The sequence below is a fragment of the Electrona antarctica genome (genome assembly GCF_951216825.1).
Source record: "Electrona antarctica genome assembly, contig: scaffold_47, whole genome shotgun sequence".
Taxonomy (NCBI): domain Eukaryota; kingdom Metazoa; phylum Chordata; class Actinopteri; order Myctophiformes; family Myctophidae; genus Electrona; species Electrona antarctica.
The window spans coordinates 775,265-847,353 of record NW_027638748.1 but is presented as its reverse complement, the minus strand read 5'-3'; the positions used below and the strand labels follow the sequence as shown (position 1 = coordinate 847,353).

Here is a 72,089-nt window from a genome sequence, read left to right as displayed (position 1 = left end):
TCGGAGGATTTGAAAAAAAGGTGAAAATCACTGAAAAGCTACAGGCTATAGTCCATGGTCTCGGAGCACATGCTACAGGGTGGCATTTTTCACGGTTTCGGAGGATTTGAAAAAAAGGTGAAAATCACTGAAAAGCGACAGGCTATAGTCCATGGTCTCGGAGCACATGCTACAGGGTGGCATTTTTCACGGTTTCGGAGGATTTGAAAAAAAGGTGAAAATCACTGAAAAGCGACAGGCTATAGTCCATGGTCTCGGAGCACATGCTACAGGGTGGCATTTTTCACGGTTTCGGAGGATTTGGAAAAAAAGGTGAAAATCACTGAAAAGCGACAGGCTATAGTCCATGGTCTCGGAGCACATGCTACAGGGTGGCATTTTTCACGGTTTCGGAGGATTTGAAAAAAAGGTGAAAATCACTGAAAAGCGACAGGCTATAGTCCATGGTCTCGGAGCACATGCTACAGGGTGGCTTTTTTCACGGTTTCGGAGGATTTGAAAAAAAGGTGAAAATCACTGAAAAGCGACAGGCTATAGTCCATGGTCTCGGAGCACATGCTACAGGGTGGCATTTGTCACGGTTTCGGAGGATTTGAAAAAAAGGTGAAAATCACTGAAAAGCGACAGGCTATAGTCCATGGTCTCGGAGCACATGCTACAGGGTGGCATTTTTCACGGTTTCGGACGATTTGAAAAAAAGGTGAAAATCACTGAAAAGCGACAGGCTATAGTCCATGGTCTCGGAGCACATGCTACAGGGTGGCATTTTTCACGGTTTCGGAGGATTTGAAAAAAAGGTGAAAATCACTGAAAAGCGACAGGCTATAGTCCATGGTCTCGGAGCACATGCTACAGGGTGGCATTTTTCACGGTTTCGGAGGATTTGAAAAAAAGGTGAAAATCACTGAAAAGCGACAGGCTATAGTCCATGGTCTCGGAGCACATGCTACAGGGTGGCATTTTTCACGGTTTCGGAGGATTTGAAAAAAAGGTGAAAATCACTGAAAAGCGACAGGCTATAGTCCATGGTCTCGGAGCACATGCTACAGGGTGGCATTTTTCACGGTTTCGGAGGATTTGAAAAAAAGGTGAAAATCACTGAAAAGCGACAGGCTATAGTCCATGGTCTCGGAGCACATGCTACAGGGTGGCATTTTTCACGGTTTCGGAGGATTTGAAAAAAAGGTGAAAATCACTGAAAAGCGACAGGCTATAGTCCATGGTCTCGGAGCACATGCTACAGGGTGGCATTTTTCACGGTTTCGGAGGATTTGAAAAAAAGGTGAAAATCACTGAAAAGCGACAGGCTATAGTCCATGGTCTCGGAGCACATGCTACAGGGTGGCATTTTTCACGGTTTCGGAGGATTTCAAAAAAAGGTGAAAATCACTGAAAAGCGACAGGCTATAGTCCATGGTCTCGGAGCACATGCTACAGGGTGGCATTTTTCACGGTTTCGGAGGATTTGAAAAAAAGGTGAAAATCACTGAAAAGCGACAGGCTATAGTCCATGGTCTCGGAGCACATGCTACAGGGTGGCATTTTTCACGGTTTCGGAGGATTTGAAAAAAAGGTGAAAATCACTGAAAAGCGACAGGCTATAGTCCATGGTCTCGGAGCACATGCTACAGGGTGGCATTTTTCACGGTTTCGGAGGATTTGAAAAAAAGGTGAAAATCACTGAAAAGCGACAGGCTATAGTCCATGGTCTCGGAGCACATGCTACAGGGTGGCATTTTTCACGGTTTCGGAAGATTTGAAAAAAAGGTGAAAATCACTGAAAAGCGACAGGCTATAGTCCATGGTCTCGGAGCACATGCTACAGGGTGGCATTTTTCACGTTTTTGGAGGATTTGAAAAGAAGGTGAAAATCACTGAAAAGCGACAGGCTATAGTCCATGGTCTCGGAGCACATGCTACAGGGTGGCATTTTTCACGGTTTCGGAGGATTTGAAAAAAAGGTGAAAATCACTGAAAAGCTACAGGCTATAGTCCATGGTCTCGGAGCACATGCTACAGGGTGGCATTTTTCACGGTTTCGGAGGATTTGAAAAAAAGGTGAAAATCACTGAAAAGCGACAGGCTATAGTCCATGGTCTCGGAGCACATGCTACAGGGTGGCATTTTTCACGGTTTCGGACGATTTGAAAAAAAGGTGAAAATCACTGAAAAGCGACAGGCTATAGTCCATGGTCTCGGAGCACATGCTACAGGGTGGCTTTTTTCACGGTTTCGGAGGATTTGAAAAAAAGGTGAAAATCACTGAAAAGCGACAGGCTATAGTCCATGGTCTCGGAGCACATGCTACAGGGTGGCATTTGTCACGGTTTCGGAGGATTTGAAAAAAAGGTGAAAATCACTGAAAAGCGACAGGCTATAGTCCATGGTCTCGGAGCACATGCTACAGGGTGGCATTTTTCACGGTTTCGGAGGATTTGAAAAAAAGGTGAAAATCACTGAAAAGCGACAGGCTATAGTCCATGGTCTCGGAGCACATGCTACAGGGTGGCATTTTTCACGGTTTCGGAGGATTTGAAAAAAAGGTGAAAATCACTGAAAAGCGACAGGCTATAGTCCATGGTCTCGGAGCACATGCTACAGGGTGGCATTTTTCACGGTTTCGGAGGATTTGAAAAAAAGGTGAAAATCACTGAAAAGCGACAGGCTATATAGTCCATGGTCTCGGAGCACATGCTACAGGGTGGCATTTTTCACGGTTTCGGAGGATTTGAAAAAAAGGTGAAAATCACTGAAAAGCGACAGGCTATAGTCCATGGTCTCGGAGCACATGCTACAGGGTGGCATTTTTCACGGTTTCAGAGGATTTGAAAAAAAGGTGAAAATCACTGAAAAGCGACAGGCTATAGTCCATGGTCTCGGAGCACATGCTACAGGGTGGCATTTTTCACGGTTTCGGAGGATTTGAAAAAAAGGTGAAAATCACTGAAAAGCGACAGGCTATAGTCCATGGTCTCGGAGCACATGCTACAGGGTGGCATTTTTCACGGTTTCGGAGGATTTGAAAAAAAGGTGAAAATCACTGAAAAGCGACAGGCTATAGTCCATGGTCTCGGAGCACATGCTACAGGGTGGCATTTTTCACGGTTTCGGAGGATTTGAAAAAAGGTGAAAATCACTGAAAAGCGACAGGCTATAGTCCATGGTATCGGAGCACATGCTACAGGGTGGCATTTTTCACGGTTTCGGAGGATTTGAAAAAAAGGTGAAAATCACTGAAAAGCGACAGGCTATATAGTCCATGGTCTCGGAGCACATGCTACAGGGTGGCATTTTTCACGGTTTCGGAGGATTTGAAAAAAAGGTGAAAATCACTGAAAAGCGACAGGCTATAGTCCATGGTCTCGGAGGGTTTTTCATCATGGACACCATGGTGTCGGAGGGCATAATTTTGATGGATTTGAAAAAAAAGTGAAAATCACGGAAAAGCGAAAGGCTATAGTGCATGGTGTCGGAGGGCATACTATAGTACGTAGTTTCACGATTTCGGAGGAGTTTTTGAAAATCACGGAAAAGCGAAAGGCTATAGTCCATGGTCACGGACCGCATACTGGTCAAGGTAATTTATACTGGTCAATGTCATTTACTAGACTTATGGTCATTTCATTTCAAGGCCAATGGTCGTGGGCTTCGCATCCTCCCCCTGGCATTGCCTGCTACTAGGGTTGTCCCTATCAGATGGGGTGATTGGAAATTGGGGCCAATCTTCATTTTCAAATGATTGTAATCTGCTCGGGAGCCAAAAAATAAAAAATAAACTGTATGGTAGAGTGCTACCATATTGAAAAGTTTTGCAAAAAAAGACAGCACGGTTCAGTCAGACCTGCCACTTTTGGTTGTAGGAGAAGAGAACAATAAGGGACCAAGAGTCCCTTCGGGCTGGTCCCTTAATAAATAGACTTGGTAACATAACTGTAGGGAGTACAAACAGTACAGAACCTGGGGGTTATCATCTATGAAAAGGCAACACAATGAGCAGAAAAGAAACCATGTAAATACTACAAATTGAGCAGGACACCGCAGGGAGTTGAACCCCATTCTGGTAAACCAGGAGTACCACACCAGTGCCTTAGCTTTTGTTTTGTAATTTACAGGTCCAAAAGCAATCACATTCATTACAACAGTAGTTGTGTGCCCCTGGCTTTTCCCTACTGGGACGTAAGTCGGGACTTGATCACTCCCGGCTGGGTCGCCTGAGTGAGGGGTATGATGGCTAGGAGGTGCATCCATGCGATGTTTTTTAGTTATAGTTCTTCTATTTATAGTGACTCATAGGAATAGACTATGTGACAACCAGGTATAGTCTGGTGACCACCGGAGAGACGGGTGACAGCCGGAATGTAGACGGCACCCGGGTGAGCAGTATGGGTTAGCGCCCCAGCCTGTGTCCTCCGTGAGGAGGAAGCCCAACAGCCCTCGGTGAGGCCTTTGGGAGGGCCATGCAAGCAGCAAGCGGAACCGCAGCACCATGACCCTGCGGAACCATTGCCCACCACTCCTGAATGAACTGTCTGGTGCTGGGACTCTGGTGCAACGCACAGGTCCTCGAGGGCTCTACTCCTGGTGAGAGCAGGAGTGGACCTGGTGAGACATAGGAGGGGCCCGGACAGGAGACAACCCACAGAGCCTAGTCCCTCCATGCGCCAGAAGTGTACCTCCCAGCCCTGGCAGAGTAGTTCTGGAGTAGTTCCAACGGATTGTGTGCCCCTGGTTTTTCCCTAGTGGGACTGATTGAGGGCATCTACTGGGACGTAAGTCGAGACTTGATCACTCCCGGCTGGGTCGCCTGAGTGAGGGGTATGATGTTGAGACCCGAAACCCCGTTGACCTCAGGATACATCACTGAGGATACGTCCCAGGTGCATCCATGCAATGTTTTTTAGTTAGTCATTTCACAATTTACATTGTAGGCAATATATATAAAATAGAATACAGAAGCACAGAGCTAACATTTTCAAATTTGCTAAAACATTTTTTAGTATGCACACCATGGACTATAGCCTTTTGCTTTTCCGTGATTTTCACATTTTTTTTTAAATCCTCAGAAATCGTGAGAAACGACATACTATAATATGGCCTCCGAGACGAGTGATTTCCGACTTTTTTCAAATCCAGACACTGGGGGGTTTGCATTCTCACTTGAGTGCTATAGCGCCACCCTTTGGCCAATGGTCTTCGCATCCTCACCGTTTGGCATTGCCTTTGTCGTGTATTTTCACACACAACTGACCCAGTTTACGCACTAAACTAGAGAAAATGAACTCTAAAGCAAGCAGCAAACTGTAGTCATCAGACCGGAGAGAAACAGGCAGAGAGAGAAGTGAACTGGAATCCCGCAGAGTAGTATTTTTTGCAGAAGTACAAATACAACAGAGAAACTACTCCCCTTCAAAGGCTCGGTAAGCGCCAATACGATGCCAATACAGCGGCGACCGCTCCCGTCCTACGGCATGGTGACCAATTAAGACTTAAAGAAGCGCGTCTATGCTTATCAGGTTACTACGGGTTACTCCCTCACGTTTAAAGGCAAAAGTTTTCTCAATAATAACAAAAGAATCTTGCACGTCGTGGCAACTAACTGCCTTTAGTTGACATATTGCAAACTAAATTTCACACGAGAAAAGAATAATCAGCTTCATTAACATCAAGACGATTTACAATCTGACGCGTAGTGAGAGGAGCATCTCGTCCGCCTGACACAGCCACATCAATTAATTTCAATAAAGCTAAAATTATTTAAACATTCTCCAAATTACCCCTAGGCTCTATTTCTTGAATCAACCTTTTAACTAATTTAAATTCGACAAAACACAAACATATGCCTACATATACGCTGAATACTTACATTTAGACACACTTTTTGAATACAGATAGACTGTTGAATCTTTCCGTTATTAATAAAACTACATTATAATGTCGCTCTCTTCATTGTCTCTCACCTCATGTCCGTTCAGCCATGCGATCGGGTCAAACAGGCTGCATGAAAGTTGCAACGTTCTCGCGCACCGCCGCCGTTTCCATTGTCCTTCCTTGCCCATCCAACACTAGCACCCCTTCTCCCCCCTTCCAGACATTATATGAATATGAAATATCACATAATGACTGGAAAGAAAAATATGAACGCTCGTGTAGCTACAGGCCTGGTCGAAACAGATACACGACGCAAAACAAGCTTGCAGATCCGCTGTATTTGAAGAATGAATGAACGTGGTCGCCGTTCGTGATCACCTCGCCGCTGATGAAATGAACCGAACCGCGCGCTCTCCTCCCGGTGCACGCCGTGACGAACGCTCTCGGTCCGCCGCCTGGTGAAGGTCGTGTAGATCGATCGCCAACCCTCTGGCTGGAGACTCGCTGCTCCCCGCCGAGACGTGAAGAGACGCAGATCGCCGTCGACGCGCTGTAGAGGCCCGCTGCACTCCGCCACGCCGCCGAGTCTGCACTCCGCCGTCCGTTGGAACGCACTGTTTGCTCCGTCGTCCTCCATCCTCGCCGAAGAGAAGACCACTTCTTCTCACTGTAGACTGAACGCCGTTTTCCGAAAAATCAAACAAACCACCGGTTGCCGAAATCAGACTAAACCACCGGTCGCCGAAATCAGACTGAATCATCCAAAAGTCCCACTGGTTCTTCTTTCGCCTGACGCAAAAAATGCATCATCACGACCGGGTCGGCAGCACTTATGTCGTGTATTTTCACACACAACTGACCCAGTTTACTCACTAAACTAGAGAAAATGAACTCTAAAGCAAGCAGCAAACTGTAGTCATCAGACCGGAGAGAAACAGGCAGAGAGAGAAGTGAACTGGAATCCCGCAGAGTAGTATTTATTGCAGAAGTACAAATACAACAGAGAATAGCTTCCCCATGGCCATAGCCGGCCCACGGGAGCACACGGACTGCCTGACCGCTCACACGGCCAGCCAAGACTGATGACCTTTACATTGCCAACATGAGAAGATATATAGTAGTTTTCACAAAACAGTTGAGCTCTGGGTGTGGTTACAGATTTACATACATCTCAACAAATGGCATTTGGTTAGCAGATAGCCGTCTCTCAGAAACATCTTGACGGTTCCTGGAGGACAATAGAATACTAAGTGTCTCCCAACACCTGGCCAAGCCTCAAAGAGTTTAGAACAAAGCCTAGCCACAGGTACTTCACTGAGGACTTCTAATGAAGGAAGGCCCCCAGACTAAGCACTTTTGACCAGACAATGTGGCTCCACTCTCATGAACCATGACATTAGCACAATAGGTGTAGTCTAATTGACAGAATGGCAAATATGGCTATGGACTATATTTTACGATAGCACACCTACTAGGGTTGTCCATCAGATGGGGTGATAGGAAATTGGGGCCAATCATTTTCAAATAATTGTAATCAGATCAAGAGCAAAAGAATAAATAAAAATAAACATATGGTAGAGGGCTACCATATTGCCAAGATTTGCAAATACCAGACAGCCAGAACTGCCATTTTTGGAGAATAATAAGGGACCAAGAGTCCCTTCGGGCTGGTCCCTTAATAAATAGACTTGGTAACCCATGGCTACCTAAGGTAGGGAGTACAAACACTACAGAACCTGGGGGTTATCATCTATGAAAAGGCAACACAATGAGCAGAAAATAAACCATGTAAATACAACACATTGAGCAGAGCACTGCAGGGAGTTGAACCATGTAAATACAACACATTGAGCAGGGCACTGCAGGGAGTTGAACCATGTAAATACAACACGTTGAGCAGGGCACTGCAGGGAGTTGAACCATGTAAATACAACACATTGAGCAGGGCACTGCAGGGAGTTGAACCATGTAAATACAACACATTGAGCAGGGCACTGCAGGGAGTTGAACCATGTAAATACAACACATTGAGCAGGGCACTGCAGGGAGTTGAACCATGTAAATACAACACATTGAGCAGGGCACTGCAGGGAGTTGAACCATGTAAATACAACACATTGAGCAGGGCACTGCAGGGAGTTGAACCATGTAAATACAACACATTGAGCAGGGCACTGCAGGGAGTTGAACCATGTAAATACAACACATTGAGCAGGGCACTGCAGGGAGTTGAACCATGTAAATACAACACATTGAGCAGGGCACTGCAGGGAGTTGAACCATGTAAATACAACACATTGAGCAGGGCACTGCAGGGAGTTGAACCATGTAAATACAACACATTGAGCAGGGCACTGCAGGGAGTTGAACCATGTAAATACAACACATTGAGCAGGGCACTGCAGGGAGTTGAACCATGTAAATACAAACACATTGAGCAGGGCACTGCAGGGACTTTAACCATGTAAATACAACACATTGAGCAGAGCACTGCAGGGAGTTGAACCATGTAAATACAAACACATTGAGCAGGGCACTGCAGGGAGTTGAACCATGTAAATACAACACATTGAGCAGAGCACTGCAGGGAGTTGAACCATGTAAATACAACACATTGAGCAGAGCACTGCAGGGAGTTGAACCATGTAAATACAACACATTGAGCAGAGCACTGCAGGGAGTTGAACCCCGTTCTGGTAAACCAGGAGTACCACAACCAGTGCCTTTAGTTTTTGTTTTGTAATTTACAGGTCCTTAAGGAAAACTCAGACAAACTGAGAAAATATTTATTTTTCCGGGCTCATAAAGTGCTGCAAAGTGCTAAAAGCGAAAAGTTCAGCAAAAAAACGTTTGGGTAATGCCAATGAAGTTTTAACTGCAAATGGCAGCATAAATAAATCACATCAATACACACACCACATAATGTGATGTGGGCTGACGCGATGAAGCTTCACTCGCACATTATAAAAGACATACATCACATCAATCCACATCACATACCTACCCTAACCTCATTATGTGATGTGGGGATGACGTGATGAAGCCTTACTCGCAAATGTGAAATGATACGAGACATAAACACACATCACATACCAGGCCTGTGTTCATATGTGATGTGGGCTTACGTAATGAAGCTTTACTCACAAATTAGATCTGATAATATAGCACAGACAATGGCCTAGATGTTTGCTGCTGCACTTTAAGCACATTATGAACATTAACAAAATTAACATTTTCTTGGTCTCTGCCCAACCAGTTGTCCCATGTCTACATTTTTACATTGTCAATTTTAAAATAAAACATTTAGAACATAAATATTAAAACATGAAGCAGCATTCTTCTTTGCTTCATGTTCTTTGTGCCCCAGTATTTGTCAGCAATACAGCAACACTATGAACATTAGAACACAACATACAACACTATGAACATTAGAACACAACATACAACACTATGGATGACATTTGACCACAACAGCAAACAAAATTCGTATGGCGTGAACGATGCGCCTACATCACTTCCTGTTCTAAACGTAACATCGTGTACCTCACCTACATAAAATGAGGCTGACCCGACGTGAATGACGAGCTATCCGCAATTGCTGTGAAATAATCACATAAATGCACATCACATACCGGGCCTGTCTTCATATGTGATGTGAACTGACGTGATGATGCTTTACTGGCAAATGACGCAACGCAAATGACGCGAAACGATACAGCTCCAAACAATGATGAGAAACTGTACGCGAGACACGAGCCGAATCACGCACCACATACACTAGTGAAGAACCAGTGCGATAGATTGGCAAGAAAGAAATAACTTAAAAAAAAATAAAGCGAAATGCGATTAAAAACTCAGAGACCACAAAAACAAATAACTTTATTAAAGCAAAGAATAGAGAAGAGAAGATGAAGGTCGGGTAGAAACCATGTATGTCCAAAACCGTTACTTTTCTGGACCAAAACAAAAAAGGAACTTGTGATCCAACGATTTATTAATATAATAATCTGTTGTGTTTCAATGTTAATATTCAGTTACAAGCTCTTGTTGATACTTCACCGGTTCAATACATTAAAAAAATACAACATATACAATATATGTTATATTAAATAAAAACAAAATATTCAATGGATTATCTTTGCATCGTGAGCTTGTAGATCGGCTATTTTTGCTACTTTAGTGTGCGACACTGTAGCATGACCATGTAAGGAAATTCATTTACAAAAGAAGGTTGCACTATGGATAGACAAGGTTTCTGCCCGACAGCCAAAGGTAATAAACTACGCCACTTACCTTCAATATCAGCCAGTAAACTCAAAACACAGATCTACAGCATAGAAGGCTGTAAACAGTAGGGGTGTAACGATACATGGAGGATATTGGTTCATTATGGTATGGATACGATACAATGATTTGAAATAGATACAGTAACTATTTAAAATACGTTGAATTTTTTTTAATTCAACTTTTTTCTTCTAAAATTGCTAAATATCACACAATTAATTTCATAGCAAAACTATTAAATACCGATTATTTCCATTGCAAAACGATAGTCAATGTTGGCGTTTTAATTTCGATATGCTTCGATTCTTTTTCGATGCAGTTACTATATCGTTACACCCCTAGTAAACAGTGTTAAGCAGGCTACATGCTACCATAATGATACAGACATAAATCACATACCTCCACATCACATTGGCACACACAAAGTCCACTAGCGAAGAACTAGGGCAATAGATAGGCAAGAAGAAAGAAGAAAAATTAAAAAAAATAAAGCGAAATGCGATTAAAAACTCTGACAACAAAAATAAATAACTTTATTAAAAGCAAAGAATAGCTGAGAAAAGATGAAAGTGAAGAGACACTAGAATCGGACTGGCATTATACACACATGTGACCAAATTTGACTGAGGGACTGCCATTGAATTTCTGAATTTTCGTTTTTCATTTCATGTGAAAGCAGGGAATCATGGGCTTCAAATTGATATATCGGTTGTTCAGTTTGAAGTTGATAAAACAGGCTTGAAAGGTTCACTTCTGTGGTCTCCAACATTACACCTAGCTACATGTTTAAGCATTTATTTCATATTTACATGTCGATTTCAGGGGGGGGGGGGGGGGGTTTCTCAGTTGAAAAGCTGGAATTTCCCCGATGGCAGGCTCTCAGTCAAATCTGAATGGAATGACAACATAGGGTATGGTAGCATGTAGCCCACTTACACAAGCAGCAGAGGAATCAAAAGGTTAAATACTAACCTTTACTGCTAACAGTAAGCAGCAGCATCAGAGGACATCGGTATTAGGTACAAACTGTCAGCGTCACGTTCTGAAATGACATGGGAAAACAAAACATTTAGTTGTCGGCCTACAGGATAACATTTTGGAAGTCATACCAGTCACTGACAGGGCTGTGTCACCATTATGTTACTGTATTAACAACAGTCACTGACAGGCTGTGTCACCATTATGTTACTGTATTAATAGTCACTGACAGGGCTGTGCCACCATTATGTTACTGTATTAATAACAGTCACTGACAGGGCTGTGTCACCATTATGTTACTGTATTAATAGTCACTGACAGGGCTGTGTCACCATTATGTTACTGTATTAACAACAGTCACTGACAGGGCTGTGTCACCATTATGTTACTGTATTAACAACAGTCACTGACAGGGCTGTGTCACCATTATGTTACTGTATTAATAACAGTCACTGACAGGGCTGTGTCACCATTATGTTACTGTATTAATAACAGTCACTGACAGGGCTGTGTCACCATTATGTTACTGTATTAATAACAGTCACTGACAGGGCTGTGTCACCATTATGTTACTGTATTAATAACAGTCACTGACAGGGCTGTGTCACCATTATTTACTGTATCAATAACAGTCACTGACAGGGCTGTGTCACCATTATGTTACTGTATTAACAACAGTCACTGACAGGGCTGTGTCACCATTATGTTACTGTATTAATAACAGTCACTGACAGGGCTGTGTCACCATTATGTTACTGTATTAATAACAGTCACTGACAGGGCTGTGCCACCATTATTTACTGTATCAATAACAGTCACTGACAGGGCTGTGTCACCATTATGTTACTATATTAATAACAGTCACTGACAGGGCTGTGTCACCATTATGTTACTGTATTAATAGTCACTGACAGGGCTGTGTCACCATTATGTTACTGTATTAATAACAGTCACTGACAGGGCTGTGCCACCATTATGTTACTGTATTAATAACAGTCACTGACAGGGCTGTGTCACCATTATGTTACTGTATTAACAACAGTCACTGACAGGGCTGTGTCACCATTATTTACTGTATTAATAACAGTCACTGACAGGGCTGTGCCACCATTATTTTACTTTACACAAAAACTGCAGGAAAGTGTTTCTTATTCTTTGTCATGATGCCATGTTCATGACCAAAAACCTGTCATGAAAATGTGGTCCCACTTCCTTCCTGGACTACAAAGTAGTAGGTGAAGTGCACTGAAGCATTATGGGCCTTTCCGGGTATTTCCACTCAGCTAATTTGACTATATTCAGACCGCAGCCATCTTGCCAGCAAGGTGCTAAGTAGGTGCAACTTCCCATTGACAGCCTATACATAAAACAGAAAGGTCCCCGATTGTATTAGACAACGTCAAACTCACCAACATTGCAGCTGTACAAAAAGCTTGAATTATCCTCTATCTGCAAAGTGTTTGTTTCATAAAAATCCACCATGTTATGAGCTACTTCCTGTCAAGAAATTCCTTGCAGGTGATTTTCTAAGTTTGGAAGCGCTCGTTATCAGTAAAGCAACCTCCTGCTGCCTCCTGCATGATGTGCACATTCAAACAGGTGGTACGCCTGGGCTGTTGAGTGATACTCAACGAGCGCTTCCAAACTCCAACACTTGTGAAAAAAATCAAATGCAAGGAATTTAGCTCATAAAATGTCTACGGTGGACTTTTATGAAACAAACACTTTACAGATTGAAAGAGGATAATTCAAGCTTTTCGTACAGCTGCAAAGTTGGCGAGTTTGACGTTGTTTAATACAATCAGATAGGACTGTTCTGATTGGATGGATGGACTGCCATTGGGAAGTTGCACCTAGTTAGCACCTTGCTGGCAAGATGGCCGCAGCCTGAATAATAGTAAATTGGGACACTTCATACCTTTTGCAACCAGATCTTAGGGAGACAAGAAACACTTTCCTGGGGGTTTTTATGTGGGTAATATGTAATTTTAGATATTTTATTTCAAAGTGTCCATGATGACATGTCATGTACACTGGGCTCACTTACTTCCTGGACTACATGTTGTCTCAGTAAGACAGCCCCCCCCCCCCCCCCCCCCCCCCACAAGGAGCAGTGCACCAAAGGCAAAGCATTATGGGAATTGTAGTGCGAGAAGGAAGTGAGCCCCAGTGTCCATGACATCATGGGCACATTACCCACATGAAAACCCCAGGAAAATGTTTGTCTCCCAAACATCATTAAAACAAGATCTGGTTGCAAAAGGGGTTAATTTATCTTTGGAAAAGTATAAATGTAAAAATCTGCCTCGTGCAACAATTCTTTTTTATAATACATGTATACTGTGTATTCATGCGTTTAAAGGTGTAGTGAAACGGAAATGGTGGACATTTATTGTGAAGTTTCAAGTTGAAACACCGCTATGAAGTTTCTGAACCAATCAGAGCGTCGCATCCCTTCAGGCGATGGGACGGTAGCTAGGGAATGTTGCTATGCTATACGCAGCAGCGTGGTGTGTGTTTGTTTACAAATGAAATAGACGGCCAACTCTACCAGTTTACTGTTATGTGGCTTATTTCTACCCTATAATGTTTTCAGATACATATTTTAGCGTGATGATTAAGTTGAAACCGAGTAATACACTGTCTGGATGTTATCTGGAATGGGAATAAAAACGGAGGATTTCTGTAATCAATAGCAGCTGTGCTGCACGGATGCGCACATATTGGAGAGGATACGGGTGAGCTTCATTTTTATTGGCTTTTATCGATGTGGGCCTCGACACGTCATCACGCAGCACGTTTTCGTTTTCAGGAAGTAATAAAAAATATATTTTTATGGACGTTTGATATAAAAACACACAAAAATGAGAATTTTCTCGTTTTTTTGGCATCCATTGTTAGGTATGCCCATATGATGACCACGGATATGGTCTAAAAGTGTGAAAAACGTATTTTTCATTTCACTACACCTTTAACGTCAAACACAATTAAAATTGTTAATCGCAATCATATGACAATGAATCATTAACCTAACACAGCCCTAGTTTCTACTACAGCCACATGTAATCCAGGTACGTACCGTGGGGGGCCTTCCGTCTCTCGGTTGAAGATAGCCGGTATTAATAGAGCCGCGAAGGTTGTTCGCCTCGTAATCTCAGGGAGAGCGTTCGTTGACACCGTTATACGTTTCAGCTCTCGGGGGCTCGCTGCTGCGTCGACTCCGTCCAGGTTCCATCGCCACGCCCCCTTTCCTGAGTAGACACTCTATTATACCAGCCATCTCCTGATGACGGCATCCAAGGTCACCGCATGACACCAAGGTCACCGCATGACACCAAGGTCACATGGTTAACCTGTAAGACACATACATATACCAACATTACTCTCTTTATCCAGATTTTATACATTGTAGAAATAAAATATTAAAGGGATATTTCACTTTAAAAAAAACGGTCATTTTATTGTCTACTCAGGCTTATGTGAACACCACAGACAGTTTTGAAGTTTCTTGATTCAGTATTTTAACATTTGATTATCGGCAATTTGCAACTCTAGATACGTTTTATAATTGGATGAATCTAGAGTTACAATACCCTCCATTGACTCCCCATTCATCCAATTCTTGTTCTGCTTGTATTAAACGACATTAAACTCACCAACATTGCAGCTCTAGGCCAAGCTTGAATTATCCTTTCAATCTGCCGAGCTTTTGTTTCATAAAAATCCACCGTAGAAATGTTTCAAATGTTTCTGTCAAGACATTCTGTGCAGGTGATTATTTTTCTATGTGTTGGAGTTTGGAAGCACTCGTCAAAGTCACTGAACAGCCCTGCGTGCCACCTGTTCGAATTTGCACATAATGCGGGAGGCAGCAGCGCGACCCGTTAATAGAAACTAGTGCTTCCAAACTGCAACACTTAGAAAAAGAATCACCTGCACAGAATGTCTTGACAGAAAGTATCTCATAACATTTCTACAGTGGATTTTTATGAAACAAAAGCTCGGCAGATTGAAAGAGGATAATTCAAGCTTGGCCTAGAGCTGCAATGTTGGTGAGTTTAACGTTGTTTAATACAAGCAGATAGCAAACGCACATTGGATGAATGGGGAGTCAATGGAGGGTATGGCAACTCTAGAGTTGCAAATTGCAGCTAGACATTCGATATTCATTTTAGCTGCCCCACCCCCTTCCCATACAAACCCATTATAACTTCAAACTCCATTTTAACCAAGATAGATTCATCGAAAACACCCGACCTTTTTTCTGGTGACCGATATTGTCCTAATACATGAGGGGGCGTGGTTTAATAATTAATTATTATTTTTTGATGCTTTAGTCTCTCCCGGCCTCCTCCTGGAGGTCATTTTCCAAAATAATTATTAAAAATAAATAACATTAAATGAAAAACCACACCCCCTCGCGTATTAGGACAATATCAGTCACCAGAAAAAAGGTTGGGTGTTTGATGAGTCTAGCATGGTTAAAATAGAGGTTGAAGTTACAATGATGAATCTGTCATGGTTAAAATAGAGGTTGAAGTTACAATGATGAATCTGTCATGGTTAAAATAGAGGTTGAAGTTACAATGATGAATCTGTCATGGTTAAAATAGAGGTTGAAGTTACAATGATGAATCTGTCATGGTTAAAATAGAGGTTGAAGTTACAATGATGAATCTGTCATGGTTAAAATAGAGGTTGAAGTTATAATGATGAATCTGTCATGGTTAAAATAGAGGTTGAAGTTATAATGATGAATCTGTCATGGTTAAAATAGAGGTTGAAGTTACAATGATGAATCTGTCATGGTTAAAATAGAGGTTGAAGTTACAATGATGAATCTGTCATGGTTAAAATAGAGGTTGAAGTTACAATGATGAATCTGTCATGGTTAAAATAGAGGTTGAAGTTACAATGATGAATCTGTCATGGTTAAAATAGAGGTTGAAGTTACAATGATGAATCTGTCATGGTTAAAATAGAGGTTGAAGTTACAATGATGAATCTGTCATGGTTAAAAGAGGTTGAAGTTATAATGATGAATCTGTCATGGTTAAAATAGAGGTTGAAGTTACAATGATGAATCTGTCATGGTTAAAATAGAGGTTGAAGTTATGATGAATCTGTCATGGTTAAAAGAGGTTGAAGTTATAATGATGAATCTGTCATGGTTAAAATAGGTTGAAGTTACAATGATGAATCTGTCATGGTTAAAAGAGGTTGAAGTTATAATGATGAATCTGTCATGGTTAAAATAGAGGTTGAAGTTATAATGATGAATCTGTCATGGTTAAAATAGAGGTTGAAGTTATAATGATGAATCTGTCATGGTTAAAATAGAGGTTGAAGTTATAATGATGAATATAATATCTAAATACTGAATCAAGCAACTTAAAAACTGTCTGGGTGTTCACATAGATGATAAAATGAGTTAAAGTGAAATATCCCTTTAAGATGGGGATAAAATCTTCAAAAATCTACTGACTTTAAAATAGCAGATCTACAAGCTCACAATGCGTCACATCGTAATGCATTGCGAGCTTGTAGATCAGCCATTTTCAAATGGCCAAAATATGTCTGTAGTGGTAAATTAACAATGTAGGCTAGTATGTTTAGTAATAATAATAATAATAATAATCTACAAAGTAACTACCGGTAGTAGTATAAATGTGTTGTTTGTTTGCTTATCTTCTCAAAAAGGACAAACATTCCACACATTGTTGTCCATTTAGTGTCACAATAAACAACCAACCGTTTATAAAACCACTAATGTTTAAACAATAACCGTGTTTATGGAGGATAAAAGTTGTTTCTCTAACAAACAAACATACCTTCAGCAGCACATGGTCCCAGACAGGCTGAGAGGCTGCAGTCCGTTCCTATTTAAATCTGAAGCTCCGCCCACTGGTTCCGGTCTGTGTCACAGGAAAGTCCGTCCGGAGTGATTGGATCATCTGCTGCACCTGGGTGGAGTTTAATAGCAAGCCGCATGCGCGCATGCACACACACGCACGCACGCGCACGCACGCACGCACACACACACACACACACACACACACACGTTTTTATAGGCAGGCAGGCAGGCAGGCAGACAGACAGACAGACAGACAGACGTGATTCTTGCTATAGCAATTGTAATTCATGCATTTTTGTAGGGTATAATTATTAATTATAGGGTATAATTATTTGAATAAATGGTCTGGTTAACAAACAAACAAACTGCCCTCCCACTCTGGGCTCTTTGGTGTAGAGCACATTAAAACCTTCTACAGAAATCTAGGTGTTTGTAAAGACGATTTTAAACTAGTTATGTTTTTTAGCAAAGGGCCGATGCACCAGAAGGCTAGTGACAGGTGCGTAGGGCAATAAAGCATACTTAAAAAGGTTATCTTTGAAAAACAAAGAAGGGTCCAGCAGTAGCACTCTGTCAGAAACTTGCCAAAAATGTAGCTCTTTATTGGGTCGACGTTTCGGTCGATTAGACCTTTATCAGGACAGACAATACAGGGCACAATAACCACCAAACATTTATAGACCACACCCCCAGTGAGGTCATTTATAGACCACACCCCCAGTGAGAAGGTCATTTATAGACCACACCCCCAGTGAGGTCATTTATAGACCACATCCCCAGTGAGAAGGTCATTTATAGACCACACCCCCAGTGAGGTCATTTATAGACCACACCCCCAGTGAGAAGGTCATTTATAGACCACACCCCCAGTGAGAAGGTCATTTATATACCACACCCCCAGTGAGGTCATTTATAGACCACACCCCCAGTGAGAAGGTCATTTATAGACCACACCCCCAGTGAGAAGGTCATTTATAGACCACACCCCCAGTGAGAAGGTCATTTATAGACCACACCCCCAGTGAGAAGGTCATGGAGATGCAGGTCATTGGCTGCACAGATAACCAGAACCCTTAAGACACTCCCCTCAAAACCATATTAGACCCACCCCAAATAAAGAAAAGGTGTATGCAATCCCATAAAACAAAATACAACAATTTATCAAGGTCAGGGCATCACTAAAGAACAAAGGATCATATGACAGTGTAAGTCATCCAGGTCTGTAATATCTAAAAGACAAGAGAAGTCATATTAGTGACTAGGTATGGTATTAGGTAACCCAACAGTTTAAAAACACAGTGAGAATACAATATTATAGAGAAGCCACAAAAGTAAAAAAAGGTAAAAGCACAAATATATATAAAGGCAGTCCATCCAATCAACGCATGACAAATCACAGCATAATGTGAATTCCTCATTAAGACCCTTAGGGGGCGGGGTTTAAGTGTGAATTCCTCATTAAGACCCTTAGGGGGCAGGGTTTAAGTGTGAATTCCTCATTAAGACCCTTAGGGGGCGGGGTTTAAGTGTGAATTCCTCATTAAGACCCTTAGGGGGCGGGGTTTAAGTGTGAATTCCTCATTAAGACCATTAGGGGGCGGGGTTTAAGTGTGAATTCCTCATTAGACCCTTAGGGGGCGGGGTTTAAGTGTGAATTCCTCATTAAGACCCTTAGGGGGCGGGGCCAGGGTTTGCAATGTAAAGACCCAGAATGTTTGTCTTCTTTTTAGCATGAGGTCAAGGTCGCCACCTATGGGTGGCATTTGGACTTGTTATATCCCCTGAAATGTAAAAGAGGATATGATGTCATGCTTTATTAAAATGAACAGCGACAGGATATTCTCTGTTGTTCCTGCGGATTGAGCTCTTTTTTTTTTTCATTCAACCTTTATTTAAATTCTCGGGGAGACATTGAGGGAACCCCTCATTTACAATGATGCCGAGATTACATACAAAAAAACAGTAATACAACAACAACATTAGTTACAACAAACCGTTAATACAATTATATATTCAGCAATCAGTTAAAACAGCAACATACAGGTGATGGACGGTTATTGAGTAAATTCCTAAAATGACCAATTGATGCCAGGGTATTAAGTTTAAGTTCTTGTTGCAAGACATTCCAAGACTCAGGTGCACCGATGCTGAAAGCAGCCTTTCCAAGTTCAGAGTTGGCAAAAGGGACCAGAAGGCCTAGCCAATCACTGGAGCGAGTTACAATGCGACCAGAAGGCCTAGCCAATCACTGGAGTGAGTTACAATGTGACCAAAAGGCCTAGCCAATCACTGGAGCGAGTTACAATGCGACCAGAAGGCCTAGCCAATCACTGGAGCGAGTTACAATGCGACCAGAAGGCCTAGCCAATCACTGGAGTGAGTTACAATGCGACTAGGTTTCTGATGTAACATGGATGAAATATATGATTTGTGCTCACTAATGAGTTATTTTACTTTTCGGGTGGTTTTACCGACATATGCCAGTCCGCAGGGGCATTTAATCAATATGCCAGTCCTCACAGGCATGTAATCAATATGCCAGTCCTCAGGGGCATGTAATCAATATGCCAGTCCTCACAGGCATGTAATCAATATGCCAGTCCTCAGGGGCATGTAATCAATATGCCAGTCCACAACCCTATGTTTCTATATCAGTGGTTCTCACAGGGTTAAACCCTATGTTTCTATATCAGTGGTTCTCACAGGGTTAAACCCTATGTTTCTATATCAGTGGTTCTCACATGGTTAAACCTCATGTTTCTATATCAGTGGTTCTCACAGGGTTAAACCCTATGTTTCTATATCAGTGGTTCTCACAGGGTTAAACCCTATGTTTCTATATCAGTGGTTCTCACAGGGTTAAACCCTATGTTTCTATATCAGTGGTTCTCACAGGGTTAAACCATATGTTTCTATATCAGTGGTTCTCACAGGGTTAAACCTCATGTTTCTATATCAGTGGTTCTCACAGGGTTAAACCTCATGTTTCTATATCAGTGGTTCTCACAGGGTTAAACCCTATGTTTCTATATCAGTGGTTCTCACAGGGTTAAACCCTATGTTTCTATATCAGTGGTTCTCACAGGGTTAAACCCTATGTTTCTATATCAGTGGTTCTCACAGGGTTAAACCCTATGTTTCTATATCAGTGGTTCTCACAGGGTTAAACCCTATGTTTCTATATCAGTGGTTCTCACAGGGTTAAACCCTATGTTTCTATATCAGTGGTTCTCACAGGGTTAAACCCTATGTTTCTATATCAGTGGTTCTCACAGGGTTAAACCCTATGTTTCTATATCAGTGGTTCTCACAGGGTTAAACCCTATGTTTCTATATCAGTGGTTCTCACATATATTCAATATATATTCAAAGATTTGCACACATTTTCAAGTAAAAATAGCAGATCTACAAGCTCGTAGAGCGGCACTCAGTGCTTGTAGATCTGCTAAAGTTTTAAATAATGGTTAAAGTGGTTAAAGCTAAGGTGACACAGATGTGTTCCAGGTCTTAACCCATTCTGGGCGGGAACCCCTTTTGGTGTTTATAGCATTATGTTATACTTTAGCTATTGAAAAATAGCAGACCTACAAGCTCGTAGCGCGGCACCGAGTGCCGCGCTACGAGCTTGTAGGTCTGCTATTTTTGAAAAATTGTGAAAATGTGGTGCAAATCTTTGAATATATATTCTTTCAGAGCGAAAGTTTTTAACTAAAATCTTTGAGAACGACTGACAGAAACATGGCTTTTTTTCTGAAAACTGTCAGGATTTAGAAGACATTTATAGATTCTACAAATGTCTTCTAAATCCTGACAGTTTTCAGAAAGTACCTGCTATGATGGTGGTTGTAATAATGTGGGTGTAACAGTGTGGTTGTAATAGTGTGGTTGTAACAGTGTGGTTGTAACAGTATGGGCGTAACAGTGTGGTTGTAACAGTGTGGGCGTAACAGTGTGGTTGTAACAGTGTGGTTGTAACAGTGTGGTTGTAACAGTGTGGGTGTAATAGTGTGGGTGTAACAGTGTGGGTGTAGGGGACACGGGGAGAACATGTGAGGGTACCTACCCTAGGGGACACGGGGAGAACATGTGAGGGTACCTACCCTAGGGGACACAGGGAGAACATGTGAGGGTACCTACCCTAGGGGACACGGGAGAACATGTGAGAGTACCTACCCTAGGGGACACGGGGAGAACATGTGAGGGTACCTACCCTAGGGGACACGGGAGAACATGTGAGGGTACCTACCCTAGGGGACACGGGAGAACATGTGAGGGTACCTACCCTAGGGGACACGGGGAGAACATGTGAGGGTACCTACCCTAGGGGACACGGGGAGAACATGTGAGGGTACCTACCCTAGGGGACACGGGAGAACATGTGAGGGTACCTACCCTAGGGGACACGGGAGAACATGTGAGGGTACCTACCCTAGGGGACACGGGGAGAACATGTGAGGGTACCTACCCTAGGGGACACGGGGAGAACATGTGAGGGTACCTACCCTAGGGGACACGGGGAGAACATGTGAGGGTACCTACCCTAGGGGACACGGGGAGAACATGTGAGGGTACCTACCCTAGGGGACACGGGGAGAACATGTGAGGGTACCTACCCTAGGGGACACGGGGAGAACATGTGAGGGTACCTACCCTAGGGGACACGGGGAGAACATGTGAGGGTACCTACCCTAGGGGACACGGGGAGAACATGTGAGGGTACCTACCCTAGGGGACACGGGGAGAACATGTGAGGGTACCTACCCTAGGGGACACGGGGAGAACATGTGAGGGTACCTACCCTAGGGGACACGGGGAGAACATGTGAGGGTACCTACCCTAGGGGACACGGGGAGAACATGTGAGGGTACCTACCCTAGGGGACACGGGGAGAACATGTGAGGGTACCTACCCTAGGGGACACGGGGAGAACATGTGAGGGTACCTACCCTAGGGGACACGGGAGAACATGTGAGGGTACCTACCCTAGGGGACACGGGGAGAACATGTGAGGGTACCTACCCTAGGGGACACGGGAGAACATGTGAGGGTACCTACCCTAGGGGACACGGGGAGAACATGTGAGGGTACCTACCCTAGGGGACACGGGGAGAACATGTGAGGGTACCTACCCTAGGGGACACAGGGAGAACATGTGAGGGTACCTACCCTAGGGGACACGGGGAGAACATGTGAGGGTACCTATACCCTAGGGGACACAGGGAGAACATGTGAGGGTACCTACCCTAGGGGACACGGGGAGAACATGTGAGGGTACCTACCGTAGGGGACACGGGGAGAACATGTAAGGGTACCTATACCCTAGGGGACACAGGGAGAACATGTGAGGGTACCTACCCTAGGGGACACGGGGAGAACATGTAAGGGTACCTACCCTAGGGGACACGGGGAGAACATGTGAGGGTAGCTACCCTAGGGGACACGGGGAGAACATGTAAGGGTACCTATACCCTAGGGGACACAGGGAGAACATGTGAGGGTAGCTACCCTAGGGGACACGGGGAAAACATGTAAGGGTACCTATACCCTAGGGGACACAGGGAGAACATGTGAGGGTAACTACCCTAGGGGACACAGGGAGAACATGTGAGGGTACCTACCGTAGGGGACACGGGGAGAACATGTAAGGGTACCTATACCCTAGGGGACACAGGGAGAACATGTGAGGGTACCTACCCTAGGGGACACGGGGAGAACATGTGAGGGTACCTACCCTAGGGGACACAGGGAGAACATGTGAGGGTACCTACCCTAGGGGACACAGGGAGAACATGTGAGGGTACCTACCCTAGGTGACACGGGGAGAACATGTGAGGGTACCTACCCTAGGGGACACGGGGAGAACATGTGAGGGTACCTACCCTAGGGGACACGGGGAGAACATGTGAGGGTACCTACCCTAGGGGACACGGGGAGAACATGTGAGGGTACCTACCCTAGGGCAGGGGTTCTCAACGTTTTTGGCCGGGGACCCCCGAAAATGCTTTGGCAACGTCTCGGGACCCCCGTTCCGCCCCCTCCCGGCCCCAATATAAATTGACTGCTACAATAACCTTAAACCATTTTGGGCGGGAACCCCTTTTTTAAGCATTGTTATAATTTAGCTATTTAAAAATAGCAGATCTACAAGCTCATAGCGCGCCACTCGGTGGCGCGCTATGAGCTTTGGGGGGTCCCCAAAATTTGGGGGGTCCCCAAATTATTTAAAAAAAGAACATTTTAAAGAAATTCACGATTTTTCAAAAATAGCAGACCTACAAGCTCGTAGCGCGCCACGCGCTACGAGCTTGTAGGTCTGCTATTTTTGAAAAATCGTTAATTTCTTTAAAATTTTCTTTTTTTAAATAATTTGGGGACCCCCTAAAATAATTTGGCGACCCCCCGAGGGGTCGCGACCCACGGGTTGAGAACCCCTGCCCTAGGGGACACGGGGAGAACATGTGAGGGTACCTACCCTAGGGGACACAGGGAGAACATGTGAGGGTACCTACCCTAGGGGACACGGGGAGAACATGTGAGGGTACCTACCCTAGGGGACACGGGGAGAACATACAAACTCCACACAGAAAGGCCCTTCTCCAACCCCGCCTCGGGTATGGGCACTGATGACGCAGGAGAGAACACGCCCCCAGCGCCCACAGCGGGAATCGAACCCAGGACCTTCTAGCTGTGAGGCGACAACACTACCGACTGTGCCACTGTCCCCCCCTCTTGGTTTTATTTTTGATAAAGATTTTAAACTTAATAAACAAATCAGCTCCGTCGTTAAAACTCTCTTCTTCCAATCATCGCCACGGTCAAATCCTACCTCCCCCTAAAAACAGCTGGAGATGGTTATCCATGCTTTGATTTCATCAAGAATAGATTATTGCAACTCTTTGTATATTGGCATCGACCAGGCGTCACTCAGGCGTTTACAGCTAGTGCAGAACGCAGCTGCCCGCCTTCTCACCGGCACTATAAAACGTGAACACATTACTCCATGTCTGCCCCTCCCCATTAGATCTGCTCAGATAGATGCTATCCAGTCCACGTTTTTCCCCACCAAGGTACTGGGGGCTCCATTTTTGGGGTTTTAGGAGTGGGGAAAGGGTGTTCCACCACTAAAGTTGGTATTTTGGTTACCTGTCTAAATCCCTTAAACACCTCCGTTAACCGTTATATTATGCATAGGTGTGGTTTGGACGTTGCAATAATTAAATCATATTTAACCAATCACCAGTCTTGGCTTTAAGAGATCCCTTTAATAGATCCCTTAACCGTCGCACGTTAGTGCTATATTGCTCCGCAGCCGCAGCCGCTGTTCCCCCCCCCCCCCCCCCTCGTGCCGTTCTTTTTTTTCTCCACACGCACAGAGTCACGAACACTCGTCTTTTCATTGAGTCACAACTCGCTCAAATCTTGCTCATTTTTTACAATTCAAAGTTATATGTAAACTACGCAATTAGGGCTTTCAGAGGGTATATAGATTGTCGGATTAAACCATTTGCTGCGCTGGTGATGAACTGAAGAGCAGGCTGGCACAAATAACTTATTTGACTATACAATTATATAAACAAGGAAGTGGCAGGCACTCACTTCAGCTGATTATAGGAAAATAACAAAGAGATGCAATATGAATATTGGAGAGATGAGGCAGCCTGACTAGTCTGTGTCTGGAGTCCTCCATTGAAGCGCGCGGTGGCCGCTCTTTACCAAACTAATTTGGCATGGCTAACGGGTGCTTTTAAATGCCACTATCGCTTTCCCAAATGTGTGTGCGGGTAAAGGATGCGACAAAATTGGAGCCCTGGGGCTCCTTGTGTGTGTGCTTTGCTTCCTTCAGGCTGCATTGCCATGTCTGCTTATTATAAGCAACCTTTGACTGCAAGTCCCTTGCAGATAAACTATTGGTAGTTGCTGGCTGATGTTTTTTTTTGGGCTTCTAAAGTGTACAGTAGTTGCTTATTTGGGCTTGCTTCCACATTTCTTCACATCAAGGAACCCCAGATTAATATGTAATTGTCCACGGACATCCATCTGAACACATTTTGTGCCTTTTTTATTAAAATGTTTAAAGAATATTCAAAATATTTCGATTTATTCTCAATGTGTTTTTAAATAACAAATGTACAACCTCACAATGTGTTGCTGTGAGCTTGTAGATCAGCTATTTTCCATTTGTGGTTGTTTTCATAGACCTGGTCACTTGTTTCTCTTGCAAAACTGGCAACACAGCAAGAGGAACTTATGCACACACAAACGTGGGCTATATGAAAAAGGTGAATAGAAATAATGTTTGATTTGATTTGACTTGGAGTACACAATTCAGACACCAGATGGAGCTGTTGGTTGTAAAGGAGTTCATGTTTCAATCATCCTTCTGGTCAATTCAAATTCAAACCTTTGATGAGTAGAGTGGTGTCCATCTTTGAAGTCAATAAGTCCATGCATGGACGAGTCACTCTTCATGGAGACACAGCTGGGTACAGGAGACGCTGCTCTGTGATGATCAACCCTGTTACAAAGAGAGGATCAACAGGATTTATAGAGAATCATATCAGGCTTGGCAATTTCATAGTCTAGGAAGTTCTACTCAAACGTGATTATTCTTAGTTGAAAACAAGCAATAATAAACAATTATAAAGTTAAACCTAAACATTCAGCTGTAAACAGTGACCACAGCTATTTCAGTTATATAAGCAGTGTTGTACCCGAACTCGTTCAAAGAACGATAGCTCACGAACGCGTTCCTATTTCAGCTGAACGTGAACTGAACGTACTGTATTTCTACCTGTGAACGCGTTCATTTCTGGCGTGTGTGAACGTCACTTTCTCACGTTCAACTTCGTTCAATACCATATTTGTAAAGATATGTGGTCACTTTAAGAATAGTTTCACTGAGATCCTTGACCCTCAAAACATACCGGTAGGTCTAGACACCTTATTTGTTCATTTAAGTGCAATATTGGCTGAGATATATAGTGAAAATAGATTTTTTGATAATGGCGGCACTAATTTGCATACAAATGGTAGCGGGGACAAAACTTTTTAACATAGTTTATTCAAGTACGAAACAGCAAGAAATATTCATGTGGAGTCAGTTCATTAAGGTCATTCATTAATATTCCATAATGTGGAGTCAGTTCAAACCCAGTAAATATTCCATAATGTGGAGTCAGTTCAAACCCAGTCATTCATTAATATTCCATAATGTGGAGTCAGTTCAAACCCAGTCATTCATTAATATTCCATAATGTGGAGTCAGTTCAAACCCAGTCATTCATTAATATTCCATAATGTGGAGTCAGTTCAAACACATTCATTCATTAATATTCCATAATGTGGAGTCAGTTCAAACCCAGTCATTCATTAATATTCCATAATGTGGAGTCAGTTCAAACCAAGTCATTCATTAATATTCCATAATGTGGAGTCAGTTCAAACCAAGTCATTCATTAATATTCCATAATGTGGAGTCAGTTCAAACCCAGTCATTAATATTCCATAATGTGGAGTCAGTTCAAACCCAGTAATTCATTAATATTCCATAATGTGGAGTCAGTTCATTAAGGTCATTCATTAATATTCCATAATGTGGAGTCAGTTCAAACCCAGTCATTCATTAATATTCCATAATGTGGAGTCAGTTCAAACCCAGTCATTCATTAATATTCCATAATGTGGAGTCAGTTCAAACCCAGTCATTCATTAATATTCCATAATGTGGAGTCAGTTCAAACCCAGTCATTCATTAATATTCCATAATGTGGAGTCAGTTCAAACCCAGTCATTCATTAATATTCCATAATGTGGAGTCAGTTCAAACCCAGTCATTAATATTCCATAATGTGGAGTCAGTTCAAACCCAGTCATTCATTAATATTCCATAATGTGGAGTCAGTTCAAACACATTCATTCATTAATATTCCATAATGTGGAGTCAGTTCAAACCCAGTCATTCATTAATATTCCATAATGTGGAGTCAGTTCAAACCCAGTCATTCATTAATATTCCATAATGTGGAGTCAGTTCAAACCCAGTCATTCATTAATATTCCATAATGTGGAGTCAGTTCAAACCCAGTCATTCATTAATATTCCATAATGTGGAGTCAGTTCAAACACATTCATTCATTAATATTCCATAATGTGGAGTCAGTTCAAACCCAGTCATTCATTAATATTCCATAATGTGGAGTCAGTACAAACCCAGTCATTCATTCAATATTCCATAATGTGGAGTCAGTTCAAACCCAGTCATTCATTAATATTCCATAATGTGGAGTCAGTTCAAACCCAGTCATTCATTAATATTCCATAATGTGGAGTCAGTTCAAACCCAGTCATTCATTAATATTCCATAATGTGGAGTCAGTTCAAACCCAGTCATTCATTAATATTCCATAATGTGGAGTCAGTTCAAACCCAGTCATTCATTAATATTCCATAATGTGGAGTCAGTTCAAACCCAGTCATTCATTAATATTCCATAATGTGGAGTCAGTTCAAACCCAGTCATTCATTAATATTCCATAATGTGGAGTCAGTTCAAACCCAGTCATTAATATTCCATAATGTGGAGTCAGTTCAAACCCAGTCATTCATTCAATATTCCATAATGTGGAGTCAGTTCAAACCCAGTCATTAATATTCCATAATGTGGAGTCAGTTCAAACCCAGTCATTCATTCAATATTCCATAATGTGGAGTCAGTTCAAACCCAGTCATTCATTCAATATTCCATAATGTGGAGTCAGTTCAAACCCAGTCATTCATTAATTTCATTCTAAAATATAGGCCTATAGCTGATACTGACTGAATATACAATTCACAGATTTGAGGTATAGTGCAGACTTTTGGCTATAGAAAGAGCAATTTTCATCTTGGGCTTAAATTGAAGCTTAAGGATATGGGAAGTTTTCTATATACAAGTGAGGCAGTGATATTCACCATAATGTGCTGGAGAATAACCATCTTTGTTGTTATTTGTTAAGCGGACAGTACATATGTGTGTTTCTGGAGATGATGCAGGTCATATTTAAGAATACAATGGTAGATAGCCCCGAAATCCTATCTGCTACATAGCCCTATGTGTCAGGATACTCCATGCCAAATTTCACACTTCCATGTGTATTTATGTATTTTAGTGAATTTTTATTTGCCTTTACACAATTTCGCCAGAGACATACCAAAAAAGGGGATTTGGGGCCCCTGAAACCAAACTGAGGCGAGTTGGGAGTGGTCCCTTCATTTTGAGATGGCCCAAAGTATATGCTAACAGGAAATAATAGTGAAAGCAAGGTAGCAAAAAATAGTACGAGGGCTTGGCCTAGCTCCCAGACTACCAGGCTAGTAAACGTTAGAAAATACAAACTACTAACTTCTACAGAGCTTTTTATTAGGCTTATTGTAGCCTACAACTGTTGTTAATGGTGTTAATTTAGAACGCCAATGACTCGTCTTTCTGTCTGAATCACGTTAACTATAGAGTAGAGACTGACATTTTGTCGGGACTCCCGCGGGACACGGGATTCCCGCGGGATGGGATTAATATTTTTAATTATCCCGTGATCGGGACGGGACGGGAATGAAAGTTAACGGGAGTGTGCAGGAGCGTGAATGACGTTGGTTGTGCTGCCAAGTTCCAACCAAAAGAACAGAAGCACCCATTTTTGTTGTAGTCATCTTTCTGTGAGCCAACACTCTTTTGACTTGCTGACACAGGTCAAAAGAACTACATAGTTACCCATAATCCAGCAGTGCTAGTGCTGCCTTCCACAACACAAAAAACTCCTCCATGCAATCCAGTCGGGCTGGACGTCTTTTACAGTTTTATATGAAGACATCGCAATGCGGCCGTGTATGATTCTGCATCGCGCCGGTGCCGTGATTTAATCGATTATTTATACCCAGATCATCCTGATGCATTTGTTTCCCCTGGCAGTGGCAACGTTGCAACTTTCAGACTTAGATAGTATTTTAAACAGACCTATAGCTTGTTACGTAGACAGCTCTAGAATTGCACTTTATGTAGTCATAGCACTTTATAGTACACATGTATAATATATTATATAGTATAGTATGTATAGTTAACATAGATACTCCACTGTTACGTTCTTAGTTTATGATTCATGATAACTACTTTTTATATATGTGATGTATGCCATGCTTTTGTTATTGCTTAATGTAAGTCGCTCTGGATTAAGAGCGTCTGCTAAATGCCTAAATTGTAAATTATTCAATTGTGATGCTACGTTAGCTACATGCTAACGCTGTTACTGTTAGCTAGCTCCCTGAACAGCTGTCTGAGCGAATGTTCAATACATCGTCTCCCTTCTTTCTCCCAACAGAGTCCCATACACCAGTGGTTCCCAAACATGTTCGTGTCAAGGACCCCTAAATCGACATTTATTAGCCCGCGGACCCCCATTTGAAAAGATGCCAGGGGCGGGGACCCCATAAGAGAAGATTTTTATTACGGTTCTAGCTGTGATTCTCAACCATTTTAATTTCAAGGACCCCCAGTTTGACATGCATTAGTCTACGGACCCCCATTTAATGGCATTTTTATTGCCGGTACCCCCAAATTATATTCAAGTCAAATCAAGTTAATTTGAGTGTACAAATGGAACAACATTTGGTTCCATTTGTACACTCTCATAACATAATTTGTTAGACCCATAAGGGTCCATTTGGTTCCAAACTATTATTTAGCTGGGGAGTGGGGACCCCCTGGAACTCTCTCAAGGACCCCTGGGAACCACTGCCATACACATAGACTTGTACACTGAATAAATATTCATATAGAGTTAAATTAACACTGAGGGTTTGTTTTATCTTAATTGACAAAGCACTTGTTAACTGTTAAGCTTTAAGTTAAAGTTAAATCCAACACTTTATTTATTTTAATTTTATTGGTAGGATATCTGTCTTGAGAAGCCAGAAGTGATAGATAGGCCTAGATGGATAGATGGATCGATCGATCAATTGCCTAATGACTAAAAAAAATAAAAAATAAAACAGGAGCGGGATGGGAGCGGGAGTAATTTCGAGTGGGAGCGGGATGGGATCAGGAGTCATTCTACAGGAGTGGGACAGGATGGGATTTTTTTTTTAACTCTGGCCCAGGATTGGGACAGGACAGAATTTTTTCTGTGGGAGTGGGACAGGACAGGAGTGAAAATCCACTCCCGTGTCAGTCTCTACTATAGAGCCATGAATTAAATAAAAATCAATTTGTCTGCACTTATTTTTTACAACTTATAGCAACTCGACTGCTTTTGATTTGGCTCTAAATTAATCGCGCAACTGTTGAGAGCTCAGCGTTTAGGTGCATATATACCCCCATAGATTGATTACTTTATAAACAGAAAAAAGCACAGGAACGTAGCCTACAGTTCAATACAAGGTCTGCTAAGAGGATTGTATAACCCAAGAAAGCACTATGGCTTGTTTCCATTAGGGTAAATGGGGTCCTTCATATTAAATTAATCTGAACATTAAAGACACAACATTTGTCACCACAACAATATCATTATTGCAATGTGTATTTAATATACAGTACAAATTGCAACAATGATATTGTTGTGGTGGCTAGCTGCTGGTGAAGTTTAAATAATAGTGCCACCTCATAATTGTAAAGCGCATTTTCAAATTATTGAATTAATGAATTTGTGTTTATTATGTACTTGGTTAGGTTAGTTATAATATAAGCATAATGATGTCAGAAAAAAGGGGGAAAAAAATAATATTAGGATCCGTTAAGGGAACCGTTGTGAACCGGAACCGTTAAGAGGGATCTGTTAGGAACCAGAACCGTTAAGAGGGATCCGGTAAGGATCCGGAACCGTTCAAATCCTAACGAATCCCAACCCTAGTTGTGAGCTTGTAGGCTGTGGCTGTGAGGCTGTGAGCTTGCAGGCTGTATGAACTGAGACCCTTCACAATAAAAGCATGCAGCTTTCACAAGTTGGCCCATAATAAAGACAAGGAAAAGGATTAAGAATTCGGTGGCATTTCACATTGCAAAGAGCTATTTCTTTTTCTCCCAAAATGTAAAAAAAATATATATAATAAGGAATTCATTTGGATAATGGTAATGGAGATATTGTAAAAGTTGTCACTTTATTAATCCCCAAGGGTTTTTTATTCAATAAAGTCTGCGGTTATATGGCTATGGGCTGTGGCAATAATTTTGAAAAAACAAAAAAACAAAAAGAATAACGAAAAATAACTAAAATAGTTCATTTTTTGGAACCATGAACTTTAGTGAATTAGGAACTATGAACTGAACTAGTTCCTTTTGAAATTTCTGAACTGTGAACTGAACTAAGAGAAATCTATGAAAATCTGGGAACTAAATCGTTACCAAGAAATTTCTTCACCAATCTAAAGGTGTCTAATGATTCTGAATCCATTTCAAGCATTAGTTTTGCACAAAAAACACTCCTTGGGAGGAAAACGGCCACACAAACGTGATGAGGTCAGCACATTTGGTCAAGTGGATATGGCCTAATTTAGCCCAAGGAGTGTTTTTTGTGCAAAACCAATGCTTGGAATGGATTCAGAATCACGAAATCACCCTAGTTTCATATGTCACATGCTACTTAAAGAATGATGAAATTTTGACTTTTTTGCCTTCTATAGGATGTTATGGGTATGGTCACATATTATGCTAATAACTCAACTTTCCCACGGGAGTTGAATTTCAAACTTTTAGTACATGTTATGACGGCCGGGCTCCACCGGGCGCGTCAGCGTCGCGTCTCCGTCACCGTCAGGGAATGTTCCCTTTTTAATCAATGAAGGGTGGCTCCACTGCCGGCGTTGACGGAGACGCGACGCGTGCATTAAAATTGAACCGGTGCGTTTTTTGACGCGACGCAGACGCAACGCAACGCGTCCGGTGGAGCCCTGGCGTTAGACACCTTTAGAAACACATTGGTGAAGACATTTCTTGGTAACGATTTAGTTCCCAGATTGGTCAAATACCTGATAAAATGCCCTTACTACTAGTTTCTCACCCTCAATGAAAACAAAACTGAAATCATATATTTTTTTACCACCATCCGACCATAATATCCTTTAGCTCCCTGGGTGTGTTAAGTTCTAACATCCACCCCTTTCCAAGAAATCTTGGTTTTATATTTTCCAAATTTTTATCCCACGATTTTGCAACCCATTTATTCACCCGGTGTCAATTATCTAATGTAATCCTGGGCACTACACTTCCTCTGCCAACCTGGGAGAGCAACGGACTGACCTCATGCTTCTATGCATGAGGAGTCCAAGCTGCTTCTTTTCACCTGACAGGGGAGAGTTTCCCCGGTTGGACGTAGAGCGTGGAAAATACCCCCCCCCCCCCCCCCCCCCCCCCCCCCCTCGTGCCGTTCTTTTTTTTCTCCACACGCACAGAGTCACGAACACTCGTCTTTTCATTGAGTCACAACTCGCTCAAATCTTGCTCATTTTTTACAATTCAAAGTTATATGTAAACTACGCAATTAGGGCTTTCAGAGGGTATATTGTGCGTGTAGATCGTCTCTACAGAACGGTATGAAGCGAAAAGAAAAGTTTTGCAAGTCGGATTAAACCATTTGCTGCGCTGGTGATGCACTGAAGAGCAGGCTGGCACAAATAACTTATTTGACTATACAATTATATAAACATAATGGACACAAGGAAGTGGCAGGCACTCACTTCAGCTGATTATAGGAAAATAACAAAGAGATGCAATATGAATATTGGAGAGATGAAGCGCGCGGTGGCCGCTCTTTACCAAACTAATTTGGCATGGCTAACGGGTGCTTTTAAATGCCACTATCGCTTTCCCAAATGTGTGTGCGGGTAAAGGATGCAACAAAATTGGAGCCCTGGGGCTCCTTGTGTGTGTGCTTTGCTTCCTTCAGGCTGCATTGCCATGTCTGCTTATTATAAGCAACCTTTGACTGCAAGTCCCTTGCAGATAAACTATTGGTAGTTGCTGGCTGATGTTTTTTTTGGGCTTCTAAAGTGTACAGTAGTTGCTTATTTGCGCTTGCTTCCACATTTCTTCACATCAAGGAACCCCAGATTAATATGTAATTGTCCACGGACATTCATCTGAACATATTTTGTGCCTTTTTTATTAAAATGTTTAAAGAATATTCAAAATATTCAAAAATATTTATTCTCAATGTGTTTTTAAATAACAAATGTACAACCTCACAATGTGTTGCTGTGAGCTTGTAGATCAGCTATTTTCCATTTGTGGTTGTTTTCATAGACCTGGTCACTTGTTTCTCTTGCAAAACTGGCAACACAGCAAGAGGAACTTATGCACACACAAACGTGGGCTATATGAAAAAGGTGAATAGAAATAATGTTTGATTTGATTTGACTTGGAGTACACAATTCAGACACCAGATGGAGCTGTTGGTTGTAAAGGAGTTCATGTTTCAATCATCCTTCTGGTCAATTCAAATTCAAACCTTTGATGAGTAGAGTGGTGTCCATCTTTGAAGTCAATAAGTCCATGCATGGACGAGTCACTCTTCATGGAGACACAGCTGGGTACAGGAGACGCTGCTCTGTGATGATCAACCCTGTTACAAAGAGAGGATCAACAGGATTTATAGAGAATCATATCAGGCTTGGCAATTTCATAGTCTAGGAAGTTCTACTCAAACGTGATTATTCTTAGTTGAAAACAAGCAATAATAAACAATTATAAAGTTAAACCTAAACATTCAGCTGTAAACATTGACCACAGCTATTTCAGTTATATAAGCAGTGTTGTACCCGAACTCGTTCAAAGAACGATAGCTCACGAACGCGTTCCTATTTCAGCTGAACGTGAACTGAACGTACTGTATTTCTACCTGTGAACGCGTTCATTTCTGGCGTGTGTGAACGTCACTTTCTCACGTTCAACTTTGTTCAATACCATATTTGTAAAGATATGTGGTCACTTTAAGAATAGTTTCACTGAGATCCTTGACCCTCAAAACATACCGGTAGGTCTAGACACCTTATTTGTTCATTTAAGTGCAATATTGGCTGAGATATATAGTGAAAATAGATTTTTTTGATAATGGCGGCACTAATTTGCATACAAATGGTAGCGGGGACAAAACTTTTTAACATAGTTTATTCAAGTACGAAACAGCAAGAAATATTCCATAATGTGGAGTCAGTTCATTAAGGTCATTCATTAATATTCCATAATGTGGAGTCAGTTCATTAAGGTCATTCATTAATATTCCATAATGTGGAGTCAGTTCATTAAGGTCATTCATTAATATTCCATAATGTGGAGTCAGTTCATTAAGGTCATTCATTAATATTCCATAATGTGGAGTCAGTTCATTAAGGTCATTCATTAATATTCCATAATGTGGAGTCAGTTCATTAAGGTCATTCATTAATATTCCATAATGTGGAGTCAGTTCAAACCCAGTCATTCATTAATATTCCATAATGTGGAGTCAGTTCAAACCCAGTCATTCATTAAATATTCCATAATGTGGAGTCAGTTCAAACCCAGTCATTCATTAATTTCATTCTAAAATATAGGCCTATAGCTGATACTGACTGAATATACAATTTTCACAGATTTGAGGTATAGTGCAGACTTTTGGCTATAGAAAGAGCAATTTTCAAGATAGAAAGGTCATCTTGGGCTTAAATTGAAGCTTAATGATATGGGAAGTTTTCTATATACAAGTGAGGCAGTGATATTCACCATAATGTGCTGGAGAATAACCATCTTTGTTGTTATTTGTTAAGCGGACAGTACATATGTGTGTTTCTGGAGATGATGCAGGTCATATTTAAGAATACAATGGTAGATAGCCCCGAAATCCTATTCTGCTACATAGCCCTATGTGTCAGGATACTCCATGCCAAATTCACACTTCCATGTGTATTTATGTATTTTAGTGAATTTTTATTTGCCTTTACACAATTTCGCCAGAGACATACCAAAAAAGGGGATTTGGGGCCCCTGAAACCAAACGGAGGCGAGTTGGGAGTGGTCCCTTCATTTTGAGATGGCCCAAGGTATATGCTAACAGGAAATAATAGTGAAAGCAAGGTAGCAAAAAAATAGTACGAGGGCTTGGCCTAGCTCCCGGACTACCAGGCTAGTAAACGTTAGAAAATACAAACTACTAACTTCTACAGAGCTTTTTATTAGGCTTATTGTAGCCTACAACTGTTGTTAATGGTGTTAATTTAGAACGCCAATGACTCGTCATTCTGTCTGAATCACGTTAACTATAGAGCCATGAATTAAATAAAAATCAATTTGTCTGCACTTATTTTTTACAACTTATAGCAACTCGACTGCTTTTGATTTGGCTCTAAATTAATCGCGCAACTGTTGAGAGCTCAGCGTTTAGGTGCATATATACCCCCATAGATTGATTACTTTATAAACAGAAAAAAGCACAGGAACGTAGCCTACAGTTCAATACAAGGTCTGCTAAGAGGATTGTATAACCCAAGAAAGCACTATGGCTTGTTTCCATTAGGGTAAATGGGGTCCTTCATATTAAATTCATCTGAACATTAAAGACACAACATTTGTCACCACAACAATATCATTATTGCAATGTGTATTTAATATACAGTACAAATTGCAACAATGCTATTGTTGTGGTGGCTAGCTGCTGGTGAAGTTTAAATAATAGTGCCACCTCATAATTGTAAAGCGCATTTTCAAATTATTGAATTAATGAATTTGTGTTTATTATGTACTTGGTTAGGTTAGTTATAATATAAGCATAATGATGTCAGAAAAAAGGGGGGAAAAATAATATTAGGATCCGTTAAGGGAACCGTTGTGAACCGGAACCGTTAAGAGGGATCTGTTAGGAACCAGAACCGTTAAGAGGGATCCGGTAAGGATCCGGAACCGTTCAAATCCTAACGAATCCCAACCCTAGTTGTGAGCTTGTAGGCTGTGGCTGTGAGGCTGTGAGCTTGCAGGCTGTATGAACTGAGACCCTTCACAATAAAAGCATGCAGCTTTCACAAGTTGGCCCATAATAAAGACAAGGAAAAGGATTAAGAATTCGGTGGCATTTCACATTGCAAAGAGCTATTTTTTTTTCTCCCAAAATGTAAAAAAAATATATATAATAAGGAATTAATTTGGATAATGGTAATGGAGATATTGTAAAAGTTGTCACTTTATTAATCCCCAAGGGTTTTTTATTCAATAAAGTCTGCGGTTATATGGCTATGGGCTGTGGCAATAATTTTGAAAAAACAAAAAAACAAAAATAATAACGAAAAAGAACTAAAATAGTTGAACTTTAGTTCAAAATGTTGAATTAGGAACTATGAACTGAACTAGTTCCTTTTGAAATTTCTGAACTGTGAACTGAACTAGTTTCTCACCCTCAATGAAAACAAAACTGAAATCATATTTTTTTTACCACCATCCGACCATAATATCCTTTAGCTCCCTGGGTGTGTTAAATTCTAACATCCACCCCTTTCCTAGAAATCTTGGTTCTATTTTTTTCAAAATTTTTATCCCACGATTTTGCAACCCATTTTTTCACCCGGTGTCAATTATCTAATGTAATCCTGGGCACTACACTTCCTCTGCCAACCTGGGAGAGCAACGGACTGACCTCATGCTTCTATGCATGAGGAGTCCAAGCTGCTTCTTTTCACCTGACAGGGGAGAGTTTCCCCGGTTGGACATAGAGCGTGGAAAGAACACGTTATTCCGACAAGTTCCTTTCCCCTCCATCAGGCCCCCCTGGCTGGCCATTTTTGGTTACCTGTCTAAATCCCTTAAACACCTCCGTTACCCGTTATATTATGCATAGGTGTGGTTTGGGCGTTGCAATAATTAAATCATATTTAACCAATCACCAGTCTTGGCTTTAAGAGATCCCTTTAATAGATCCCTTAACCGTCGCACGTTAGTGCTATATTGCTTCCGCTGCCGCTGTACCCCCCCCCCCCCCCCCCCCCCCGTAGTTCGTAGTTTATATGTAAACTACGAAATTAGGGCTTTCAGAGGGTATATTGTGCGTGTAGATCGTCTCTACAGAACGGTATGAAGCGAAAAGAAAAGTTTTGCAAGTCGGATTAAACCATTTGCTGCGCTGGTGATGCACTGAAGAGCAGGCTGGCACAAATAACTTATTTGACTATACAATTATATAAACATAATGGACACAAGGAAGTGGCAGGCACTCACTTCAGCTGATTATAGGAAAATAACAAAGAGATGCAATATGAATATTGGAGAGATGAAGCGCGCGGTGGCCGCTCTTTACCAAACTAATTTGGCATGGCTAACGGGTGCTTTTAAATGCCACTATCGCTTTCCCAAATGTGTGTGCGGGTAAAGGATGCAACAAAATTGGAGCCCTGGGGCTCCTTGTGTGTGTGCTTTGCTTCCTTCAGGCTGCATTGCCATGTCTGCTTATTATAAGCAACCTTTGACTGCAAGTCCCTTGCAGATAAACTATTGGTAGTTGCTGGCTGATGTTTTTTTTGGGCTTCTAAAGTGTACAGTAGTTGCTTATTTGCGCTTGCTTCCACATTTCTTCACATCAAGGAACCCCAGATTAATATGTAATTGTCCACGGACATCCATCTGAACATATTTTGTGCCTTTTTTATTAAAATGTTTAAAGAATATTCAAAATATTCAAAAATATTTATTCTCAATGTGTTTTTAAATAACAAATGTACAACCTCACAATGTGTTGCTGTGAGCTTGTAGATCAGCTATTTTCCATTTGTGGTTGTTTTCATAGACCTGGTCACTTGTTTCTCTTGCAAAACTGGCAACACAGCAAGAGGAACTTATGCACACACAAACGTGGGCTATATGAAAAAGGTGAATAGAAATAATGTTTGATTTGATTTGACTTGGAGTACACAATTCAGACACCAGATGGAGCTGTTGGTTGTAAAGGAGTTCATGTTTCAATCATCCTTCTGGTCAATTCAAATTCAAACCTTTGATGAGTAGAGTGGTGTCCATCTTTGAAGTCAATAAGTCCATGCATGGACGAGTCACTCTTCATGGAGACACAGCTGGGTACAGGAGACGCTGCTCTGTGATGATCAACCCTGTTACAAAGAGAGGATCAACAGGATTTATAGAGAATCATATCAGGCTTGGCAATTTCATAGTCTAGGAAGTTCTACTCAAACGTGATTATTCTTAGTTGAAACAAAAAACTTATAAAGTTGAACCTAAACATTCAGCTGTAAACATTGACCACAGCTATTTCAGTTATATAAGCAGTGTTGTACCCGAACGCGTTCAAAGAACGATAGTTCACGAACGATAGTTCACGAACGCGTTCCTATTTCGGCTGAACGTGAACTGAACGTACTGTATTTCTGCCTGATGAACTGAACGTACTGTATTTCTGCCTGATGAATGTCATTGTGAACGCATTCATTTCTGCGTGTGTGAACGTCACTTTCTCACGTTCAACTTCGTTCAAAAGTGAGTGAGCCTTCCAGGCGAAACCCCCGCTAAAACACACCCTAACCAGTCCTTAATATCTAGCGGAAAACCCACCAATAAGCCCTTATCCAACACAAATTAACTAATCTTTCTCAAGCCGCACAATTTCACTGGAGCTGCTCTGTAGAAGGAACTTCAGGAGCTGATAATATTGTGGCATTATGGCGACAGCATTATAGCTCTTTATTCAACTGTATTAATAGTGATTTGTTTGTGGATGACTGATATGAACAATGATAATATGGGCATAACAACACATGAGGTGTATCAAGCCATGCAACATTTGTCTGTAAACAAAGCATGTGGGATGGATCAGATCACTGCAGAGCACCTGAAAAATGCTAGTCTGAGACTAGCACCACTTTTATCCATCAGTTTTACTGGCTTTATGATCCACGGTGTATTACCGGACTCAATGCTTTCAGTATTGCTTGTCCCAGTTATTAAAGATAAAGCTGGTAAGGTTAGTAGCCTTGATAATTATAGGCCCATAGCTATAGCCAGCATCATCTCCAAAGTAATGGAAAGAATCCTACTGGATAGAGTAACTGAGTATATCCACTCCTTTGATAACCAGTTTGGTTTTAAACCAAAGCATGGTACTGACCTATGTATTTTTGCTCTCAAGGAAATTGTGAGCAAATACAAGTCTAGTAATTTATCAGTCCTCATGTGTTTTATTGATGCGTCCCGTGGCTTCGATAGGATTAACCATAATAAGCTCTTTATGAAAATGAATCAAAGAGGAGTGCCCGGTTTTATTGTGAGGGTCCTGGCCTACTGGTATTCCCACCAGACCATGCAGGTCAAATGGGGTGGGAGTATATCAGCTCCATTTGGTGTAAGCAATGGCGTGAGGCAAGGGGGAAATTTATCTCCTATCTTATTTAATTTATATATGGATGGTTGTCTGCTCAACTGAGAACCTGTAACACAGGATGCATGGTCGGAGAAACACTAGTAAACCATCTGATGTATGCAGATGACCTGGTGGTCCTCAGTCCCAGTAGTGCTGGTCTACAACAGATGACCTGGTGGTCCTCAGTCCCAGTAGTGCTGGTCTACAACAGATGACCTGGTGGTCCTCAGTCCCAGTAGTGCTGGTCTACAACAGATGACCTGGTGGTCCTCAGTCCCAGTAGTGCTGGTCTACAACAGCTCCTTGATGTTTGCTCTAAATATGGTGTGCAACATGATATAAAATATAATGCTAGCAAAAGCGCTGTTCTAATATGTAGAACTAAAGAGGACAAACGCCTTAACTTTCCTATCTTTAAACTATCAGACAATAGTCTTGAGGTCTGGAATAAGTATAAATATCTTGGCCATTTTATTACGGATCAAATGACAGATGACGATGATATATACAGACAATGTCGGAAGCTGTACGCTCAAGCAAACACTATTGCCCGAAAGTTCTGTCATTGTTCCACTAAAGTGAAAGTGTCCTTGTTCAAGGCATATTGCACACCGCTTTATACTGCACACCTGTGGTCATGTTATAAAAAGTCTAGCATGCACAGGTTGCAAGTTGCATATAATGATGCCATGAGAATACTCCTTAAACAACCCAGAGGGGGCAGTGCTAGCCAGATGTTTGTCACTGCTGGAGTGAGGACTTTTAAAGCACTCCTAAGAAATCTAATGTTTAAGTTTATGAAAAGGCTGGATGTGTCAACAAACAGTATCATTGTAGCGCTTTCAAGCCCCTCAGTGAGCTGTTCACGTTATACATCTAGTTTAAGGGTACACTGGCTAAAATGCCTGTATGTTCTACCTGTGGGTTAAGTTATGTAAGTTTTGTATTTGTTTTACATGCTTTTATGATTTTTATTGCCTGTTGTATGTCTTGTATGTTAACCCCGTGTATGTATCCCTATGGACCTGAGTCTGCTAATAAAGTTGAATTTAATTTAATTTATGGGCTGTCGCAATAATTTAAAAAAAAAACTAAAAAAAACTAAAATGAACTAAAATAACCTTTGATGAGTAGAGTGGTGTCCATCTTTGAAGTCAATAAGTCCATGCATGGACGAGTCACTCTTCATGGAGACACAGCTGGGTACAGGAGACGCTGCTCTGTGATGATCAACCCTGTTACAAAGAGAGGATCAACAGGATTTATAGAGAATCATATCAGGCTTGGCAATTTCATAGTCTAGGAAGTTCTACTCAAACGTGATTATTCTTAGTTGAAAACAAACAAAAAGCTTATAAAGTTAAACCTAAACATTCAGCTGTAAACATTGACCACAGCTATTTCAGTTATATAAGCAGTGTTGTACCCGAACGCGTTCAAAGAACGATGGTTCACGAACGCGTTCCTATTTCGGCTGAACGTGAACTGATTGTACTGCATTTCTGCCTGATGAACTGAACGTACTGTATTTCTGCCTGATGAACGTCATTGTGAACGCGTTCATTTCTGGCGTGTGTGAACGTCACTTTCTCACGTTCAACTTCGTTCAAAAGTGAGTGAGCCTTCCAGGCGAAACCCCCGCTAAAACACACCCTAACCAGTCCTTAATATCTAGCGGAAACCCACCAATAAGCCCTTATCCAACACAAATTAACTAATCTTTCTCAAGCCGCACAATTTCACTGGAGCGCACAGCGTGCATATGCACGCAGACAGCAGACACATACAGTCCTACATGTCCCGACCCAAACACTGAGGAGGTAAAGTAAACTTGTTTATAATGTGCCAAGAAAAATAGACTCCAATTGCTTGTTATGTTTGCGTCGATGAGGTATGTCGTATGTGTCCAACTGTCCATACATGAACGCCTCGTTCGGCCAACAAAATATATCTCCCTCCCTCCACAGAAGCACAGTGATGCCCGATTTATTCTTCGTCGTACACGTGTTCCATGCTGAAAATAGCTGATCTACAAGCTCACAACGTGTTGCGTCCGCAACACGTTGTGAGCTTGTAGGCTGTGGCTGTGAGGCTGTGAGCTTGCAGGCTGTATGAACCCTTCACAATAAAAGCATGCAGCTTTCAAAGTTGGCCCATAATAAAGACAAGGAAAAGGATTAAGAATTCGGTGGCATTTCACATTGCAAAGAGCTATTTTTTTTCCCAAAATGTAAAAATAAATATATATAATAAGGAATTAATTTGGATAATGGTAATGGAGATATTGTAAAAGTTGTCACTTTATTAATCTCCAAGGGTTTTTTATTCAATAAAGTCTGCGGTTCTATATGGCGATGGGCTGTGGCAATAATTCTGGGGAAAAAAACAAAAAAAACTAAAAGGAACTAAAATAGTTACTTTTTTGGAACCATGAACTTTAGTTCAAAATGTTGAATTAGGAACTATGAACTGAACTAGTTCATTTTTAAATTTCTGAACTGTGAACTGAACTAGTTCATAAAATAAATGAACTTTCCCAACACTGTAGATAAGTTATTTAAATTGTCAACTTTCTCACCCTCAATGAAAACAAAACTGAAATCATATATTTTTTTACCACCATCCGACCATAATATCCTTTAGCTCCCTGGGTGTGTTAAGTTCTAACATCCACCCCTTTCCTAGAAATCTTGGTTTTATTTTGATTTTTTCTATCCCACGATTTTGCAACCCATTTTTTCACCCGGTTTCAATTATCTAATGTAATCCTGGCCACTACACTTCCTCTGCCAACCTGGGAGAGCAACGGACTGACCTCATGCTTCCTTCTATGCATGAGGAGTCCAAGCTGCTTCTTTTCACCTGACAGGGGAGAGTTTCCCCGGTCGGACGTAGAGCGTGGAAAGAACACGTTATTCCGACAAGTTCCTTTCCCCTCCATCAGGCCCCCCTGGCTGGCCAGGGGAGGCAGTTTAGAGACCAGGATTACTGCATGTTTTTTTTGTTTCTTATGGGCTATATGAAAAAGGTGAATAAAGTTTGATTTGATTTGACTTGGAGTACACAATTCAGACACCAGATGGAGCTGTTGGTTGTAAAGGAGTTCATGTTTCAATCATTCGTCTGGTCAATTCAAATTCAAACCTTTGATGAGTAGAGTGGTGTCCATCTTTGAAGTCAATAAGTCCATGCATGGACGAGTCACTCTTCATGGAGACACAGCTGGGTACAGGAGACGCTGCTCTGTGATGATCAACCCTGTTACAAAGAGAGGATCAACAGGATTTATAGAGAATCATATCAGGCTTGGCAATTTCATAGTCTAGGAAGTTCTACTCAAACGTGATTATTCTTAGTTGAAAACAAGCAATAATAAACAATTATAAAGTTAAACCTAAACATTCAGCTGTAAACATTGACCACAGCTATTTCAGTTATATAAGCAGTGTTGTACCCGAACTCGTTCAAAGAACGATAGCTCACGAACGCGTTCCTATTTCAGCTGAACGTGAACTGAACGTACTGTATTTCTACCTGTGAACGCGTTCATTTCTGGCGTGTGTGAACGTCACTTTCTCACGTTCAACTTTGTTCAATACCATATTTGTAAAGATATGTGGTCACTTTAAGAATAGTTTCACTGAGATCCTTGACCCTCAAAACATACCGGTAGGTCTAGACACCTTATTTGTTCATTTAAGTGCAATATTGGCTGAGATATATAGTGAAAATAGATTTTTTTGATAATGGCGGCACTAATTTGCATACAAATGGTAGCGGGGACAAAACTTTTTAACATAGTTTATTCAAGTACGAAACAGCAAGAAATATTCCATAATGTGGAGTCAGTTCATTAAGGTCATTCATTAATATTCCATAATGTGGAGTCAGTTCATTAAGGTCATTCATTAATATTCCATAATGTGGAGTCAGTTCATTAAGGTCATTCATTAATATTCCATAATGTGGAGTCAGTTCAAACCCAGTCATTCATTAATATTCCATAATGTGGAGTCAGTTCAAACCCAGTCATTAATATTCCATAATGTGGAGTCAGTTCAAACCCAGTCATTAATATTCCATAATGTGGAGTCAGTTCAAACCCAGTCATTCATTAATATTCCATAATGTGGAGTCAGTTCAAACCCAGTCATTCATTAATATTCCATAATGTGGAGTCAGTTCAAACCCAGTCATTAATATTCCATAATGTGGAGTCAGTTCAAACCCAGTCATTAATATTCCATAATGTGGAGTCAGTTCAAACCCAGTCATTCATTAATATTCCATAATGTGGAGTCAGTTCAAACCCAGTCATTAATATTCCATAATGTGGAGTCAGTTCAAACCCAGTCATTCATTAATATTCCATAATGTGGAGTCAGTTCATTAAGGTCATTCATTAATATTCCATAATGTGGAGTCAGTTCAAACCCAGTCATTCATTAATATTCCATAACGTGGAGTCAGTTCATTAAGGTCATTCATTAATATTCCATAATGTGGAGTCAGTTCAAACCCAGTCATTCATTAATATTCCATAATGTGGAGTCAGTTCATTAAGGTCATTCATTAATATTCCATAATGTGGAGTCAGTTCAAACCCAGTCATTCATTAATATTCCATAATGTGGAGTCAGTTCAAACCCAGTCATTCATTAATATTCCATAATGTGGAGTCAGTTCAAACACAGTCATTCATTAATATTCCATAATGTGGAGTCAGTTCAAACCCAGTCATTCATTAATATTCCATAATGTGGAGTCAGTTCAAACCCAGTCATTCATTAATATTCCATAATGTGGAGTCAGTTCAAACCCAGTCATTCATTAAATATTCCATAATGTGGAGTCAGTTCAAACCCAGTCATTCATTAATTTCATTCTAAAATATAGGCCTATAGCTGATACTGACTGAATATACAATTTTCACAGATTTGAGGTATAGTGCAGACTTTTGGCTATAGAAAGAGCAATTTTCAAGATAGAAAGGTCATCTTGGGCTTAAATTGAAGCTTAATGATATGGGAAGTTTTCTATATACAAGTGAGGCAGTGATATTCACCATAATGTGCTGGAGAATAACCATCTTTGTTGTTATTTGTTAAGCGGACAGTACATATGTGTGTTTCTGGAGATGATGCAGGTCATATTTAAGAATACAATGGTAGATAGCCCCGAAATCCTATTCTGCTACATAGCCCTATGTGTCAGGATACTCCATGCCAAATTCACACTTCCATGTGTATTTATGTATTTTAGTGAATTTTTATTTGCCTTTACACAATTTCGCCAGAGACATACCAAAAAAGGGGATTTGGGGCCCCTGAAACCAAACGGAGGCGAGTTGGGAGTGGTCCCTTCATTTTGAGATGGCCCAAGGTATATGCTAACAGGAAATAATAGTGAAAGCAAGGTAGCAAAAAAATAGTACGAGGGCTTGGCCTAGCTCCCGGACTACCAGGCTAGTAAACGTTAGAAAATACAAACTACTAACTTCTACAGAGCTTTTTATTAGGCTTATTGTAGCCTACAACTGTTGTTAATGGTGTTAATTTAGAACGCCAATGACTCGTCATTCTGTCTGAATCACGTTAACTATAGAGCCATGAATTAAATAAAAATCAATTTGTCTGCACTTATTTTTTACAACTTATAGCAACTCGACTGCTTTTGATTTGGCTCTAAATTAATCGCGCAACTGTTGAGAGCTCAGCGTTTAGGTGCATATATACCCCCATAGATTGATTACTTTATAAACAGAAAAAAGCACAGGAACGTAGCCTACAGTTCAATACAAGGTCTGCTAAGAGGATTGTATAACCCAAGAAAGCACTATGGCTTGTTTCCATTAGGGTAAATGGGGTCCTTCATATTAAATTCATCTGAACATTAAAGACACAACATTTGTCACCACAACAATATCATTATTGCAATGTGTATTTAATATACAGTACAAATTGCAACAATGCTATTGTTGTGGTGGCTAGCTGCTGGTGAAGTTTAAATAATAGTGCCACCTCATAATTGTAAAGCGCATTTTCAAATTATTGAATTAATGAATTTGTGTTTATTATGTACTTGGTTAGGTTAGTTATAATATAAGCATAATGATGTCAGAAAAAAGGGGGGAAAAATAATATTAGGATCCGTTAAGGGAACCGTTGTGAACCGGAACCGTTAAGAGGGATCTGTTAGGAACCAGAACCGTTAAGAGGGATCCGGTAAGGATCCGGAACCGTTCAAATCCTAACGAATCCCAACCCTAGTTGTGAGCTTGTAGGCTGTGGCTGTGAGGCTGTGAGCTTGCAGGCTGTATGAACTGAGACCCTTCACAATAAAAGCATGCAGCTTTCACAAGTTGGCCCATAATAAAGACAAGGAAAAGGATTAAGAATTCGGTGGCATTTCACATTGCAAAGAGCTATTTTTTTTTCTCCCAAAATGTAAAAAAAATATATATAATAAGGAATTAATTTGGATAATGGTAATGGAGATATTGTAAAAGTTGTCACTTTATTAATCCCCAAGGGTTTTTTATTCAATAAAGTCTGCGGTTATATGGCTATGGGCTGTGGCAATAATTTTGAAAAAACAAAAAAACAAAAATAATAACGAAAAAGAACTAAAATAGTTGAACTTTAGTTCAAAATGTTGAATTAGGAACTATGAACTGAACTAGTTCCTTTTGAAATTTCTGAACTGTGAACTGAACTAGTTTCTCACCCTCAATGAAAACAAAACTGAAATCATATTTTTTTTACCACCATCCGACCATAATATCCTTTAGCTCCCTGGGTGTGTTAAATTCTAACATCCACCCCTTTCCTAGAAATCTTGGTTCTATTTTTTTCAAAATTTTTATCCCACGATTTTGCAACCCATTTTTTCACCCGGTGTCAATTATCTAATGTAATCCTGGGCACTACACTTCCTCTGCCAACCTGGGAGAGCAACGGACTGACCTCATGCTTCTATGCATGAGGAGTCCAAGCTGCTTCTTTTCACCTGACAGGGGAGAGTTTCCCCGGTTGGACATAGAGCGTGGAAAGAACACGTTATTCCGACAAGTTCCTTTCCCCTCCATCAGGCCCCCCTGGCTGGCCATTTTTGGTTACCTGTCTAAATCCCTTAAACACCTCCGTTACCCGTTATATTATGCATAGGTGTGGTTTGGGCGTTGCAATAATTAAATCATATTTAACCAATCACCAGTCTTGGCTTTAAGAGATCCCTTTAATAGATCCCTTAACCGTCGCACGTTAGTGCTATATTGCTTCCGCTGCCGCTGTACCCCCCCCCCCCCCCCCCCCCCGTAGTTCGTAGTTTATATGTAAACTACGAAATTAGGGCTTTCAGAGGGTATATTGTGCGTGTAGATCGTCTCTACAGAACGGTATGAAGCGAAAAGAAAAGTTTTGCAAGTCGGATTAAACCATTTGCTGCGCTGGTGATGCACTGAAGAGCAGGCTGGCACAAATAACTTATTTGACTATACAATTATATAAACATAATGGACACAAGGAAGTGGCAGGCACTCACTTCAGCTGATTATAGGAAAATAACAAAGAGATGCAATATGAATATTGGAGAGATGAAGCGCGCGGTGGCCGCTCTTTACCAAACTAATTTGGCATGGCTAACGGGTGCTTTTAAATGCCACTATCGCTTTCCCAAATGTGTGTGCGGGTAAAGGATGCAACAAAATTGGAGCCCTGGGGCTCCTTGTGTGTGTGCTTTGCTTCCTTCAGGCTGCATTGCCATGTCTGCTTATTATAAGCAACCTTTGACTGCAAGTCCCTTGCAGATAAACTATTGGTAGTTGCTGGCTGATGTTTTTGTTGGGCTTGATTCTAAAGTGTACAGTAGTTGCTTATTTGGGCTTGCTTCCACATTTCTTCACATCAAGGAACCCCAGATTAATATGTAATTGTCCACGGACATCCATCTGAACATTTTGTGCCTTTTTTATTAAAATGTTTAAAGAATATTAAAAATATTTCGATTTATTCTCAATGTGTTTTTAAATAACAAATGTACAACCTCACAATGTGTTGCTGTGAGCTTGTAGATCAGCTATTTTCCATTTGTGGTTGTTTTCATAGACCTGGTCACTTGTTTCTCTTGCAAAACTGGCAACACAGCAAGAGGAACTTATGCACACACAAACGTGGGCTATATGAAAAAGGTGAATAGAAATAATGTTTGATTTGATTTGACTTGGAGTACACAATTCAGACACCAGATGGAGCTGTTGGTTGTAAAGGAGTTCATGTTTCAATCATCCTTCTGGTCAATTCAAATTCAAACCTTTGATGAGTAGAGTGGTGTCCATCTTTGAAGTCAATAAGTCCATGCATGGACGAGTCACTCTTCATGGAGACACAGCTGGGTACAGGAGACGCTGCTCTGTGATGATCAACCCTGTTACAAAGAGAGGATCAATAGGATTTATAGAGAATCATATCAGGCTTGGCAATTTCATAGTCTAGGAAGTTCTACTCAAACGTGATTATTCTTAGTTGAAAACAAGCAATAATAAACAATTATAAAGTTAAACCTAAACATTCAGCTGTAAACATTGACCACAGCTATTTCAGTTATATAAGCAGTGTTGTACCCGAACGCGTTCAAAGAACGATAGTTCACGAACGCGTTCCTATTTCGGCTGAACGTGAACTGAACGTACTGTATTTCTGCCTGATGAACTGAACGTACTGTATTTCTGCCTGATGAACGTCATTGTGAACGCATTCATTTCTGCGTGTGTGAACGTCACTTTCTCACGTTCAACTTCGTTCAAAAGTGAGTGAGCCTTCCAGGCGAAACCCCCGCTAAAACACACCCTAACCAGTCCTTAATATCTAGCGGAAAACCCACCAATAAGCCCTTATCCAACACAAATTAACTAATCTTTCTCAAGCCGCACAATTTCACTGGAGCTGCTCTGTAGAAGGAACTTCAGGAGCTGATAATATTGTGGCATTATGGCGACAGCATTATAGCTCTTTATTAAACTGTATTAATAGTGATTTGTTTGTGGATGACTGATATGAACAATGATAATATGGGCATAACAACACATGAGGTGTATCAAGCCATGCAACATTTGTCTGTAAACAAAGCATGTGGGATGGATCAGATCACTGCAGAGCACCTGAAAAATACTAGTCTGAGACTAGCACCACTTTTATCTATCAGTTTTACTGGCTTTATGATCCACGGTGTATTACTGGACTCAATGCTTTCAGTATTGCTTGTCCCAGTTATTAAAGATAAAGCTGGTAAGGTTAGTAGCCTTGATAATTATAGGCCCATAGCTATAGCCAGCATCATCTCCAAAGTAATGGAAAGAATCCTACTGGATAGAGTAACTGAGTATATCCACTCCTTTGATAACCAGTTTGGTTTTAAACCAAAGCATGGTACTGACCTATGTATTTTTGCTCTCAAGGAAATTGTGAGCAAATACAAGTCTAGTAATTTATCAGTCCTCATGTGTTTTATTGATGCGTCCCGTGCCTTCGATAGGATTAACCATAATAAGCTCTTTATGAAAATGAATCAAAGAGGAGTGCCCGGTTTTATTGTGAGGGTCCTGGCCTACTGGTATGCCCACCAGACCATGCAGGTCAAATGGGGTGGGAGTATATCAGCTCCATTTGGTGTAAGCAATGGCGTGAGGCAAGGGGGAAATTTATCTCCTATCTTATTTAATTTATATATGGATGGTTGTCTGCTCAACTGAGAACCTGTAACACAGGATGCATGGTCGGAGAAACACTAGTAAACCATCTGATGTATGCAGATGACCTGGTGGTCCTCAGTCCCAGTAGTGCTGGTCTACAACAGATGACCTGGTGGGCCTCAGTCCCAGTAGTGCTGGTCTACAACAGATGACCTGGTGGTCCTCAGTCCCAGTAGTGCTGGTCTACAACAGATGACCTGGTGGTCCTCAGTCCCAGTAGTGCTGGTCTACAACAGATGACCTGGTGGTCCTCAGTCCCAGTAGTGCTGGTCTACAACAGCTCCTTGATGTTTGCTCTAAATATGGTGTGCAACATGATATAAAATATAATGCTAGCAAAAGCGCTGTTCTAATATGTAGAACTAAAGAGGACAAACGCCTTAACTTTCCTATCTTTAAACTATCAGACAATAGTCTTGAGGTCTGGAATAAGTATAAATATCTTGGCCATTTTATTACGGATCAAATGACAGATGATGATGATATATACAGACAATGTCGGAAGCTGTACGCTCAAACACTATTGCCCGAAAGTTCTGTCATTGTTCCACTAAAGTGAAAGTGTCCTTGTTCAAGGCATATTGCACACCGCTTTATACTGCACACATGTGGTCATGTTATAAAAAGTCTAGCATGCACAGGTTGCAAGTTGCATATAATGATGCCATGAGAATACTCCTTAAACAACCCAGAGGGGGCAGTGCTAGCCAGATGTTTGTCACTGCTGGAGTGAGGACTTTTAAAGCACTCCTAAGAAATCTAATGTTTAAGTTTATGAAAAGGCTGGATGTGTCAACAAACAGTATCATTGTAGCGCTTTCAAGTCCCTCAGTGAGCTGTTCACGTTATACATCTAGTTTAAGGGTACACTGGCTAAAATGCCTGTATGTTCTACCTGTGGGTTAAGTTATGTAAGTTTTGTATTTGTTTTACATGCTTTTATGATTTGTATTGCCTGTTGTATGTCTTGTATGTTAACCCCGTGTATGTATCCCTATGGACCTGAGTCTGCTAATAAAGTTGAATTTAATTTAATTCATGGGCTGTCGCAATAATTTAAAAAAAAAACTAAAAAAAACTAAAAGGAACTAAAATAACCTTTGATGAGTAGAGTGGTGTCCATCTTTGAAGTCAATAAGTCCATGCATGGACGAGTCACTCTTCATGGAGACACAGCTGGGTACAGGAGACGCTGCTCTGTGATGATCAACCCTGTTACAAAGAGAGGATCAACAGGATTTATAGAGAATCATATCAGGCTTGGCAATTTCATAGTCTAGGAAGTTCTACTCAAACGTGATTATTCTTAGTTGAAAACAAACAAAAAGCTTATAAAGTTAAACCTAAACATTCAGCTGTAAACATTGACCACAGCTATTTCAGTTATATAAGCAGTGTTGTACCCGAACGCGTTCAAAGAACGATGGTTCACGAACGCGTTCCTATTTCGGCTGAACGTGAACTGAACGTACTGTATTTCTGCCTGATGAACTGAACGTACTGTATTTCTGCCTGATGAACGTCATTGTGAACGCGTTCATTTCTGGCGTGTGTGAACGTCACTTTCTCACGTTCAACTTCGTTCAAAAGTGAGTGAGCCTTCCAGGCGAAACCCCCGCTAAAACACACCCTAACTAGTCCTTAATATCTAGCGGAAAACCCACCAATAAGCCCTTATCCAACACAAATTAACTAATCTTTCTCAAGCCGCACAATTTCACTGGAGCGCACAGCGTGCATATGCACGCAGACAGCAGACACATACAGTCCTACATGTCCCGACACAAACACTGAGGAGGTAAAGTAAACTTGTTTATAATGTGCCAAGAAAAATAGACTCCAATTGCTTGTTATGTTTGCGTCGATGAGGTATGTCGTATGTGTCCAACTGTCCACACATGATCGCCTCGTTCGGCCAACAAAATATATCTCCCTCCCTCCACAGAAGCGCAGTGATGCCCGATTTATTCTTCGTCGTACACGTGTTCCATGCTGAAAATAGCTGATCTACAAGCTCACAACATGTTGCGGTGAGCTTGTAGGCTGTGGCTGTGAGGCTGTGAGCTTGCAGGCTGTATGAACCCTTCACAATAAAAGCATGCAGCTATCAAAGTTGGCCCATAATAAAGACAAGGAAAAGGATTAAGAATTCGGTGGCATTTCACATTGCAAAGAGCTATTTTTTTTCCAAAAATGTAAAAATAAATATATATAATAAGGAATTAATTTGGATAATGGTAATGGAGATATTGTAAAAGTTGTCACTTTATTAATCTCCAAGGGTTTTTTATTCAATAAAGTCTGCGGTTCTATATGGCGATGGGCTGTGGCAATAATTTTGGGGGAAAAAACAAAAAACAAAAAATAACTAAAATAGTTCATTTTTTGGAACCATGAACTTTAGTTCAAAATGTTGAATTAGGAACTATGAACTGAACTAGTTCATTTTTAAATTTCTGAACTGTGAGCTGAACTAGTTCATAAAATAAATGAACTTTCCCAACACTGTAGATAAGTTATTTAAATTGTCAACTTTCTCACCCTCAATGAAAACAAAACTGAAATCATATATTTGTTTACCACCATCCGACCATAATATCCTTTAGCTCCCTGGGTGTGTTAAGTTCTAACATCCACCCCTTTCCTAGAAATCTTGGGTTTTATTTCTTTCTAAATTTTTATCCCACGATTTTGCAACCCATTTTTTCACCCGGTTTCAATTATCTAATGTAATCCTGGGCACTACACTTCCTCTGCCAGCCTGGGAGAGCAACGGACTGACCTCATGCTTCCTTCTATGCATGAGGAGTCCAAGCTGCTTCTTTTCACCTGACAGGGGAGAGTTTCCCCGGTCGGACGTATAGCGTGGAAGGAACACTTTATTCCGACAAGTTCCTTTCCCCTCCATCAGGCCCCCCTGGCTGGCCAGGGGGAGGCAGTTTAGAGACCAGGATTACTGCATGTTTTTTTGTTTCTTATGGGCTATATGAAAAAGGTGAATAAAGTTTGATTTGATTTGACTTGGAGTACACAATTCAGACACCAGATGGAGCTGTTGGTTGTAAAGGAGTTCATGTTTCAATCATCCATCTGGTCAATTCAAATTCAAACCTTTGATGAGTAGAGTGGTGTCCATCTTTGAAGTCAATAAGTCCATGCATGGACGAGTCACTCTTCATGGAGACACAGCTGGGTACAGGAGACACTGCTCTGTGATGATCAACCCTGTTACAAAGAGAGGATCAACAGGATTTATAGAGAATCATATCAGGTTTGGCAATTTCATAGTCTAGGTCTAGGAAGTTCTACTCAAACGTGATTATTCTTAGTTGAAAACAAACAAAAAGCTTATAAAGTTAAACCTAAACATTCAGCTGTAAACATTGACCACAGCTATTTCAGTTATATAAGCAGTGTTGTACCCGAACGCGTTCAAAGAACGATAGTTCACGAACGCATTCCTATTTCGGCTGAACGTGAACTGAACGTACTGTATTTCTGCCTGATGAACGTCATTGTGAACACATTAATTTCTGCGTGTGTGAACGTCACTTTCTCACGTTCAACTTCGTTCAAAAGTGAGTGAGCCTTCCAGGCGAAACCCCCGCTAAAACACACCCTAACCAGTCCTTAATATCTAGCGGAAAACCCACCAATAAGCCCTTATCCAACACAAATTAACTAATCTTTCTCAAGCCGCACAATTTCACTGGAGCTGCTCTGTAGAAGGAACTTCAGGAACCGATAATATTGTGGCATTATGGCGACAGCATTATAGCTCTTTATTCAACTGTATTAATAGTGATTTGTTTGTGGATGACTGATATGAACAATGATAATATGGGCATAACAACACATGAGGTGTATCAAGCCATGCAACATTTGTCTGTAAACAAAGCATGTGGGATGGATCAGATCACTGCAGAGCACCTGAAAAATGCTAGTCTGAGACTAGCACCACTTTTATCTATCAGTTTTACTGGCTTTATGATCCACGGTGTATTATCGGACTCAATGCTTTCAGTATTGCTTGTCCCAGTTATTAAAGATAAAGCTGGTAAGGTTAGTAGCCTTGATAATTATAGGCCCATAGCTATAGCCAGCATCATCTCCAAAGTAATGGAAATAATCCTACTGGATAGAGTAACTGAGTATATCCACTCATTTGATAACCAGTTTGGTTTTAAACCAAAGCATGGTACTGACCTATGTATTTTTGCTCTCAAGGAAATTGTGAGCAAATACAAGTCTAGTAATTCATCAGTCCTCATGTGTTTTATTGATGCGTCCTGTGCCTTCGATAGGATTAACCATAATCAACTCTTTATGAAAATGAAGCAAAGAGGAGTGCCCGGTTTTATTGTGAGGTTCCTGGCCTATTGGTATGCCCACCAGACCATGCAGGTCAAATGGGGTGGGAGTATATCAGCTCCATTTGGTGTAAGCAATGGCGTGAGGCAAGGGGGAAATTTATCTCCTATCTTATTTAATTTATATATGGATGGTTTGTCTGCTCAACTGAGAACCTGTAACACAGGATGCATGGTCGGAGAAACACTAGTAAACCATCCGATGTATGCAGATGACCTGGTGGTCCTCAGTCCCAGTAGTGCTGGTCTACAACAGCTCCTTGATGTTTGTTCTAAATATGGTGTGCAACATGATATCAAATATAATGCTAGCAAAAGCGCTGTTCTAATATGTAGAACTAAAGAGGACAAACGCCTTAACTTTCCTATCTTTAAACTATCAGACAATAATCTTGAGGTCTGGAATAAGTATAAATATCTTGGCCATTTTATTACGGATCAAATGACAGATGACGATGATATATACAGACAATGTCGGAAGCTGTACGCTCAAGCAAACACTATTGCCCGAAAGTTCTGTCATTGTTCCACTAAAGTGAAAGTGTCCTTGTTCAAGGCATATTGCACACCGCTTTATACTGCACACCTGTGGTCATGTTATAAAAAGTCTAGCATGCACAGGTTGCAAGTTGCATATAATGATGCCATGAGAATACTCCTTAAACAACCCAGAGGGGGCAGTGCTAGCCAGATGTTTGTCACTGCTGGAGTGAGGACTTTTAAAGCACTCCTAAGAAATCTAATGTTTAAGTTTATGAAAAGGCTGGATGTGTCAACAAACAGTATCATTGTAGCGCTTTCAAGCCCCTCAGTGAGCTGTTCACGTTATACATCTAGTTTAAGGATACACTGGCTAAAATGCCTGTATGTTCTACCTGTGGGTTAAGTTATGTAAGTTTTGTATTTGTTTTACATGCTTTTATGATTTTTATTGCCTGTTGTATCTCTTGTATGTTAACCCCGTGTATGTATCCCTATGGACCTGAGTCTGCTAATAAAGTTGAATTTAATTTAAGGGCTGTGGCAATAATAAAAAATAAAACTAAAAAAAAACTAAAAGGAACTAAAATAACCTTTGATGAGTAGAGTGGTGTCCATCTTTGAAGTCAATAAGTCCATGCATGGACGAGTCACTCTTCATGGAGACACAGCTGGGTACAGGAGACGCTGCTCTGTGATGATCAACCCTGTTACAAAGAGAGGATCAACAGGATTTATAGAGAATCATATCAGGCTTGGCAATTTCATAGTCTAGGAAGTTCTACTCAAACGTGATTATTCTTAGTTGAAAACAAACAAAAAGCTTATAAAGTTAAACCTAAACATTCAGCTGTAAACATTGACCACAGCTATTTCAGTTATATAAGCAGTGTTGTACCCGAACGCGTTCAAAGAACGATAGTTCACGAACGCGTTCCTATTTCGGCTGAACGTGAACTGAACGTACTGTATTTCTGCCTGATGAACTGAACGTACACGTGTTCCATGCTGAAAATAGCTGATCTACAAGCTCAACGCGTTGCGTCCGCAACGCGTTGTGAGCTTGTAGGCTGTGGCTGTGAGGCTGTGAGCTTGCAGGCTGTATGAACTGAGACCCTTCACAATAAAAGCATGGAGCTTTCACAAGTTGGCCCATAATAAAGACAAGGAAAAGGATTAAGAATTTGGTCACATTTCACATTGGAAAGAGCTATTTTTTTTCCCAAAATGTAAAAATAAATATATATAATAAGGAATTAATTTGGATAATGGTAATGGAGATATTGTAAAAGTTGTCACTTTATTAATCTCCAAGGGTTTTTTTATTCAATAAAGTCTGCGGTTCTATATGGCGATGGGCTGTGGCAATAATTTTGGAAAAGAAAACAAAAAAAACGAAAAATAACTAAAATAGTTCATTTTTTGGAACCATGAACTTTAGTTCAAAATGTTGAATTAGGAACTATGAACTGAACTAGTTCATTTTTAAATTTCTGAACTGTGAACTGAACTAGTTCATAAAATAAATGAACTTTCCCAACACTGTATATAAGTTATTTAAATTGTCAACTTTCTCACCCTCAATGAAAACAAAACTGAAATCATATATTTTTTTACCACCATCCGACCATAATATCCTTTAGCTCCCTGGGTGTGTTAAGTTCTAACATCCACCCCTTTCCTAGAAATCTTGGTTTTATTTTGATTTTTTTCTAAATTTTGATCCCACGATTTTGCAACCCATTTTTTCACCCGGTTTAAATTATCTAATGTAATCCTGGCCACTACACTTCCTCTGCCAACCTGGGAGAGCAACGGACTGACCTCATGCTTCCTTCTATGCATGAGGAGTCCAAGCTGCTTCTTTTCACCTGACAGGGGAGAGTTTCCCCGGTCGGACGTAGAGCGTGGAAAGAACACGTTATTCCGACAAGTTCCTTTCCCCTCCATCAGGCCCCCCTGGCTGGCCAGGGGAGGCAGTTTAGAGACCAGGATTACTGCATGTTTTTTTTGTTTCTTATGGGCTATATGAAAAAGGTGAATAAAGTTTGATTTGATTTGACTTGGAGTACACAATTCAGACACCAGATGGAGCTGTTGGTTGTAAAGGAGTTCATGTTTCAATCATTCGTCTGGTCAATTCAAATTCAAACCTTTGATGAGTAGAGTGGTGTCCATCTTTGAAGTCAATAAGTCCATGCATGGACGAGTCACTCTTCATGGAGACACAGCTGGGTACAGGAGACGCTGCTCTGTGATGATCAACCCTGTTACAAAGAGAGGATCAACAGGATTTATAGAGAATCATATCAGGCTTGGCAATTTCATAGTCTAGGAAGTTCTACTCAAACGTGATTATTCTTAGTTGAAAACAAGCAAAAAGCTTATAAAGTTAAACCTAAACATTCAGCTGTAAACATTGACCACAGCTATTTCAGTTATATAAGCAGTGTTGTACCCGAATCATCAAAGAACGATAGTTCACGAACGCGTTCCTATTTCGGCTGAGCGTGAACTGAACGTACTGTATTTCTGCCTGATGAACTGAACGTACTGTATTTCTGCCTGATGAACGTCATTGTGAACTCGTTCATTTCTGGCGTGTGTGAACGTCACTTTCTCACGTTCAACTTCGTTCAAAAGTGAGTGTGTTAAGTTTTAACATCCACCCCTTTCCTAGAAATCTTGATTTATTTATTTTCTAAATTTGTATCCCACGATTTTGCAACCCATTTTTTCACCCGTGTCAATTATCTAATGTAATCCTGGGCACTACACTTCCTCTGCCAACCTGGGAGAGCAACAGACTGACCTCATGCTTCCTTCTATGCATGAGGAGTCAAGCTGCTTCTTTTCACCTGACACCGCTGCACGATGGAGTAGATTAATTATGCTTCAGTGTATTTTGCAGGAACAGAGCAACACCGCTGCACGATGGAGTAGATTAATTATGCTTCAGTGTATTTTGCAGGAACAGAGCAACACCGCTGCACGGTGGAGTAGATTAATTATGCTTCAGTGTATTTTGCAGGAACAGAGCGGTGCGTCTGCGATAAGGTGGTTGAAAGCAGCGTCGCGCTAGATCGGTAACGACACGCACGCATCTGTAAACACGCACGAGAAACGAGTAAATTCAAACCTTTCATCGGTTGGGTCGTCTCCGTCACTAGAGATCAACGATGACATGCCAGAAGCAGAACTCCCACTCATTTTCTCCATAGAGATATTGTATTATCAGCTACAGTAAAATGTCCTAAACAATCCAGTATTATCAGCTACAGTAAAATGTCCTAAACAATCCAGTATTTAGAAAGAGAACTTGACGTCACACCATTAGACCTATCCCAAGTCCCTCCCCAAACTGCTATGGTCCAATCACAGCTAAGCATAACATGGGTTAGACAAACCTCTCCACCAATAGTTTTACTATATGACAAAACATTGTTTTAAAAAAAGAAATGCCACACACACATTTTTCCAGTGTATACGGCAGGCCTTGTTGTATTTGGAAGAGATTTTGAAGGTCTGGTTTAAAAAATGAACCAGTATTTAATGTGTAAAATTCATGATATTTACATTGGAATGAATGAGCCTGGCTGGAAAGTGTCCAAGTGGGAGAGGCCGGGTCTTAGCTATAGGTTTTCCGATTCTTGTGAATGGAATCAAATGTGTTATGAGTTAATTTATCAGGTCGCTGGTTGGCTTGATTCCAGCCTTCAAACTCTTAATATAAGGATGTTTTGAAATGTTTGTGCAGTATGTTGCGTGTTGTTCTATGTCTCAAAGGTGGACCACAATGGAAACAAGCTACGGCTTTTTAGTTTAGTGTATAGTCCACGTTGGTGTTTTCCTAATGAATCACAGTGTTGTGATTTGTTTTAAACTGCTAATAAAGTACTCTATCTATCTATCTATCTATCTATCTATGTAGCAAAATGAATGGGACATTCTCTTCTGGCCCCATGCAGTGCTGTTGAAAATGATGGCGGCTTATCTCCTGATGACTCCTGGTAGAAAAGGCTTATCTCCTGATGACTCCTGGTAGAAAAGGCTTATCTCCTGATGACTCCTGGTAGAAAAGAGAGGATGAACAATATTTAGTGAATCATTATAAATAATCCATGTTGAATCTACAGCCACTGGTCACACATCTCTTACATTATAGCACTCTGAATTTAAAACAAATAAAACTAGAAAGGTCTCTGCTAGGCCAGGTTGTTGGGGGCACAAAGTCTGGAAGGCACTTAACCCATTTAGGCCTGACGTCAAAATTAAAAAAAAGATATTTAATTTTTTTTTTAAACCTCATGTTTCTATATCAGTGGTTCTCAATATTTCATGTCAAGGACCCCAGAAACTATATGTATTTGGCCGCCGACCCCCATCTGAAAATATGTAGTTCCAGGGACCTCCCCAGAAGCAAAGATTTGAGTTAAAAACATAAAACATCAAAAAAAATATATTCCAAATTTGCGACACATTTTCACGATTTTTCAAAAATAGCAGACCTACAAGCTCGTAGCGCGCCACTCGGTGGTGCCACCTCTGGGGACCCCCTCTGGGGACCACCTCCGGGGACCCGCGAAGACCTTTACTGCATTGCTGTATGCTTGTTGGATGAATGACCATGCAGGTCAAATGGGGTGGGAGTATATCAGCTCCATTTGGTGTAAGCAATGGCGTGAGGCAAGGGGGAATTTTATCTCCTATCTTATTTAATTTATATATGGATGGTTTGTCTGCTCAACTGAGAACCTGTAACACAGGATGCATGGTCGGAGAAACACTAGTAAACCATCTGATGTATGCAGATGGCCTGGTGGTCCTCAGTCCCAGTAGTGCTGGTCTACAACAGCTCCTTGATGTTTGCTCTAAATATGGTGTGCAACATGATATCAAATATAATGCTAGCAAAAGCGCTGTTCTAATATGTAGAACTAAAGAGGACAAACGCCTTAACTTTCCTATCTTTAAACTATCAGACAATAGTCTTGAGGTCTGGAATAAGTATAAATATCTTGGCCATTTTATTACGGATCAAATGACAGATGACGATGATATATACAGACAATGTCGGAAGCTGTACGCTCAAGCAAACACTATTGCCCGAAAGTTCTGTCATTGTTCCACTAAAGTGAAAGTGTCCTTGTTCAAGGCATATTGCACACCGCTTTATACTGCACACCTGTGGTCATGTTATAAAAAGTCTAGCATGCACAGGTTGCAAGTTGCATATAATGATGCCATGAGAATACTCCTTAAATGCTAGACATTTTGCAAAACATCATGCATCATGACTAATGCTGTACTCGATTAACTCAAACACGTCAATGCAATTACAAAATGTTCAATTACATTTATTCGCGTTACATATATACATTTACATTGCCAAAACAAGTGTGGAACAATACAATCAAAACAAAATGTATAATGAAGGTCAGAATATCCAATGAATCAGTTATATGTCACTCGATGCAGGAATGCACACAATTATTATTAGTAGTTTAGTAGGCCATGGATGACCTGGGCCACTGGAGGGCCACTAGAGGGCCACTGGAGGGCCACTGGAGGGCCACTGGGGGGCCACTGGAGGGCCACTGGGGGGCCACTAGAGGGCCACTGGGGGGCCACTGGAGGGCCACTGGGGGGCCACTGGAGGGCCACTGGAGGGCCATGGATGTCCTGGGCCACTGGAGGGCCACTGGGGGGCCACTGGAGGGCCATGGATGTCCTGGGCCACTGGAGGGCCACTGGAGGGCCAATGGGGGGGCCACTGGAGGGCCATGGATGTCCTGGGCCACTGGAGGGCCACTGGAGGGCCACTGGGGGGCCACTGGAGGGCCATGGATGTCCTGGGCCACTGGAGGGCCACTGGGGGGCCACTGGAGGGCCACAGGAGGGCCACTGGGGGGCCACTAGAGGGCCACTGGAGGGCCACTGGGGGGCCACTGGAGGGCCATGGATGTCCTGGGCCACTGGAGGGCCACTGGAGGGCCACAGGAGGGCCACTGGAGGGCCACTGGGGGGCCACTAGGGGGCCACTGGAGGGCCACTGGAGGGCCATGGATGTCCTGGGCCACTGGGGGGCCACTGGAGGGCCACTGGAGGGCCACTGGAGGGCCACTGGGGGGCCACTGGAGGGCCATGGATGTCCTGGGCCACTGGGGGGCCACTGGAGGGCCACTGGAGGGCCACTGGGGGGCCACTGGAGGGCCATGGATGTCCTGGGCCACTGGGGGGCCACAGGAGGGCCACTGAAGGGCCACTGGGGGGCCACTAGAGGGCCATGGATGTCCTGGGCCACTGGAGGGCCACTGGAGGGCCACTGGAGGGCCATGGATGTCCTGGGCCACTGGAGGGCCACTGGAGGGCCACTGGAGGGCCATGTATGTCCTGGGCCACTGGAGGGCCACTGGAGGGCCATGGATGTCCTGGGCCACTGGAGGGCCACTGTAGGGCCACTGTAGGGCCACTGGAGGGCCACTGTAGGGCCACTGGAGGGCCACTGTAGGGCCACTGGGGGGCCATTGGAGGGCCACTGTAGGGTCACTGGAGGGCCACTGGAGGGCCACTGGAGGGTCACTGGAGGGCCACTGGAGGGTCACTGGAGGGCCACTGGAGGGCCATCGTACATGTTATGACTGCTTCATACTTCCCATACTTTACCTTCTGTTCTTAACCTTTCTTTCAATTTGATATAAATACCTTCCTTCTCTTCAATCCCAACATTACTGCCATTCATCTATCAAATACTTCCATAGTATGGCTTTTTTTGTCTACTTTATAATGATGTTCTATTGCATTCACTGTCACTGTCACCTATATTGGCTATATGCTTCTATGTGGGAGTATTCATACAACATCCTGGTTGTGGCACAATGAGCAACCAGCCAATCAAACGTAGTGCACGATATAGTCTGTGAGCCAATCAGATGCATGGTAGAGCTGACAGGAATTCACAATGACAATACCGCCAGTCACAGTGAAGCACACAGCACACAGCAGCCAGTCACAGTGAAGCACACAGCACACAGCAGTGACAGCACTGAACCAAACGAGGACAAGGATGGAATACTTTGTACCTTTTCTTCTAATTTACTCTTGTAAGTATTCTCAGCAATAGCGTTGCATCTGTATGATTGCATACCGTATACATGTATTTAAAAAAGAAGAATTTTGAGGATCATTTTAAATGTATATAGGCCTACTGAATGTTTTTGAGAGTTATGAGTCACTTGTCTTTTATCTTATTATTGTTTTATATGAAACTCAAGTTTGCAGAACAAATTGGCCAAAATAACACCATTATTACGAACCCCATAAATGTTTTGAACCTATTCCTGTGTTTCAGGTGTGGCTCAACAAGCGGGTATCTCTCAGCCGCTTTCACATCAAGCAGTTCAGCTGGGCCAGGAAGTCACACTGCAATGTTACATTGAAGGGACGCAAGTCTCGCAAGTTGTTAGTACAACTTATGTATGGTACAAATTGACAGCAGCAAATACTACTTTTACTAAACAATGTATAATAGCAAAATACCAAGACAACATTGAAAATTCCAATTACAGTTGTGACAATGAGGCTCGTGTTTTTGTGGTGATGGACAAATTAGTTAAATCATGTCATCTTAAAATAAAAACTACGAGGCTAGGGGACACTGGAAGATACTTTTGTGGAGTAATGGGTGTAGGCTCCCTTGAGTTTGGACCAGGAACCTTCCTAGAGATAAAAGGTATGTTTTTCTCTGTAGTGCAATTTAGGTTTGAAGGATATGAAGTAAATGCATCAGATTAGAACGGTTAGTAATGATGATTACCTTTCAAAGGAGAGGAGCTGGGCGACACCTCTGTTGGAGAGACCTCTGGACATGGACCAACACTGAATGGCCAAGGTAAATGTACATATATATATATACATATATACATTATACATGGTAAATACATAGGTTAATGGTAAATGTACATACGCTGAATTATGTTTAGGTAATAGTTTCTATAGTCTGTTTACAAAAGTCAAGTGTTTTATGTCTTATGCTTTGTTGTTCTCATCTGAACTGGTGAACGTGCACTAATCATTTCAGAATGTGAACGTGCACTAATCATTTCAGAACGTGAACGTGCACTAATCATTTCAGAATGTGAACGTGCACTAATCATTTCAGAATGTGAACGTGCACTAATCATTTCAGAATGTGAACGTGCACTAATCATTTCAGAATGTGAACGTGCACTAATCATTTCAGAACGTGAACGTGCACTAATCATTTCAGAACGTGAACGTGCACTAATCATTTCAGAACGTGAACGTGCACTAATCATTTCAGAACGTGAACGTGCACTAATCATTTCAGAATGTGAACGTGCACTAATCATTTCAGAACGTGAACGTGCACTAATCATTTCAGAACGTGAACGTCCACATGACTTCAATCCAACCGTCATTGTGTTGGTGGTTTCTAATGTTCTCCTGTGGACGTCCACTCTGCTCCTTGGATGGATGCTCTACAAGTTATGGAGAAAAGGAGGTATGAATACTTTCTGCAGAGTGTGTGATCTTTACTTTACAGGCTACAAAATCCCTGATTTGTAATCGCTAGCTTTGTTTTGTCATATTAATGAGACCATTATAACTACATTTATCATGTTTTTATGACATAAAATGTTAAAGGAAAAGGTTATTGGCACAAACAGTTCCTCTATCTATCTATCTATCTATCTATCTATCTATCTATCTATCTATCTATCTATCTATCTATCTATCTCGTCATTAGTGAAGATCATTTAACATCTAACAGCAGTCTGATATTTCCTTGCTCACTAGCAAGCGTGCATCAAGATGATATGAATCGCTAATCAATAATTATTTGTTGATTATGCATTTTTGTAGTAGTTTGTCAACATGCTACTAATCTAATTATCATTATGTGATGAATATACAGCCTGATAATCTAATCATCATTATGATGAATATACAGCCTGATAATCTAATCATCATTATGATGAATATACAGCCTGATAATCTAATCATCATTATGATGAATATACAGCCTGATAATCTAATCATCATTATGATGAATATACAGCCTGATAATCTAATCATCATTATGTGATGAATACAGCCTGATAATCTAATCATCATTATGTGTATTTTGTTTTTAGGACAATCACGTGGCTCCCCAGTGTCTCCTACAAACACAGTGGTAAGTTGTATTTATTTTTATCTAGTATTATTTTACCTTAAGTTTTCCCCCGGCCACAAAGTCCACACTGGGGTGTTGTTGCTCTGATCATGATTGTCTTCTTCTTTTGTTTGTTTGTTTCATTGTTGTTTTGTCTTGTTTTGTTTGTTATTAAAAGGGAGAAGGCGACCGCCATTATGCTGCTGTGAATCGCAACAACATGGCTGTGTATACTGGAGTTAGAGTTAGACAATGACACCACTGCTATGCAATTTACAATTTAGGCATTTATCAGACGCTCTTAATCCAGAGCGATTTATATTAAGCAAGAACAAAAAGTATGGCAATACATTACATACATAAAAAGTAGTTATCATGAAACATGCGTAAGCTAAGAACGTAACATCTATATAATGAAACTATACATGTATACTTTAAAGTACTATCATGTCTACATAAAATGCTATAAGTCTGTATAAAATGCTATAAATCTGTATAAAATGCTATCTAAGGGATGCAAGTGATAATGTGTGAGGCTGCGATGGTTGTAGTAACGCCTGGCAGGATGATTGAACACAGAGACCAAGTCCAGGTGCTTATTTCTAAACAACCACCTCATACATTATCCCACGTATTACACGGCTACTTAAACAAAACAACGTGTTTCCTTTTGGCAATGAAAGTATTCCATAAGCGTTGCAGTGGCCGACGGCCGTCCGCCCCGCGCAACACGGTCGCCTCAGAAAACAAGAAATCAAATAGAATAGATTTTCGGTGTGACTGCATCGTCTATTCCTCACTTCAAATGTCCTGCCGTGCATAAGAACCAAACACTCAAGTCTGAAATATGGCCTGCCATATTTAAGCAGCACACTTTAGACCAGTGTTAGGTTCACTTTAGACCAGTGTTAGGTTCACTTTAGACCAGTGTTAGGTTCACTTTAGACCAGTGTTAGGTGGCCTCTCGCCCAGCCGGGTGTGAGTGACACACGCTGACCCGCTGGTCTGCAGCATTAAGACACCCTTGTCAACCCTTGTGATTTTGGAAAATGTGCTATTTGGATTTGGTTATTAATTTCCTTATTTTAGTATTTTTTATAATTGTATTGTTATTTGTTTATTGTGTGAGACGGCTTGGCACGTAGGACTATGGAAGTATGTCCTTGTAATATAACTTTCCCGGCTGCAAGTCATTCATTACTGTTCCCCATTACAGGCTTGGTGCTCTTGCATCTCTCCCCTTCCCCCATACAGGGACGTGCACACATAGACATCAAAGGGGGCTTCAGCCCCTGCCCTTTTACCCGTCTGTAAAACAACTGCCCCTTTACCCGTCTGTAAAACAACTGCCCTTTTACCCGTCTGTAAAACAACTGCCCTTTTACCCGTCTGTAAAACATCTGCCCTTTTACCCGTCTGTAAAACAACTGCCCTTTTACCCGTCTGTAAAACAACTGCCCTTTTACCCGTCTGTAAAACAACTGCCCTTTTACCCGTCTGTAAAACAACTGCCCTTTTACCCGTCTGTAAAACAACTGCCCTCTCCAGACCATGAATGCAGCATTTACATTTTTTTTCTCCGTAGTCTCCTGAACTTGAACGCGGAATTTTGCATTGGACTAATGTGTTTATAAATCCATGTCGTTACACACCTGCATCTCCACTAGTTAAACCCTAACCCTAACCCGTTACACCTGCATCTCCACTAGTTAAAAGAGTGCTGGGTTGCGCCCCTGAAAATAGCTGATCTACAAGCTCACAACGCGTCGTGAGCTTGTAGATCTGCTATTTTCGCAATTTTTGCCCAAAAGTGCCCTCTTAGGGGATTTCAGCCCCTGCCTCTCTGACACTCTGCACGTCCCTGGTGATAGCGCCCCCTAGCTGAACGTCCCTGGGCCCAGATATACTCCCATTATATTTGATTAACTCAGTGATGTTGGTCTCTTAACCCATTGGATGCATTCAGTTTTACTGATGAGGATGATGTTGATGAGACCAAATGATGAGGATGATGTTGATGAGACCAAATGATGAGGATGATGTTGATGAGACCAAATGCATAAAACAATCTGCTAATTGAATAAAGCCTTTTTGTACTTTGCTTAAAAAAAACACGTCTCTGCCGCTTCTTAACCAACCCAGTGGGGAGTCATTATGTTGCTTCTTAACCAACCCAGTGGGGAGTCATTATGTTGCTTCTTAACCAACCCAGTGGGGAGTCATTATGTTGCTTCTTAACCAACCCAGTGGGGAGTCATTATGTTGCTTCTTAACCAACCCAGTGGGGAGTCATTATGTTGCTTCTTAACCAACGTCATGTTGTAGTCATTGTTTTGTAGTCCTCAGGATGATATCGCTACGTCATGTTGTAGTCATTGTTTTGTAGCGATATCATCCTGAGGACTACAAAACAATGACTACAACATGACATCATCCGCTCCAGACCGGTTCACACGGAAATGTTGTAACACAGACCAGGCTTTCCTACGTCAAAGCCTGGTGACGCGAGGTTACTTTAGTTCACTAGATTAGAGGTTACTTTAGTTCACTAGATTTCTCCCAAAACTATTTCCTAGGGCGTAATCCCCTTAAGTGTTTATTTATTTATACTAAATGGCTCCATAAAACTATTGATTTCTCTGGACGGGTGGGGGTGTGTGTGAGGTGGGCCCTTAATCTGATTATTGTATATCATTGATTTTGAGATCAGCTATTCAATTATTGAACTATAGTTATATTTATTGTACTGAAGCATTAATTCAAGCTTGTTTACGTAAATGCATTTATACTAGTGATTGTATTAATGACACCAGGTTTTAAAATGGGATGTGTTTTCATTTAGGTTCTTTACACAGTGCTGTCTCCAACACTTAGATGTGTTTCTGTGTGCATTGAAGCACACAGCGCTGTCAGGCTAACCACATTCAAGCACACAGCGCTTTCAGGCTGACCACATTGACACAAGCGTGAATTGTTTGTATGTTAAACAGGAAACAAAATGTCTCTCTACAAATGCCGAAACCACACGCTTATGCTATGCCCATGGAACATGCACGTGGCACGTGGCACGCACACACACACACACACACACACACACACACACACACACACACACACACACACACACACACACACACACACACCACAGTAGAGTATGTATGCTATAGGCAGCTAGTGCTGCAGCACAGCAGTGTGACCACAGAGGCCCCCAGTTTAGTCACTGATGTCATGTGAAACTGTTGGAGGAAGGGGAGAATGTTTAGGCCTGTCACAACAATGCTAAATGATATTACACTATATATATATATTTTTTTTAAAGAGTTGATAGCATAGGCAGACTCTTCACATACTAGAGCATGTCTGAAATAAGTGTCAGAGCTGAAATCGACATGTAAATATGAAATAAATGCTTAAACATGTAGCTAGGTGTAATGTTAGAGACCACAGAAGTGAACCTTTCAAGCCTGTTTTCTCAACTCGCTGTTTTCTGCAAGACATTACTCTATAAGCCATATCTCCAAAACTGGTGGGTCAAACTGAACAACCAATATGTCAATTTGAAGCTATGATTCCCTGCTTTCATAAGACATGAAAAAACGAAAATTCAAAAAAATCCAATGGCAGTCCCTCAGTCAAATTTAGTGTATATATATATATATATATATATATATATATATATATATATATATAGTGAAGCCATTTCACTGTGTTTTGGCACAGATGGGCACGCCTCCCAGGTCTAGGGTTTAATTATGGACAGGCGTGGGGGGAGAATTCACGCACCTACGTGGAGACATGGTTTTTACCAGCAGCACAGAGAGCCAAGAAAGAATGTCATATGCACTTTATTCTTATTAAAGCAAAGCAAAAATGAGTTTTACCTGCATGTGGACATTGGATTTCTTTAATGCCTGCGTAAGCCTACAACCACAGAATGGGTGCATCAGTGAGTTTGTCAACAATTGGTTCGAAAGCTGACAAACAGCACTTACAACAGTAAAAACCTATCCATTTGGACTGGAACAAGAGGATCAAGGATTGGAGTCCAACGAACCATGTACAACCCAGATTCGGCACAAACAAGGGACTAAATTATTTTCGCCCCTATGCCACCAAAATGTGGAACGCCCTACCAACAGTCATTAAGACATGTGAATCCCTTGACTCCTTCAAAACCGCTCTCAAAGGGCATCTACGGACGGCTGCAATTCGAAACTGGCCCCCGTAAATCTGAATTCCCCCCCCCCCTTTCCCCTCACTGTATATGTTTCTTTTCCCTTTTTACCTCCATTATGATGAATTCCTGTTCTGTTCTTTGTCTATATAGAAGTGTCTATTTGTACGTCTCTGTACGACCCTGTTGTAAACAAGTGTAATGCTTAATTGGGTCGTCCACTCACAGTTAACAGTCTTTGTATTGAGTTTGTGCTTGAAATGTACTGTAATTCTGCAAACTGTTAATACATTTTTCAATCAATCAATCAGTCTGGAAGGAGTTTAAGGACAAGACAAGAGACAAACTCAAACGAATATCAAGTGGACACGCAGCGCAGCACAAAGCCTCGTCAAAAGCCCTTGGTATGTAATGAAACACCGAAAAGGCTGTACAGGAAAACCGCAAATAACTACTGGAGTTATTTTATTTTCGTGTCACTCACTGCTACCTTTTATTTGTGACACATTGCTGACATTTGCTGCACTACCGTCCATTGTTTTATTTTTTTATGTTTTGTCACTGCCGGACTTTTATTAGTGACACAAACGCCTTTTTTGCACTGCCTTTATTTAATTTGGGCAATTGCTTTGCTATTTTTGCACCTGAACCGGACATTACTGTGAACTGTCAACAGCGCTGCTGCACTTTGAAGTTTACATTCTGCACTGCACTTTATTGTGCTAAAAGGGGAAATTGCAAATATGTCACATGTCATCATGGAGTCTGTGAGCAATGGTGCACAACTACCGGAAAAAAGGAACCCAAAATGAACGGAAAAGGGCATGGCTTTGCATAAAGAAAACAGTCTCAAAACACTGAAGACAAAAAGCACACGCACTGGCCAGTGCATTGATAAAGTCAGAGGGCTTATGAATTCTACTGAGAATGTCACAAAAATGCAATCTGAAATGAACACTGTGAAAACATGCTTTGATGAAATGAGCCATGTTGCCTCTGACTGAGCCGGAGGTTAATGAGCAAAAGGAATGGTTTGAACGAAAAAAGAGAAAGTTGAGGAGGATGTGAAAAGGTGGCTTCATGAGGCTGGTCAATCATCACAAACCCTTGCTGCTAGTCATGTGACAGAAATTGACGATGACATCATAGGACCACCAGACGATGTCCCAAGCAGGGCTAAGACCTAACCTGACTCCGCCAGATGGGGCAGCAGAGAGTACACTGGGTTCCCCCCTCCTGACCCAGTGTACTCTCTGCTGCCCCATCTGGCGGAGTCAGGTTAGCTAAGACCCGCTCCAAGTCCCAAACCTCACGCACTTCATCAACTCTCTCTCTCTCTCTCTCTCTCTATATATATATATATATATATATATATATATATATATATATATTTATATGATTGTAAAAGATCGGTTCCTCCAGATAGGGTACAAGCCCTCTAGGGCCTTCATTCTTTCCATTGTGGTCCTGTTTATTCAATTCATCGAGATTGATTGATTGAAATATTTAACAGTTTGCAGAATTACAGAACATTTCAAGCACAAACTCAATACAAAGACTGTTAACTGTGAGTGGACGACACCATAAAGCATTACACCTGTTTACAAGAGGGTCCACCTTGTTCAATTCATCAAAACATTTAGAGACGTACAAATAGACACTTCTATATAGACAAAGAACAGAACAGGAATTCATCATAAAGGAGGTAAAAAGGGAAAAGAAAAATATACAGTGAGGGAAAAAGGGGGTCGGCGGTGGGGGGGACAGGAGACATTTAATTACACACTACAAAACATCCAATGGTATGAATGATGGTGTATTGTTTTATGGATTAATCATATCCAGATGAATGATGGTGTATTGTTTTATGGATTCATCATATCCAGATGAATGATGGTGTATTGTTTTATGGATTCATCATATCCAGATAAATGATGGTGTATTGTTTTATGGATTCATCATATCCAGCAGTTGCTATTCCTACAGTAATTATAAAATTATCACCACGTTTAACCAGCAGCCCCTGGTATTGCATACATTTACATTGATTCTAGACACAATTTAATGAATTCCTGTTCTGTTCTTTGACTATATAGAAGTGTCTATTTGTACGTCTCTAAATGTTTTGATGAATTGAACATGGTGGACCCTCTTGTAAACAAGTGTAATGCTTAATCAATCAAAATAGATTCAACAATATAATGAAGGCTCTAGTGTGTGTGTGTGTGTGTGTGTGTGTGTGTGTGTGTGTGTGTGTGTGTGTGGACAAATGACTAGGCCTACATTGTAAATTTACAGCGCCCATAATAATCTTCAGACACATGCAGTGTCTGCTGGTGAACACTAGATGGCGGCCAAACGTGGGTTTTCCAGTCTGTCCATCCATGACACTGGACTTTAAACCATTATGTAGACATCTCTGTCTCTATCTATCTATCTATCTATCTATCTATTCTATTTATATCTATCTATCTATCTATTCTATTTATATCTATCTATCTATCTATCTATCTATCTACGTACCTACCTACCTACCTACCTACCTACCTACCTATCTATCTATCTATCTATTCTATTTATATCTATCTATCTATCTGTCTATCTATCTATCTATCTATCTATCTATCTATCTATCTACCTACCTACCTACCTACCTACCTACCTACCTACCTACCTACCTATCTATCTATCTATCTATTCTATTTCTATCCAGTGGACTAACATAATTATCTACAATGGTTTTCAAACCTTTTCATATCAAGGCCCATTCATTATTCTGCATTAATTTGAGGTCCACGGACCACCAAAACGTGAGAGTATTTAGTTATATCATTGGATCAGATGCTGTGTTTATTATGTGGTACCATTAGGATTAAAACATAAATAAATATAATGCATTCTCTCTAAATGTGTGAATCTTGTCTTGTTAATTAAGTAATGCCAGATGTTTAAACAATATTTTAACTCTTGAGAGCCTAAACATGAAACCAAAATGTTACCAACATTCCCTGGATCTGGCAATGTGCATTTTTATGATTTATTTTCAATATTTTAACTCTTAAATGAGAGCCTAAACATGAAACCAAAATGTTACCAACATTCCCTGGATCTGGCAATGTGCATTTTTATGATTTCATGTATTCAATATTTTATTGGGAGTCAAACTGCAGTATTTCTCACACCTGAACGAAGCCCCGCCCCTTTCCGAGGGTTGGGTGGAGTTTATGACCCACTGAAGTTGAACTGACTTACTACTGGACCAGAGAGACGTGCCACACACACACACACACACACGCATGCACACAGACGCACACACATACACACACACACACACACACACCTCACATTACGCACGAGGAGCTCGCCATACAGAGACCTCATGGAACCAGAAGGACTGTTTTGGGTTTAGTTTTTGTTGTTTTTTAGATCTGAACACATGTTGGGGTTTAAGGGTTTTACATGTTTCTTACAGAATAGAGGATTGTTCTTGTCGTAAACACAGTCTGTACTGTACTATGTGTAGTTGATGTGATCCATCGTTTGGACGGACAGTGATGCGGTCATTGAAGAACTGTTGGGTAAGACATTTATTTGACTATAACCGATATGGGCTATAACTGAATTAACACACTGGCTTACCTTTCAAATGTTTATACATATAACAACATTGAGAGGTCTATACTGTATTGTAAATTGCATATTTTCTTTAGACGTGTCATTCTTTTAGCTAATATGACAACACGGGACGGTTGGGCGTATTGGTTCCAATCAGTTTCACCAGCTGTTGTTTCGTCCTTTACAAAGTCCAGTAGAACTCGACTAACTGCTTCGCTGTGTTTGTTATAACTTAATATGCAGGAAATAAAGGATAGCCTATTCAACTATTAAACTATTAAACTAACAGAATATAGCCTACAATCTGTCAGCCGAAATGGATAGACTTCATATATTATTATTTATTACTGTTATTATTATTGTATTTTAGGGTAACATCCTCTATCTTTATGACCTTAAGCATCAGAGGGAGTTATAGTTGAGTCAGTTGGTGTTTGCATAAAACATCCAGACGAATATCTGGCCTCACATTAGCTGAATAAGCCCAGTATGTATCATACAGTGTGTACAGCGGTGGCCGAACGGATAGCGGCGCGGTCTAGATACCGGAAGGTTCCCAGTTCGAACCAGCCGTCCGACACGTTAAAATTACCACCGCTGAAATGCCCTTGAACAAGGCATCAACCACTACGATGAAATGTGTTCTATGAGCAGGGCCTGGCTGGAAACAAGTTCTTGAGCTTAGCCCAGATACCCTGGGTAAATATAGATTTCATTTCATTTCATTTCATTTCATTTCATTACAGTAACTATCAGACGCTCAAAGGGATAGTTCAGATTTATTTTAAACTTAAACTGTAAGAAATACTTGCCATTAATATAGTGTTTGCAACTGTCTTAACCCATTCTGAACGGGAACCCCTTTTGGTGTTTTAACTAAGCATTATGTTATACTTTAGCTATTGAAAAATAGCAGATCTACAAGCTCATAGCGCGGCACCGAGTGGCACGCTACGAGCTTGTAGGTCTGCTATTTTTGAATCTTTGAATATATATTATTACAGAGTGAACATTTTAACTCAAATCTTTGCTTCTTTCGACGTCAGGCCTTGATTGCCCGAGTCCCGTGGTGGGAGTTCTGCTCTGGTTTTGGTCAATATTAAAATATTAATATCATTGTGTGTGTGTGTGTGTGTGTGTGTGTGTGTGGGGGGGGCCACAGGGGCCACGCAGTAAAAGTAAATTAATCCA

At 41.2% G+C, this 72,089-nt stretch overlaps 1 protein-coding gene across 1 annotated transcript; it reads right to left on the bottom strand.

Annotated features, from left to right (window-relative positions):
• Nucleotides 1–37,914: 37,914 nt before the first annotated feature.
• LOC306917752 (uncharacterized protein) lies at nt 37,915–57,197 on the bottom strand (the record flags this gene model as incomplete). Its single annotated transcript, XM_079530658.1, has 9 exons — nt 57,071–57,197; nt 56,085–56,198; nt 54,525–54,638; nt 52,193–52,306; nt 50,180–50,293; nt 47,644–47,757; nt 42,478–42,591; nt 40,455–40,568; nt 37,915–38,068 (listed from the first exon to the last, which is right to left on the bottom strand). Exons 1-9 carry the CDS (start codon nt 57,148–57,150, stop codon nt 37,915–37,917), a joined length of 1,032 nt encoding a protein of 343 aa, XP_079386784.1. The 5' UTR covers nt 57,151–57,197.
• Nucleotides 57,198–72,089: the final 14,892 nt, after the last annotated feature.